The 72,089-nt window shown below is 44.8% G+C and overlaps 2 protein-coding genes and 2 pseudogenes across 2 annotated transcripts; all 4 read left to right on the plus strand.

The window, feature by feature from the left end:
- The first annotated feature begins 4,829 nt into the window (after positions 1–4,829).
- On the plus strand, positions 4,830–5,428 carry LOC137148661 (olfactory receptor 4D1-like; annotated as a pseudogene).
- Positions 5,429–10,892: 5,464 nt separating this feature from the next.
- LOC137148656 (olfactory receptor 11G2-like) lies at positions 10,893–11,807 on the plus strand. Its single transcript, XM_067541577.1, has one exon. The coding sequence runs from the start codon at positions 10,893–10,895 to the stop codon at positions 11,805–11,807; it is 915 nt and encodes a 304-aa protein (XP_067397678.1).
- Positions 11,808–22,071: 10,264 nt separating this feature from the next.
- Positions 22,072–43,304, plus strand: LOC137148657 (olfactory receptor 14C36-like). Its single transcript, XM_067541579.1, has 2 exons — positions 22,072–22,334; positions 42,632–43,304. Exons 1-2 carry the CDS (start codon positions 22,072–22,074, stop codon positions 43,302–43,304), a joined length of 936 nt encoding a protein of 311 aa, XP_067397680.1.
- Positions 43,305–67,775: 24,471 nt separating this feature from the next.
- On the plus strand, positions 67,776–68,672 carry LOC137148658 (olfactory receptor 6F1-like; annotated as a pseudogene).
- Positions 68,673–72,089: the final 3,417 nt, after the last annotated feature.

Here is a 72,089-nt window from a genome sequence, read left to right on the forward strand (position 1 = left end):
TTTGGGTGGTTACATTTTAACATGCTCTGTTTCCCTTTCCTGGTTGGATACACTGATGCATTATAAACAAGTTTCCTAAAAACAAAGGGGCAGCTCCTCACTTGGTCCAAATCATCAGTGCTTCTTGTCCAAACACAGCGATTATGAATTTAAAACTCAACCCCTTTGAATATTCTGAACTGAGGCACTGATCTGGAAAAACCCTTAAACAAGTACCGAACTTTAATCATGTGAGTAATGCCATGGGAGGCTTAAATTAAACATGCTAAAATGCTTTCTTAGTTTAGGGTGTATGAATGAGCTATTCAGCTGGGCCTGTGGTAATTAGAAAGCATTTCCTCTTCATTTTTAGAGGAATTCAGCAAGTCCATTGTGCTTCTTTGAAAATCCCATCCCAGGTGCATCAAGTTCACTGATTCGATGAACATTAATGTCTCCTTTGCTGGAGTATTCAGGGAATGTACATACAAAGGGGACATCCATTCAGCTGACTTAAATATATTTAAAAAGTAAAATGACTATTCACAGAAACTTGTTTTTCCTGTATTCATTCAGTGCTTCGAATGTCAATGCGTAGGAACTCACTCAACTTTCTGGGAGACATAAGGGTGCAGCTCACAAATTTTGTATCTTGTAATGCTGTGCTATGTATTTCAGTAAATACCAATGTCCATTCATCACCTATCAGCCCAATCTCCTGCCTGCACAACTCACATGTCCAGAAGTTAGGCCTCATTAAAACCATCAAGGTCCTGAGTCTCTCCTCTTCTGTTGGTGGAGGAAGGAGAATGTTTTGGTCAATGATTGTGCCATGTTCTGATGGTGAATGAAAAGGGGAGAGGTCTACAGTAGGGTTGGGCCCTTTGACACCAGGATGGGATTTGACTCACCAAAGGCTACAGCACCTGAAGTACCACCCTTTAGTAGAGGGTTCAACTGTTCAGCTGTTCTTTGTGACATCATTCAAGAATTAGGATTTGGGGACCTGGGTGTGTCCATTACTTTAAACACCAAACTGATAAGGGGAATAGAGAGAGAGAGAGAGAGAGAGAGATCAACACCGACAAGGGCTGGCTTGGAGAGAGCATGTAGTGTCATTGTCCATGTCATCGGTGCTGGTTAGATCCTTAAGGCAGAGATTTTCATAGATTTTGAAGCCAGAAGGACCATTCTGCACCTAATCTGACCTCAATATAAGACAGGCAAAACAACCTCCCCCAAAATAGTTCCTAAAGCAGATCTTTTAGAGACATACAATCTTGATTAAAAATGACCACCTTATTTCAACCTGAATTTGTCTACCTTCAACTTCTAGCCATTGGATCATCTTATACCTTTCTCTGCTAGATTGAAGAGCCCGTTATCAAATAGTTGTTCCCTGTGTAGATACGTGTACCCAAAGCCTTCTCTTTGTTAAGCTAAATCAGTTGAACTCCTTGAGTCTATCACTATAAGGTATGTTTTCTAGTCCTTGAATCTGTCAAATGGTTCTTCTCTGAACTTTTTCTAGTTTATAAACATCCTTTTTGAACTGTGGGCACCAGACCTGGACACAATATTCCAGCCATGTTCCCTATGTAGACTCTGTACGACACACAATGATTTTCAGGATTCTGGTCATCTTACAATGCTGATGAACCTCAGACACTCAGAAGGGATTAAACTCAAACTGGGGAAAAGGGCATCCCAGGATTTCGTTGGTTTCAAAGTTCTCAAGAGCTTGACAAATTAAGATTCTGTGGGTTAAGAAATCCCTCTCCTCCTTGCTTATCTGCCACATTGTCCTTGAGTAGAAGGCCAGAGTAACCACAGCATAGGCGGAGCTCTGGAGGAGCGTGGGTAAGCAGCCGTGAGTTTCAAACAAACTGGTTTAATGGTCAAGGACAGAAGAACTGTGGGCTCCCATGGCCAAAGGAAGGGCATCATTCAAGAAATCTGAGCCTGTGTCCCAGAGCCCCAGAGGGAGAACTATGACAAGACTCTACCCAGACACAGTAACCTTAGAAGTATGTGGGAGCTTCTCTCCCCCCGGCTTTGTTCCTTCCCCTTTTTGCTCCTGAACTATTCTCTTTGCCTTCCTTTGCTTCCCTCCTGCCTTTCTTCATCCTATCTGGAAAGCTTTCCAATGTGCAGTTCCTGCAGTCTTAATGTTAGTTAATCAGTGAGTGTTTAACATGGGAGACACACTGGATATGTCAACTCTGCAGTGTAAGCCCAGGTTCAGTGGAAATTGAGTCAGCAGAGATTGGGTTTGAGTCTACACTGACTGCATATCCTCCCTTGCAAATTTTTGTACGCAGGCCTCAACCTAGGGCTCCAGCATCCATCCCACTGCACACAGGCCTCCATACAACCAGCCATATCCCAAACTTCCTAATTCCCTCTTGAAATATGGCTGCTCTAGCCCTTTGTTCATGGTGCAATGTGGGGAAACTTGACCGTGTGCCCGTGTCATAGGAAGTTCGAGCAGCCAGCACCCTCCTGTGCCACCATGTGGGTCTGCATGATCCCAGCAACTGAAGCCAGCCACATGGAGGAGTCGCCATTTGAAGAACTTCACTCATGTGGGCTTTCACTCCAGTGTCAGGAAATGAGCTGAGCTTCTGTGAGCTGCTGATGGATGTTTCAGCAGCCTTTTCTGACCCACTGAAGGCCCCTGTCAAAGCTCATGAAGGAGCAGGAGGAGGACACAGACATGGCAGACTTGCACATGACATTTGGGTGGTTAAGCACAGGAATAAATTGCCTAGCGTGGTTGTGGAATCTCCATCATTGGAAATTTTTAAGAGCTGGTTTGACAAACACCTGTGAGGGATGGTCTAGGTAATACACAGTCCTGCCTTGAGTGCAGGGCACTGGACTAGATGACCTCTCAAGATCCCTTCTAGTTGTACACTTTGATTCTATGTGGCCATAAACCTGACCCTCATCACACTAGTGTGTCACTTCACTCTTAGCCTTCATTCCTGCTCTGCACCAGCTTGGTATGTTAATATGATGGACACCATCTTGGCTGACATCTTGTGGTTGCACCAGGGACCTCCAGAGCTAAGGACATGAGTCCTTGCAGCTTCAGATAAACTGCTAGGCTACCTGGTAGGGGTCTGACAGACTCACAGGATTGGGGGTTTGAGTGCAGGGGGGATTCATAACACAGAAACCAGTGGATGGCATTTGGTACATGTGACTCTGTGAGGCTGCTTTATCTGAACTGGAATCACCTCACTCAGCCTCTGGACAGGCCTCACAAACATTTGCACTAATCTGACATCACTGATCTTGCAATTTATTCCCAAGCAAACATGGTTACTCGGATTCTCACACTCCAGAATGTATGCCTAACCCAGGCTGACCCAGCATGCCTCCTTGTCCCCCTCTAGTGGTCAGACCTTGCATAGCATCTTATGAGTCTGCTATTGCCTTCCTATGGGTCAATTAGTGCTTGTAGCACCAGCAGCACGGGGTCCTGCTTGAAAATCTACAGAGCCTCTGTTTAGCCCCTACAAACCTTCCGTCAAGGGACATTGAGAGAAAGACATATTTAACCATCTTAATGCACTACAAATCATCTTCCAGATTGTAATTATTATCCTTATTTAACAGATGATAAACTGAGGAATGCAGAGATGAAGTGACTGAACAAAGTCAGAGGAATTGTTGGGATTGGAACTTGGGATGTCCTGGCCCCTACCCCTTTAATCATCATCATCCTCAAAATACTTTAGAATCAGGGAAATGTCAGTTACAACATAAGGAAGTTGAAGAAGTGAGGAAAGAATATTACAGATGAATAAGAATGACTCTATGCAACAACTCGACTCAAAAAATTTGACCAAAGCCATTAATATATGGATGATGCCAGTAACATGGTGCAGTGCCAGAGGGATTAAGTGAAATCAAAGGAGAAGGAAAGAAAAGGCTAGCTAAACAAGGGAGTTCTTAGTGGGACACAAAGTACTGAATATCAGTCAAGACACAGATAGGATGTACATTCACTGATGTGATGAAGGAAAAGGTCTGCTATCTCTGGAAGCAGCAATCAACAACGAAGAATATAACATCAAAATACAGCCAATGTAAAAGATCATCTGGAAGCAATGAATGAATCTGCATCCCAGCCCAAAAAATCATAAAAGAAGGAGAAAGCAAATCGCCAAAGAAATTGTTGAAAGATTTGCACAAGATCATCACTGGCGGAGAGACAAGCCTCTGTTGATTTAGGATACTCCTGAAGAGCAGCTGAGGGTGTGACCCGTGCCTAGGGCAGCCACCTGAAAAATGCTAAGGTCAGGGCAGGCTGTTAAAGGAGCAGATTCTCCCAGCACTGGTGAGTGGCACTGCAGTCAGACTTCCCAACCAGCCACAAACAGTGCTTCTGATTCCCACACTGGTTATCAAGAACACAAAATAATATATACACAGCCTCCTTTACTGCATTTCAGTCTCCGGCTTCCAATCAGCCACTAGGTCCAGTAAAGAGATCAGTTATTTAAACTCTATGCTCTTACCAAAAAGGTTCTCCTGACCCCAAAGTGTCAGCCACAGTACCAGATCAATATAAGTTTGGATCTTACTCAAAATACCACGCAGCCAGCCAATCCCTTAGTAACTAAAGTAAAGGTTTATTATGAAAAATCAGACACATATACTTGATTTGAAAGTCCATATAGATCAGGTTTCTAATAGAATGGTGGAGTTTGCAGGCTTGTATAGTCCCTCTGGTGAACATCCAGTACCTTTGTTTCACAGCTTCAGTTCAGCTGTAGATGAGTTGATCCAGAGGTAGGTGAAGGCTGAAGACAGAAGACAGACTATTTTTCCTTGTGTGGATGGCAATCGATCGGTACGTGGCCATCTATAAACCACTGAGATACTTGATTATCATGAACCAGGGTGTTTGCGTGGGGATAGTGGCACTGGCATGGCATGGCTGGGTGGATTGGCTCACTCTGCTGTTCCGATTGGACTGATCCTTCAGCTACCGTACAGTGGGCCGAACATCCTGGACAATTTCTACTGTGATGTCCCACAGATCATCAAACTGGCTTGCACTGACACCCACGTGGTCGAGCTGCAGATGGTCTTCAGTGGCGGAGTGCTCCTCGTAGTCGTACTCATCATTCTGCTGATCTCCTATGCCGTCATCTTAGTCAAGATCAGGAGCCACGTCATGGATGGGAAGCTCAAGGCTCTGTCCACCTGTGGACCCCAGATCATCGTTGTGTGTTTAATATTCATACCCACCATCTTCATCTATGCTCGGCCCTTCAAGAAGTTTGCCCTGGACAAGGTGGTGTCTGTCATTTACACAGTGATCACCCCCACGCTGAACTCAATCATCTACACGCTGAGAAACGCTGAGATGAAAAAGGCCATCAAGAGACTGGTGAGCAGAATCCTGTTCTCAGGGAGGAAACTAAAGACATAATTTATTTTTGTGAGATCATTTCTATAAGAAACCAGACCTCAGCTTATCAGAGAAGGGATGCATATGCCACGTGAACTGTGTATTCCATCGAAAGAGGTCACATCCTGCACACTCATGAAACATTGCATCCGTAAATAAGTTACAGACCAAGGGCCAAAATCCCCTTTGAAGTCTGTGCAGCCGGCTGCTGTAAATCCATTAGCTCCATTAGACTAGATGGATCATATTCCTAGCCGGTGTAAATCAATGTACAGTTGTTTCATTGCAGCCAGTAGACCAAATCCCCAGCTGTAAACCTGCACGGCTCCATTGGAGTCAATGGCTGAGATTCTCAGTTGATGGTATTCAGTGTGTTCTGTAAATATTTTACATCAGATGAGGATATGACCTTGAGACTTTCCGGTAAAAAAATTTCCTATGAATGATTTCAAACCCTGGAGAAAAAATCACAAAGATCATAATCTTCTTCTAAGGAGAAAAATATTGAAAAATGTTGAAAAAAATTATGTAACATAAATAACTCTTAACTGGAATGAAAATTTTATTATAGAATGTTCCTCTAAATTAATTGGATATTCTAATATTTTATGGCTTCTCCTTTTCTGTCTTATACAAATACACAGCTTATTTGTATTTCCCATAGGACAAGTCAGCAACATGTTTTCATAAAATTCAGTTTTACTTTTACCGAGAATTAGGGGGGTTGGATTGTTTGTTTGTTTTAATAGATAAATCCATTTATATTTATATATTTATAGGTTCAACTAATGTTGTCTTTAATTGTCTATTCCTGAAATAAAAATGTATTTATACAGATCTCAAATGATATTTACTTTACTTTTCAGGAGAAGAACGACATGAAAAAACCAGATAACCGTCTCCGTGAGATAGAACTGTTGGCCACGATTTTCAGTCTTTCCATTTTAGATACTTATAAGATATCCATAACAGAGTATCTGAGTGCCTCACAACCCTTAGTCCTCCCAACACCCGTGTGTGATAGGAAAGTGCCTCTGTCCCTCTTCTGCAGAAGGGGAACTGAGGAAGAAAGAGATTAATTGACTTGTCCAAAGTCACAGAAGAAGTCCCTTGAGCATGAGGGAAATGACCCCAAGTTCTTGACAGTACCAGGGAGCAGCGGGAAGATGGTGAGTCTCTTCTGTGCGGTGCGGACACCACTGTTCAACCCACTGATCTACAGCTTATGAAAAAAGGAGATGAAGGAGGGTCTGAGGAGGACACTATTGGGGGGGCTGTAGGGGGTTCTGCTCTGGCCCCGGTCTGCAACTGCAGGGACAGGCCCTTCAGGGGATCATAGAATCAGAATCATAGACTATTAGGGTTGGAAGGGATCTCAGGAGGTCATCTAGTCCAATCCCCTGCTCAAAGCAGGACTGCCTGCAATTAAATCATCCCAGCCAGGGCTTTCTCAGGCTGGGCCTTTAAAACCTGTAAGGATGGAGATTCCACCACATCTCTCGTGTTGTCAGATGTTGGCTGTGTGTGTGCTCTCCCAGTGTTTATGCTGTCCCCGCTCTGCGCACAAAACCAGTCCATCACACCACAATTGGATTATCTAATAAGTCCACAGATCCCTTTCAGCAACGAAGGCACCGGGCCAGGTTTATTGTCAAAAGAGCACGGTAAAAAGCGTATTATCCATGCTATAAGGACACTTAATACATGTATGCCTCTGACAATGTGTGGCTCCGGGGTTCCTCATTCAGCCAGACAAAGACACTCCCTTTGAGACCCCCCTTTCATACACTAATGCAAACACGTTGTGTATTGTCCGTCTGACGTGTAGTTGCCGGTCTCTGAAGTAGTAAGATGCCACCTTTTATCTTGTACCAGATGGTTCGGCCAAAACATCTCTATCCATTGTATTGTCACTCTGAGGGGTCAGTGAGCCCTCGTTATCTTTGGGGTACTGGGATGTTCTGGCACCTTTCTGGAACGTGCTGTTCCTAGTGGTTCTTTGTACTGTGTGTGTAATGCTAGCTCAGTTTTTCCCAGTTCCTGTGAACTTACAGGCAGGCTCACTGCCTGACCCCTGCTAACTTTCCTTTTTTACAGCAGGGCTTGACCTGGTTCTATCATCACCTTGGTTGTCTCATCAAAGAGCCATTTTTTATACAGCAGGTGACCCTGATAGGCCATGCAATATGCTGTGTGTGTGTTCCCCCAGCAGGACTGGAGCCAACAACCCCTGGCGGGGGAAGATCTCATATCCCAATGCCCATCCCGTTAGTCTGCAGGAGAGAAGAGTGGGGGGATTTGATAGCCTCAACTACCTGAAAGGGGGTTCCAGGGAGGATGGAGCTAGGCTGCTCTCGGTGGTGGTAGGTGACAGAACAAGGAGCAATGGTCTCAAGTTGCAGTGGAGGAGGTCTAGGTTGGATACTAGGAAAAATGTTGTCACTAGGAGGGTGGTGAAGCACTGCAATGGGTTACCTAAGGAGGTGGTGTAATCTCCATCCTTAGAGATTTATAAGGCCCTGCTTGACAAAGCCCTGGATGGGATGATTTAGTTGGAGTTGGTCCTGCTTTGAGCAGGGGGTTGTACTAGATACCTCCTGAGGTCCCTTCCAACCCTCACCTTCTATGATTCTATAAGTCTTTCGTATCTTCAGTGGTGAGGCCACATCTGGAGTAGTGTGTCCAGTTTTGGGTCCCCCACTACAGGAAGGACATGGACAAATTGGAGAGAGTTCACCGGAGGGCAATGAAAATGTTTAGGGGGTTGGAGCACACGACTTATGAGGAGAGGCTGAGGGAACTAGACTAGTTTAGTCTGCAGAAGAGAAGAATGAGGGGGGATTTCAACTACGTGAAGGGGTCTTCCAGAGAGGATGGAGCTAGGCTGTTCTCAGTGGTGACAGATAGCAGAAGAAGGAGCTGCGGTCTAAAGTTGCAGATGAGGAGGTCTACTTTGGATATTAGGAAAAACGTTTTCACTAGGAGGGTGGTGAAGCACTGGAATGGGTTACCTAGGTGGAGTAGCAAGTGAGAGCCTGAGACATGAGGCCTAGGAGGTAGCAGGCCTGAGGCCTGAACTAAAGTAATGGTCAATGACTGCTGTAGGAAAGCAAAGTTAGCAGGAGTCAGGCGGTGAGCCTGCCTGTAAGTTCACATGACCTGGGAAAACCTGAGCTGGTATTACACACACAGTGCGAAGAACCACTAGGTACAGCATGTTCCAGGAAGGTGCCTTGCTGGAGGCAGAGTGTGTGTTTTTGCACAGAGGGTAGCAGAGCAAACCGAGAGTGCGGGCGAGGAGGCTGACCGGCATCTCAGTCCTTTTTGAGCAGCCGCATTTCCAGATTGTTCCCTGGGTCAATGTGTTCTCACACGTGGGTCCAGACAGCAAAGCTCTGCTCTCCTTTTCTCTGCTGTCTGTCAGGAGCAAGCCTGGTGGTGTCAAGATACAGATACTTGTGCAACTGGGACCAAATTCGTGGCAACATAGTCCTGTGTTACGGACCACTCGCCCTTCCCCCAGCCAGGGATAGAACCCAGGAGTCCGAGCCCCCCGCTTGTTCTAAACCTGCAGAGACCTTGTGGTTTATGTCTGACGCTCCTAAATACTTCAAGGTTTCAGCTAGTCACCGGCAAAGGTGAGGAGGGGAGTCACCTCCCCCTGCAACAACATTCTGTGTTTAGGGAGAAGGGAGTTGTTTGTGTTGTTGTCGTCTTGGTCTGAAGCACTGGGACAGCCCTGGCTGGAGATAGGACAGTGGGTGGGGTGGACCAGGGCTCGGAGGTGGCACCGAGTCAAACACTCAGGTGCTCGACTGGCTGCGTCTTGCTCACATGCTCCAGGTCTAACTTTCCCCAGCTCAGACTGGCAGTGACCGTGGGATTGTTCAGCCTTCCTCTGCAGCCCGTGGATGGGGGTCAGTTGCCAGGACTAGCTGGCTGTATCTCCTTTCATCGTTTCCTTGAAATCGTGGGAGCCATAGGGACTGGTGCACAGCAGTCCCTGCTATTCTCCACCTGTGGCACAGAACAGTTTAGCTAACTGAGGGTTGTAATACCCTTGGTCTAATTTCAGTTGCTAGGCGGTGGCCTCAGATATACAGACGTTGAGACACGATGAGCTGCTGGTCCCTTTTGGGGACCCCACTGCCCTCTGAGTGCTGGAAAAAGAACCCAGGAGTCCTGGCTCCCAGGCCAGCCCTCTGACCACTAGACCTCACTCCCCCTGCCTGGGCTGTGTCAACTCTTGGCAGTAATGAAAGATGTTGTTTTTCCCCCCCATATCTTTCATGGGAGTTAGAGCCATTTACGTAACCATGGAGACCAGACTGCAAATCCCCTGGGGAATTAGCTTGTTTTGATGTCTGAACATTTCTCGCTCTGGGTATTGATGATTTGGGTCCGCTGGCAGAGCCAATTAAAGAGCTGAGAGGAGTTTGCTGCTGGGACCTTGGATGGACTTGGGAGGGGTCTCCTCATCCTGAGCCCCACTCCGTACAACCCCCCCCAAAGCCAGGCCCCTCACCCCCATGCCCGGTTCTCCTTGGGAGATGTGTGTGGCGGGGAGGACTGTGTGTATTTTGTGGAGGGTTGTATGTGAGGATGGGGGAAATTTGTGTGGGGTGTTTGGGTGTGGTGGCTGGGAAGATGGGGGCTCTCCCTTTCACTCCCCTGAGTGCCCACATGTTATTCAGTCATCAAATCCAGATCCAGCTGCTCCTACACGCCCCAGAGATCGTGTCCCAGGGACCCAGCAGAGCAGAGAGCAGATATCAACCCCCTCTCGCCTTCCTAACAGAGGCGGAGAGAAGAGGCTGAGATCTCACAGCCAGGTGGGTTTTCCCAGACAGCTTCTTTCTTGCTTCGATTCCTTCCCTGGCTGCTTCACGGTTCGGTCGCCCGCCCCTCCTTGCCCAGCTGCCCACCTGGCCATGCACACAGGATTGCTGGAAATTAGCAGGGGGTTTCTAACAGATGAGGGGGGATGTTCTGCCTCCCTGTCGGAGTTTGGGGGGGTGAACAATTTTCTTCGTTTTCAGGGTGGGCTGGATAACTGTCTGAGTGCGATTGTTGGATGGGGTTGCTTGGGAGGATGGGGGCAAAGCTTAGCAGCCCTGGGGCTCATTTCCAGTGATTCTCCCACATTCTCAATGCTCATGCTTCAGGGTTCAGCTGTCCATCGGCAGGGGACAGGAAGGGGATTTCCACCCCGCTGCCCCGTGTATTTGGCGAGTGCTTGGGTTGTTTTTTATTTTTTGGGGGGCAGGGTGTTAAATCTTGTTCCTCTGAAGCCCCAGGCAATGCCTGGAGATGGGACATTGGATGGTGGGACAGGTGGCTGGGGAGGAGTTTGGGATGTGATGTGTATAAGAGACTGGCTGTGACTCCTGTAACCACTAGACCCTGCTCCCCTCCCAGAGCTCTGGGCAGAGCCTTGACGTCCTGTCGATTGCTTCCTTTCATCTGCAGGCATCCCCAACCCCCAATGAATCCAGCCAACGGCACCAGCTCAGTGACCAAGTTCATCCTGCTGGGTTTCCCCTCCCTGAGCCAGCTGGGCCGGGATCTCACCTGCGCCCTCCTCTCCTTCATCTATGCTGGGACTCTGGCCGGCAACCTGAGCACTGTGTGGGCCGTGCTGCGGGACCCCCGCCTCCAGCAGCTGCCCATGTACATCCTGCTGGGGAACTTCGCCTGGCTGGAAGTTGGCTACATCACGACCACCGTGCCAAGGATGCTCTTCGACCTCATGAACCCCGATGTCCCCATCTCCTTCCACGCCTGCTTCATGCAGTTCTACATCTTCTTTTCCATGGGCACCACCGAGTGCTTCCTCCTGGCAGCCATGGCCTTGGACAGGTACCTGGCCATCTGCCACCCCCTGCGCTACCCTGTCCTCATGTCCCCACACAGATCCTGGCTGCTGGTGGCCTCCTGCTGGCTCACCGGCTTCCTCTGGTTCATAGGGCCCGTCGCCCTCATCTCCCAGCTCTCCTTCTGCGGCCCCAACACCCTGGATTATTTTGTCTGCGACCCAGACCCGTTGCTGGCTGCCTCCTGTGCCCCAGCTCCCTGGACCGAACAGACCTACTCCACCATGAACTACCTCATCATCTTCATCACCTTCCTCTTCATCCTGAGCTCCTACGGGCTAGTTATCAGGGCGGTGCTGAGGCTCCCTGCAGGGGCTCGGCGGCACAAGGCCTTCTCCACCTGCACCTCGCACCTGGCCATTGTGGGTCTTTTTTACGGCTCTCTCCTGGGCGACTCAGTAACCAGCGGGAAGGTGGTGACTCTCTTCTACATGGTGGGGACCCCCTTTCTCAACCCGCTGATCTACAGCCTGCGAAACAAGGAGATGAAGGAGGCTCTGAGGAGGACCCTGCTGGGGGGGCGGTAGGGGGTCGTGTTCTGGTCCCAGTCTGCAGGGACTGGCCGGTCAGCGGGGTGGGGAACAGGGTCTTTCTCCGCCGGGGGATGCAGGCTCCAATCCTGAAGGCGGAACACACACAGCCTTTTGCATGACCTTTAGGGGCTACTTATAGTATAGAACGTGCCTGTTTGACGATACAGCCAGAACACAGACAGTGGGTTGGGGGTAGGGGGGAGGTGTGGGGGTGAGTATGGCAGGAAAAGAGCCCTGCTCAGTGTGTGCCTGCAGAGGGTCCAACAGCAAACCGAGCACGCATGCGGGAAGGCTGGCTCACCTCCCTGCCCTTTTCGTGCCACGGTACTTCAAGACGGCCGCTTGGATAAATGTGTTCTCACCTTTTAGATACACAGAGTGAAGTTCTGCTTTCCTTTTCTCTGCTGTCAACCCAGAGCAGCCCCGCTGATTTCCAGAGACGGACCCGTGCAGCTGGGACCAAAATCATGGCAACATTATATTTGAATGTACCATTAACACACTCCCCTCACATGGCCAGTGATAGAACCCAGGAGTCCTAGCCCCTTCCCTGCCCTGATCTAACCCTCTAGAGCAGAGGTCCCCAAACTTTTTTGTCCTGTGGACCACTTTCCGAATTATTTTTTTGCCGTAGACCCCCTGCCTGTCTAATATTAAATTTTCCTAAACTTTATATCGTCAAATATGTTTTTCACAGCTGACACAGTGCTGTTCACTTTGATAGGGCTTTGTAAAAAAAGAAAACGAACTTAAATTTTTTATTCAGACCTTTATTGAAACAATTAAATTAAAAATCTTATTTTTATGTGAAATAAAATAAAATTAAATGTTAATAGCTCAAAATAAAAAAAAGGCTAAATTAAAATTCTCTTTAAAATTTAGCACAAAACTCTGTAAATATTTGGATTTTGGACAAAAATCAGAACTTAGTAACAAAACAAAACCATAAAATAAAGCTAAGGTTCAAAACTAAAAATACAATAATTAATGGTGTTAATGGGAGGGATGAACTTGATGCTCTGATAGCAATTGCTTAATATTTGGAGTCAAATGACTGAGGTATAGCCTTAAATCTCCTCGTTCAGTTATTTGCAAACGATTTCTTTGTTTTGTCAGCAGATTAGTTACTGCGCTAAAACCCCTTTCCACGAGGTATGAAGATGGAAAAGCTATCCAAAATTTTCTTGCAATACTCCATAATGCAGGATAAGTAACAGCTACATTTTTCTGAAGCCAGAACTGCTGATACCCCTTTTTGAACTGCACTTTAAGTTCTTCGTTAGTGCTTATTTCGATGAGTTCTTCTTGTAGTGCGATATCCGATTCTTCAATTGCGCTGTACGGATCGATAACCCAGTGCGGTATTTCCATAGTTAAAACATCATCAAATCTGGTTTTAAAGTCTGAGTGGAGGGCATTTAAATGTTGAACATATGCCAAAATGTCATCATCCTGAACGTTTGTCAATGATAAGTTGTGGAACTGCAAAAATTCGCGCCTTCCAATGTTTTGTTTGAATAGGTTAATTCTGGCAAGAAAAGCTGAAATTATGGACTTTGTTTTTATTAAATTCAGGCTGTCTCCTTGTAACTGCAAGTTAACCTCATTAAATTTAGCAAATAAATCTGTTAAATAAGCAATATCTGGTTTCCATTTTATTAAATTTTCTTTCAAAATGGGAGCTTTATCATCCAAAAACTCCAAAATGGGTTCAAAAAGTGAAAAAAATCTTTTCAAACATAAGCCTTTTGAGAGCCAGCGTACTTCAGTGTGAAGAAGTAATCGATGAAAGTCCTCGTCATTTTCTTCACACAACTGCTCAAACAACCTAGAATTTAACGTGTTGCTACGAATCTTGTTTACTGCCGTTATGACGAATTGGAGAGATTGATGCAATCTGGCACTTAGATTTTTAGCTACTAAATGTTGTCGGTGAATGACGCAGTGAATTGCAAATATACCAGGTACATTTTGTTTTAAATAGCTTATAAAACCGCGATAGCGACCAAACATGGCTGGTGCTCCATCTGCTGCTACTGATATTATATTTGTTAAGGGGATCGCTTTTTCCATGAAATAGTCTTTTAAAACATTAAATATTGATTCGCCTTTAGTATCTGTTGTCAAAGTTTGCGCAAAAAGCAATTCTTGATGGATTTCTTGGTCCATAACAAAACGAACATATGCCATTAATAGTGCTTCATTACCAGGTAAAGTTGACTCGTTGACTTGAAGGGAAAAATGGTTTGTTTTTAGATAATTACACAAGAAGCTTTCCACATCGTGACTCATTTCGTCAATATATCTTTGAACTGTGTTGTCGCTCAAAGGAATTTTTTTGAGCATATCATATGCAGGTTTATGTAGAACAGTTTTTAAAACCTCCTCAACGGCTGGCAAAATCAGCTGTTCTCCGATAGTATGAGGCTTTCCTGATTTTGCTATGAGTAATGAAATATTGTAAGACGCCAGCAAACCATCGTCGTCTGTTTTTGACGTTGAAGCAAACATGCTGTCTAGCGTGATTCTCTTCTGAAGTTTTTCTTTCAGTGTTTTAAAGTATGTCAAATCTTTGCCTGTTTTATCAGGATGCAACCTTCTCAGATGATCCTCCAGCTTGGACGGTTTCATAGCGTCGTTGCTTAAAACTTTGTTGCACAAAAGACACATGGGCAAATGTTTGTCTGACAGTGATGGAATAAAGCCGAACTTCAAATAATCAATGCTATACTGCCTACATTTTTTTTTAGCCTCTGCCATGTTGAGTAGAAGATATCTGTCGACAAAAAACAAGCTATTTAAATCTCATAAGATAAAAATTTAAAATTAATTGACTGGAGTGCCTATTGAGGCACTTACATTAAAACTAAGTATAATGAAAATTGAAAAAGTATCCGAACAATTCCTACTCCTTTAACACAAAATCTTTAAAAAAACACCTACACAAACAAAAACAAACCTTAAAAAGTAGGAAATAATTATTTTTTACTATATCTGAAGCATTGACTATTTCTTTAATTTTTTGTTCGAGCATGCAATTAGAGTTTTTGGTCATATGTTTTAGCAGGTATTATCTTTATTTGAAATATTTAACTAAAAAATGTGGCCGAGACCGCAATCTGGATGACTAACTAACTAAAAGTTTGTACTTACTTTCCTTAGGTACTCCTAAACAAGATGTTTTTGATTCACTTTGATTTGCATCTGTATTTTGCACTAAATAAAGTTAATATTTTTAACCACTTTTCTTCTCAAAATTCAGAATAGAAATAATCAATGTTTGATTCTAACACTCCTATTTATAATTGCCTAATTTAACATGTCCGTGCAAAAGTTTTGGTCTGAACAAGTCTGGGCAAACTTTATTCACTGCGCGCGGTTGCTCGATGCGATGCTGGTATGAAAACTTGTAGAAACTTGTACGTAATCATAGAACACTACGAAGCAGATACCTAAATAATCTTGTGAACCAATAATTATTTGATTTTGTCATAGTTTAATAATACGCGGGAAAAATTAGGTTTAAATATCAGCAAGAAATACCGTGATAATTCAAAAAATTACAATTTTCAATAAAAAACATTGTAAAAACTACTATTATCTTTATTTTTAGAAGCTATATTGTAATTTTTGTGATTTGCAAGAATTATAATAACAAAGTCCAAAACTTATCGTACCTACTCATATAATTAATTATTTCAAATTTAAAATATCTACTTAAAAGTTTACGAAACGCCTGAAATAATGATTTCGGTGGGTGGACCCCCATTTACATATCGTGGACCCCCAAATTTCAAAGGCTCTATGAAAGTCCAGGTATACTAAATAACTGGATCACCCTTGTCCACATGTTTGTTGACCCCCACAAAGAATTCTAATAGATTGGTATGATGCTGACATGGAACTGCTTTCAGTTTCCTTTATAAAAATTATGCAAGTGATGGTGAAAACACAGGCTGCTCCTCTGTCTCTCTCGTTCCGTCCCCATCTCTCTCTCTCTTTGAGATCTATTACAAAATTTCGCTATCTTTTAGTCTCAGAGTCAGAGCTGACACCTCAGCTTGTTCTGCCTTTCCCCACGCTTTGTTAGGTTAGGTACAACTAAGGTTATGCTAGTTCTGGATAGGGAGCCCTGGACACTGGATTCATCTAGTGAGCCACAGACCTAGCAATCTATGGTAGACGAACGTAGCCCCCATAGATGGAGAGCGCTAGCTAACTCCCTTGCATGTTACATGGTGAGATCAATGCTGGAAAAAAGAAAAAAAAAATCTAAAAAGAAGGCAAAGGACCAAGAAGTTTTGCATTAATCTTATTACACAGGTGATCTCAAGAACCAAGAATCCTAACTTCACTGGAATGGCTCATAGACTCTAAGGTCAGAAGGGACCAATATGATCATCTAGCCTGACCTCCTGCACAACGCAGGCCACAGAACCTCACCCACCCACCCCCGTAATAAACCTCCACCTATGACAGAGTTATTAAAGTCCTCAGATCCTGGTTTAAAGACTTTAAGGTACAGAGAATCCACCAGCAAGTGAGATGTGTCCCATGCCACAGAGGAAGACAAAAAACCCCAGAGCCTTTGCCAATCTGCTCTGGGGGAAAATTCCTTCCCAACCCCAAATATGGTGATCAGTTAAACCCTGAGCAGGTGGGCAAGACTCACCAGCCAGACACTCAAGAAAGAATTCTCTGATATAACTCAGAACCCTCCCTACCTAATGTCCCTTCACAGGCCAGTGGCATGTCTACCACCAGTAGTCAAAGATCGGTCATTTGCCAAACTAGGCTCTCCCATCAGACCGTCCCCTCCATAAATGTATCAAGCTCAGTTTTGATGCCAGCTCGGTTTTTTGCCTCCACTGCTCCCCTTGGGAGGCTGTTCCAGAACTTCACTCACAGCACATCCTGCCTAAAATAGCCTTTCCCTGCTTGGCTTTAGCTTTCCAACCGATGCTCCGACGACAGAATCGTAGAAATGAGTGGGTAGAAAAGATGCCACAGGAAACAATCATGAATTTGTCTAGATTGGAGGGTGATAATGACCCCTCCTGACCTTAAAACTTCTAGTCTGTACCTGACACAGTGAGTCCAGCGTGGAGCCAGGAAATGACTCTACCTTACATGTAGTGTGAACCCAGGCAGAAGAAATTGTTTGGTCATTTTACTTTATTTTTATAGAACGTCCTCCTTTGAACTGCACATGTTTAAATCATTCATAAAAACTTTCTCCTCCTCCTCAGTCTCCTCACAGCATCCTTCAATGCCTTGTTTGTCAAGCTGTAGCTCACAGGGTTTAACATGGGGGTGATGATGGTATAAAAAAGAGCATCACTTTGTCTATGTCCCGTACGTGGTAGGACTTGGGCCACAGGTACATAGCACAGGCTAAGCCATTATACAAATGGGAACAGAGGCACAGAGGTTCAGTTTATTAAAGATATTTAGACCCCTGGAAGGTGTTGTGTGCCTGAGTTAATGGCAACTCAAGATTGTTGAATAACAGGCTCAACTGGAATTATTTAATCCAAGGTTGTCACTCAGGGATTAGTACAGCACTATACAGAACGTAGAAAGAATAGATACAGTACCACCCTTTGATGTGAGGATGAGGATGATGATAAAGAGCTAGCTCTGTGTCTCACCTTTACTGTATCTGGAGGGGGACTCCCAAACTAAGTTCCCATCCTAGTGTCGTTATGTAGGGTTTCCAAGCAAAGAAAACCTCTTTGCCAAAAAAAAAAAAGTTCTGATGTCATTCTATACATTCTCAATGTACCTGATTTATGGGTGAAAGCATCGTTCTTTACAGCTGAGAAGTCGAACGATTCTTCAAGTTAATCTGTCTCTGTGGGTCCTTCTTACCCCATAATCATTCTTCCCTATTAATTTCCCAACCGAAAACATCTGTTGGAATAATCCTCCCTTATTAGTTTTCAAGTCTATATATGTTTCTGTCAGCATTGTAGCTATATTAAGGAGATAGTTTCCAAGAACATCTGGAGATTTACAGTTAAGAATGAGCCATGGATTATTAAAATACAGCCTACTGCATAAACTCCCAAATACAGTTCCATATAGGTCAAGGGCCTTAGAGTTCAGACGTGCTCTTTGTTAATATCATACAGATTCTAAAGAACAGCTGATATATACTTGAACCAAATATACAAAAAGAACTGAAAGGTTCATATTTATTAACAGATACTAACGAGGGATTCTCAAAAGTGCCTAAAACCCATTGGTAATTCGGTGCCAAACGGTTGTGGCATTTTTTAAAAATTGCACTAGGTACCTACCTGCACGGTTTAGTGCCTACATAAAGTTGTCAACTGGCCTTAGGGGACTTAGGCTGAAGTTTGTGACACTGTTTACTGTTGAAGCAGAGGCTTTGTGTCTGTGGGCGGTTTTCCATGCCAGGGCAGGGACATTGTTTAGGCCAAAAAGAAGCAGAGGAAGTTGTTTGTGCAAGAAGATGGATCCTGGTTTTTTTGCTGCTAGAGTCCCTGTGTTCAGTACCTGACTCCTGCCCTATTCCCAGCCCCGGTTGCTGACTGCCCTGGTTACAACCCCAGGCTATGGTTCTTCGGTTTCTGACTCCGTGCTGACCCTGTTTCAGCTCTGACACCTGACTCCTGACTTCAGACCCACCCATTGGACTCTGGTTCCTGAACACGGCCCTGGCCGCCAGCCCATATTAGCCACATCATGGTCACTGGTCCAGCTCTTCCACAAACCCTGTGCCTTTTATTTCAGAGACAGAGTGAGTGAGAGCGCTCCGTGGGAACCGCCTCTTACGTTGCGCAGAAAATATTGCATTTCTGATTCCCGCTCCCCAGCCCCGACTTGAAAGCAGAACAAAAAGCTGGAAATGCAACGTTCTCTGAGGCAGGGACATTTAAAAAAATTCCACTTCACTAGGGGTGGAAATGATTTTTTTCCCCAAAAAATCTCATGCAGGGAGATGACCAAGCTGGCAAGCCACCGGGGCAGCCGGGGCTGCAGGCAGTGCACCTTACCTGCCTGGGTATCCCAAGGAGCCCAGCAACCCAGGGAGTCAGTCTGCCTGAGAACACATCTCTCCACCTTTGCACCAGGCAGGCAGGCCAGGGATCCCAGTTTCCTTTGCAGTGGAGAGAGAAGGAGGCCAAGGAGCTGGGCTTCCTTGGAGCGCGAGAAGCCAGACAGCTGGGGAGCCCATCCACCCATCTAACCACCACGAGTGCCAATGGGGATTGCAAGCAACCTGGCAGCACAAGAACTGACCAGGCAGCCTGGAATCAAAGGGCGATGGGCAACCTGGATGCCCGTCAGGTGTGCACTCGGGGAGTGAAGAGCTTAGGACGTTGACCAGACTGGGGAGCCAGGCAGGTGGGAGATTTGGACAGAATGGAGCTGGGACAGCACAGGGTGTCAGTCAACCAACAGCTGGCGAGACAGGGATCTCTGAGAGCTGGCAAACTGGGGATCCCTGGGACATGAACAGTTCACCGGGCTAAGAACTGGGGGAGCTGGGCACACCATCCCCCCATTCATCTGCCATCCGCCCAGCCTGGTGGGAGGGGTTGGTCCAGAATATAAAAGAAATATCAATTAAATTAAAATAATGTATTTGTAAAAAGTTTCAAAGCATATAAAATACACTTTAAAACTTTTAAAAAGTAAAGTCTGAAATTGAACCAGCACCTGCGGGGTGAGAGTCAATGGGACGTGAGCTCCCCCATCACATGTCAGGAGCTTCCGTGTGCCCCCCACTCCCTGCCCCCCGGGGCAGGGCTAACAGCAGTCTCACTCCGGCCGTGCGGCCACCCCAGCCTGGGAGTGAGGGGCGGCCCCCTCCTGGGCTCCCAGACCCACAGACAAAGCCCAGGGGGAACCACTCCCATTGACACTTGCCGGACACAAGGCTCTTGCTCTGGTTGTACAGGGGCTAGGAGACCTCAGGCAGAGTTAAAAAAAAACTAAGTTTTGCATAACCCTTATTTACACCATCCATGGTGAATTATTCCTCCAGTGCCCAGTCTTCTCCCCCAGTTTACAGTTGTGGCAACTGAGGCACGGAGAGCTGAGGTAATTCAGTTGCGTAGCTGGGCTTAGATCACAAGAGCTCCAGGTGACTTGACTTCCTCTCTATAACCCCTGCTGCCTGGCTGCCCTTGTTATCGTTGTAGGCTGGGATTGTCAAGGCAGTCGAAGGGAGTTAGGCTCCCAAGACGTGCATGCCTTACTCTCCCTTAGGCTCCTTTGCAAATCCCAGCCTTCATAGTTCTGAAAGTCAAGAGAAGCCCAGGCCTTGGAAAATGACAAGAAAAAAACAGGGCCAGAATTACAAAGGGGTTTAGGCATCTAAAGAAGCTGATAGCTGTCTTGTGGGATTTGCAGTAACACCTCAGCAAATTAGGTGCCTAAATCCTATTGAATGTCCATGGGACTTAGCTACCTGACTGACTTAGGAGCTTTGATAAATCCCAGTAGATGCCTGTCTCCACCTTTTGGTGACCAAATCCCTTGGTAATCCTGGCCCACAGAAAGCACAGAAGCTGGGCTGGAGTCAGGAGACCCTGGGGGAGATCCTAGGGCATGTGTTAGGCAGGGGGTCAGACTAGAGGAGCAGAATGGTCTCTTTGGCTTTACAATAGATAAGTCTATGAAGTTTTGCCTCTGGGCCTCTGCTTCTGAGCTGTTCAGGTCTCTCAGGAGTGAGTCCCACAAGCCCTTAGGAAATAGACATGGGTAAATCACCTTCCCTCAGCATCGCTCCTTTAATGCCAATGATGCTTAAAGCCAGCTACACACTGCTCAGCTGCAGAGAGCAACCGGGCTGAGTCTAGTTCTGTCAGGTCACGCTCAGAGTGAGGGGTGAGATGACTCTTACACACTTGTGTCTTTGTCATCTAAACAGATAGACAGAGAATGACCGAAGAATCCTGGAGCTGGACGACCGGATTCATCACCTGTTGGGGAAAAATCCACAGAGGCCAGTACAGTAAGTGTGCTATTTCAGTTAAATATATGTGTGGGGATTAACATACAAGGAAAATTTAAAGAACGCCAATCAGAATTGCTGTCAGCACTCGTTAAGGATTTCACTGTTAAGTTACTCAAACAACTAGAGACAGTCAGAAGAAACAAAAATTCCTGCTTTTGAAAATGTCAACTTTTCATCAGAAACCCCAAACCTTTTTTTTTCTCTCCTTTAGGCAACTGAGAACTTTCAGCTGAAAAGTGTAAAGTTAAGATGAAAACCAAACAGGATTGCTTGTTGAGTATTCAGTTTTTCACCGTAACAGATTTTCAATGAAAACAGACACATAGTGAGAAAAATGTTTTGCTGTAAACCCAGATCTTCCATCCAAAAAAGCAACCAACCAACCAACCAAAATTTAATTGAAAATTTCCAGCGAGACTTAAACTTCAAACAAGGGTGGGAAAACTTTAATGTTGTCTAATAACACAATAACTGGAAACCCATTGATTCGGTTACAGCTGTTTGATTTCTGTTTCAAAGGAAAGTAAAACTGAGTAATGGCAAAGCTGATACACACAGAATATGTGTTATAGGGACTAGGAGCTTTGAACCCAGTTTCAGAGTTGCACCAAAGAGTCAGATCTGTCTATCCTGACATGGAGCTTAGATGGACAGGGAGGAGGTCACTGGGACTAGAAACCTCTTTGTCTAGCACCATATCCAGGCTCCATCACTGCTGACAGCTGAGCACAAATACTGTAACGAGGTGCACAGAATATACACATAATAATACACAGCCCGTCCCCCAAAGAGCTCACAGTCCTAGTAGACCAGGCAGAGAAAGGGAGGGAGGGAAGGAAAGAGAGTCCCAGGGAGGGGAAGTGACTGGCTGAAGGTCATACAGCAGGACAATGGCAGAGCCAAGAACAGAACCCAGGTGTCCTGATTGCCACTGACCCCCACAGCACAGGGAAACGATACAACACAGAGGTAGCTGAGCGATGCCAGGACCTGGCTCAGATCTTCACAGGTGTGAACTGACCCCGCTTCCAAGATGTGTGCGGATTAACATCAGTGGGATAACGCACCGGACTAGTCGTCTCATTCTCCGCAGCGAGGAGCCCTCACCGCCCCTGCTCAGTGGATGTGATCAGGGCTGTGCTTTGACAGTCACATCGTCAGTTATTATGGAAAGAGGAATCAGAGTCATTCCCTCGGTCACGCTAATCCTCACCGTTGCCCTTCTCCTTCCCTCCGCAGGCAGGACACAATGTGCTGAGGAAGAAAATGTCCAACCTGACCACCGTGACCGAGTTTCTTCTCCGGGGATTCTCTGAGGTGCAGGAGCTGCAGATTTTACACTTTGTGGTGTTTCTAGTGATTTACCTGGCAGCCCTGGTGGGGAACCTTCTTATCATCACAGCCATAGCCCTCGACCGCCACCCTCACACCCCCATGTACTTCTTCCTGATCAATCTGTCCATCCTAGACATTGGCGCCATCTCTGTCACCGTCCCTAAATCCATGACCAATTCCCTCATGAACACCAGGTCCATTTCTTACACTGGATGTGTCACCCAAGTCTTTTCCTCATTTTCTTCGTGGGAACAGATTTTTTCCTTCTCACTGTCATGGCGTACGATCGCTACGTTGCCATCTGCCAGCCACTGCACTACGAGAGAGAGATGAACAGGGGAGCTTGTGTCCAAATGGCAGCCGGGGTCTGGGCCAGTGGTGTTCTCTATGCTGCCCTGCACACCGGGAACACATTTGCAGTATCCTTCTGCACAGGCAACAAGGTGGATCAGTTCTTCTGTGACATTCCCCAGCTACTCAAGCTCACCTGCTCTGACTCCTACCTCACTGAAACGGGGGTCATTCTCTTTAATATCGGCTTAGTGTTATGCTGCTTTGTTTTTATAATTGTGTCTTATGTTCAGATCATCAGCACAGTGCTGAGAATCCCCTCTGAGCAGGGCCGGCACAAAGCCTTCTCCACCTGCCTGCCTCACCTCACTGTGCTCTGCTTGTTAGTGTACACTGGCAGCTTTGCCTACCTGAAACCCCTCTCCAGCTCAACGTAACGGCTGGATCTCATGGTGGCTGTTTTCTATTCCGTGCTGCCTCCAGTGATGAATCCCATCATCTATAGCATGAGAAACAAGGAGATCAAAGCTTCCCTGCGGAAACTGACAGGGTGGTGGTTATCCACTAAAAATAAAGGTCCATCTTTTTCCTTTGAGTGTGATTTCATTCTGTGTCTGTATAGAAATGTAATCAATGGGTGACATTAGTGTCTCTGTGAGAACATGCTTTGCAATCTCTTTACATGCAAAGGGGTATTTACAGTGTCAAAAATGCACACTGTAGGAGAGTAAAGAGTTAAAAGCTGGACAAAAGTTTAGACAAAAAGGCCTAAGTTTACAGAGAACGAGGTCAAGGCACGGGGAAACCTTTTTTCCGTTAATTAGTGTGAATTCTAGTTAAAGTCTGTTATCTCTCTTCTTTCCCTCCCTGACTGGCAATCTGTGCAGGGGATGCGGCTGACTATCACCACTCCTGCACAAGGCCAGGGTGGGAAGAAAGCATTATTTTCCTTCCCCCCGGCATACCTTTCCTTCAAAGAATGTTGGTGTAAAATTTATAGGTTTTAAGGTGGTGTGCCTGCCCTCTGTATGGTAATCTTGTAAACAACAAACAGGGGCGGGTATAATTGTATTCATCATGTGGTTGTTAATATTCATTTCATAGGTGTCAATGTAACCAAATAAGAGTCTATGGGGAGTTGCTTGAAATGTATATATTTACATACTGGTATGGATACAAGAATTGTAAAGTAACCCCCACTGTCACTCACTTGTGGCGTCGAGGTGGAACAAGCCGGCAATAAAGGTTTCCGTCTCCCAGTTTGGTTATTTCTAACACACACAAACTCAGGTCAATGGAGTTACTGTAGATTTACACTAGTGGAACTAAGATCAGAATCTGTTTATCTATCTATGTGTCTCTCTCAGGTCTCTGTCCTGCCACCCATCCCTGGGCTAGCTGAGTACCTGCCACATAAAAGCAGCAGCCAGATCAAAGTCTAGTGAACTTGATGAGGTCATTGGGTCTTCTCCTTTTGGGTGTATAAACTCTGCTTGTGTTATGTCGGCTGTTGGTTTATTGCTTGCTTGTGTAACTCCGAGGAATATGACAGTATGAAATCCTAAGCTCTGTGTTGTGCAATTATTGCCAAGCTGACAGCACATTTCTGCTGTTTCTCAGGGGCCGCATGTTGTGCTGGATCCTAGACAGCTGCCCTGGCTGGGACAGGTGTTTGACACCTGGCTGAAGGACCACCACTGACAGCCGTCAAGACTAGGCTTTTGGGGGTCATTGATTTTTATGGTCTTTGAATGAATTCCCCGCCCTGACCTGGGAAAACAGGAAGCTAGAGAATGGAACGTCACAGTTTAAACCCATGGCATAGAGACGAGGGCCTGGTGAACAGCACGGTTTTGCTTTCTGCAGTGAGAGACCAAACATGGATACAAACAGGAAGGACAGAAAGAAGCAAGAGGGAAGGAGCGACTTTACCCAGCAGGAAACTCTGATGAACCTGGGACTCACGGAAGGGGTGAGATCAGACCACGGGAGGGGTCTGCATCTGCCCTCAGCCGAGGGTGGCTGTAGGACAAGAGGATGAGCAAAACAGAACCAGCGAAAGGAACACCGTAAGGATAATAAGAGCAACTTCATTCTGGCGGGTGTCTGTGGAGGCCAGTCTCATCGCAGGGAGAATGTTGCAGAAGAAATGGCTGATTCTATTAGACCCACAGAAAGGCAGCGTAAATATGGAATGGGTGTATCCAAGCGGCACCAGGATACCGATGGTCCAGGAACCAGCTGCCATCTGAGCACAGAGAGTTTGGTTTATAATGAGGGTGTATTGCAGGGGATGGCATATGGCCACATATCGGTCATACACCATGACAGAGAGGAGGCGGCACTCCATGATGCAAAGAGAGCAAAAAAAAATCCAAACATCTGAGCGCCGCAGCCTGCGAAGGAGTTGGTCTAGGTCTCCGACAGCAGTTTCACCAGCATCTTGGGCTAGGTGACTGAGGTGTAGCAGATCTGCCAGGAAGGATAAATTCCTGGGGAAGCAATACATGGGGGTGTGAAGGGAAGAGTCAGCGATCGTGATGATAACAATCAGAATGTTCCCCACCAGAGCCATCACACAGAAGATGTCTGTCTCTGTCTCAGTCACACAGGTCTGTTTGCCCTTCTCCATACCTTCAACACACTTTAGCAGGGACCTGGGAGGTTGAAAACAAAGGGAAGCACGTGTAGTAATAATAGATGTAGAGATGGGCCAAAAAATTGTTGAAACTGTTCTACTTTGCAAAATGCTGGTGTGTTGATATTCAAATAACTTGCAGAAATATGCCGTTTTGGGCAAAATGTTCCACACAAAAATATTCAAAACCTAATATTTTGTGTATCTACTTTCCCATTTCATTTTGTTCCAGATTTCTTGTTTTGTTTTGATTTTGACAGAAGCTATGAGTGGGTGACAGGATGGATCATTTGATGATGACCTGTTCTGTTCATTCCCTCTGAAGCACCTGGCATTGGCCACTGTCGGATGACAGGAAACTGGGCTAGATGGACCATTGGTCTGACCCAGTATGGCCATACTTATGTTCTTATTATTTGTATGTTCTATTACGTTGTAAAATATTAAAATGTAATATGTAATACATGATTGTATGTATACATTATATATACTTTAATATATGTTTTTTTACATTATACTTAATATTTTACTATATTGCATTTAATATTGATTATTCTACTATAATTCTAAAGGGTTGTTTCACTTCAACATGATCAAAACAAAACATTTCAGTAATGTCCTTTTGAGGGCTGTGAATCAAATCTTTATTTCAGAATTTCCATTTTTAAACATATTTAGGTGCCTAGTGGGATTTTCAAAAACATCTAAGGAAAACTTAGAGCATGCCTACCAGGTTTGTGTGTATTTGTGTACCCTACATACACATTAATTAAAAGCAGAGTATGTGGATAGCTAGCTTGCTAGCTAGCTAGATAATAAAGCCAATTATTGTGTCTTTTTTGTTGTTCATGATTGTTGATGTCCAGATCAATGATTTCCTTGAAAGTATTCATTATTTGGTGTTATTCATCAAATAATTTATGTGAATCTTTCTTACGCTATAGCTCATTTACAAGAACTTCATGATAAACATTGTCTGTGAGCCTTGAGCTGTTTTGACTTGACACATTTTAGCATGCCCCGTTTCCTTGGCCTTTTTCATTACAATGGATTATTACAATTGGTTTTCTTAAAAAACTAATTCAAGTGGTTCAAATTGTCATAACTTCTTGTCCAAACACTCATTGATTATGAATTTAAAACTCATCTCCTTTGAATATTCTGATCTAAGGCACTGATCTAAAAATATATATATATGGTGATTAACTGTAACCATGAGAGAAGGATCACTGATGGCTTACAGCTAAACTCATGCTTAAGTTTGCTTATTTTTTAATTAGGGGGTTTGTGTCACAGTGCCTGGAATGGCTCACAGCTAAGTGTGCCAAACTCAGGTCAGACCGTCAGAAACTAGGGCAGACACCCCAGACTGGGGGTATATTCCATCATTAGATTTCACCATGCCAGTAATGAAAGTGTGCTCCTGGATCACTATCTATCACTGTCATGGTCACAGACAGTCCCCTTATACTCTCTAGCTTCTCTTTACCACCCAGACAAATAGGACTTTGTGATAAAGGGTTATGAAAACCAGAAATCATAGAAACTAGATTCTTCCAACCCCAAAGGATCAGTCGCTCACTGGGTACTCATGTTCTTACCAAAAACAACACAGCACCCAATTCTTTCATAAACTAGCTACAGATTTATTAACTAAGAAAAAGAAATGAGAGAATTATCGAGACGTTAAAGCAGATAAAATACATTACAGCTGGATCAGACTGTGCTGTCTAAATGGTAGCAGAGAAGTCATAATCTGCATCTCTTAGAGTCTTCATGAGTTCCTCAGGGTTGACCCAAGTGGATTTGGGGAACTCTTTCTTGTGTTTGGAAACTCCCCTGGCAGCATCCAAAAAGATCAGAGAATCCCATCCAGTGTGTCTTTCTTTAGCTGAAAACAGTCTATCAATCCCTTTCAGCACACCATGGATCTTGCTTTGGTCACTAAAAGCAGACAAAGCTTGTGGATCTCCCATTCTCCGGTATAATGACCCAAGCTTTGAAGCTAACAGTCTTCTCACTCAAAGTTCTAAGGCTCCAATTCTGGTTTATGGCCCATTTCATTGCAGAGATATAGCTAGTGCATTTAGTGACAATAATCCAGAGCATTTCATTCATTTTCATTAGCACCACGACAAGAAGAAAACTCTTTCTTAACTGCAAAGCATCCTTTGATTTAAGTCCAGGATACAGACATGAGAAAGAACATTGCAGCAGCAGGCTAATTTAGTTGCACTAATACACATCAAACAAGATACACAGATAATGCAAACAGCCTTCAGTCGGCTACAGATAAACGTAGGCAATAACATTAACATTTAACGGACAAGTGAATTGGGACACTGAACACTGCCTTGAGGTCATGACCTGACCTCAGTTAGCTGCTAGACCCACAGTGTGGATGTGATTTTCAGCTGGTCCTGTGGTAATTAGACACCCAACATTTATTGACTTTCTGTTGGAGGGCAGCACTCACCTCCCTTGGGCCAATTGCTTCAAGTTCACCGTTTCCATGAACCTTCATGTCTGCATTGCTGGGATATTCATGAACTCACCTGACTCAAATTCATTTTAGAGGTAAAGGTATTAGTCACACAACTACGTTTTTATTGTTTTCACTCATTTCTTCAGATGATCCAGGCTTTTGGCAGAGATAATCAGTGTTGTAACTCCAAGTTGTCTTTGTTGCCATGTTAGGTTATCTGTTTCAATAAATAGTGAGGCTCATTCAACCCCAGGCCACTGTCATTTGCTGAGACTCTTGAGAAAAGAGGTGACGGGTGACTGACACAGGAATTATCTTCTTACATTACAGCCAAACCATGTTGACCTGTAGGATGTGCCCTGAGGCCTCCCCATTCCCCCGATCTTTCCCTGAAGTCTTGGATTGAAGAGGTAACATGATGGGTTGATGGGAGGGATTATATTCAGGTTTCATTAGTTGAAGTGAGAAGATGTTATGGTGAATATATGCAAAATGATCTTATGGTGAGTGAAAAGGGTAGAATACTATCATTGACTGAGGAACAAAAATGGTAGGATTTGTGAATAGGGAATTGTTTATGGTAGATTGTGAAGGGTAAGTCTATAACAGGTGGAGGTGTGGAAAGTCTATGTATAAGTAATTGTGCCACTGAATATTATGGTTTATGAATGCAGTATTATCCAATGGTTAGTGGAGGATCAAGAAGCCTACTGGTGGTGGAGGGCAGTGAAGTCCAAATGCTGATTGCAGGAAAAAAGATAAGATTAATAATGCAGAAATGCAAGAGACCTATCAGCCCAGGCCTATAAGAATTAGCATCTTTGCTTTGTACATGAGCAATCCATTTACAAGCACTTGGAAGAGAGGAAGGTATTAAGAACTGTCAGCATGAATTCATCAAGGGCAACTCACGCCTGACCAACCTGATTGCCTTCTGTGATGAGGTGACTGGCTCTGTGGATGTGGGGAAAGAGGTGGAAGTAATATACCTTGACTACAGCAAAGCTTTTGATATGGTCGCCCACAGTATTCTTGCCAGCAAGTTACTGAAGTATGGGTTGGATGAATGGACTATAAAGTGGATAGAAAGCTGGCTAGACCGTCAGGGTCAATGGGTAGTGATCAATGGCTCGATGTCTAGTTGGCAGCCGGTAACAAGTGGAGTGCCCCAGGGGCCAGTTTGTCTGTCTGGGGGACAGTTTTGCTCAACATCTTCATTAATGATCTGGAGGATGGTATGAATTGCACCCTCAGCAAATTTGCAGATGACATTAAGCTGGGTGGAGTGGCAGATATGATGCAGGGTAGAGATAGGATACAGAGTGACCTAGACAAATAGGAGGATTGGGCCAAATAAATATGATGATGTTCAACAAGGACAAGTGCAGAGTCCTGCACTTAAGATGAAAGATTCCCATGCACTGCTACAGACCCAGGACCGACTGGCTAGGCAGCAGTTCTGAAGAAAAGGACCTGGCGTTACAATGGACAAAAATCTGGATATGAGTCATCAGTGTGCCCTTTTTTCCAAGAAGGCTAAGGGCATATTGGGCTGCATTAGTAGGAGCATTGCCAACAGATCGAGGGAAGTGATTATTCTCCTTCATATCACATTGGTGAGGCCACATCTGGAGTACTGTGTCCAGTTTGGGCCCCCCACTACAGGAAGGATGTGGACAAATTGGAGAGAGTCCAAGGGAGGGTAACAAAAATGATTAGGGGACTGGGGCACATGACTTATCAGGAGAGGCTGAGGGAACTAGGCTTGTTTAGTTTGCAGAAGAGAAGAGTGGGGGGGGGGGGGATTTGATAGCAGCCTTCAACTACCTGAAGGGAGATTCCAGGGAGGATGGATCTAGGCTGTTCTCAGTGGTGGCAGATGACAGAACTAGGTGCAATGGTCTCAAGTTGCAGTGGGGGAGGTCTAGGTTGGACATTAGGAAAAACGTTTTCACTAAGAGGAAAATGAAGTACTGGAATGGGTTACCTAGGGAGGTGGTGGAATCTCCATCCTTAGAGGCTTTTAAAGACCGGATTCAGAAAGCCCTGGCTGGGATGATTTAGTTGGGGTTGGTCCTGCTTTGAGCAGGGGGTGGGACTAGATTAGCTCCTTTGGTCCCTTCCAACCATAATCTTCTATGATTTTATGATTCTATGGAGAAAGAAAGAAAGAAAGAAAGAAAGAAAGAAAGAAAGAAAGAAAGAAAGAAAGAAAGAAAGAAAGAAAGAAAGAAAGGAAAAGAAAATTGAAAATCAGATGCAGGAAATCTTAGCAACAGTGAATTCCTCCAAAGGTCTGTCCCCAGTGGTAATGAAACACTCCTTAACCACGAAAAGTTACGTTCTTGCAATTACAGGAGAATCTCAGAGTTTCGACACAGGACTGTGTTAAGCAGAAAATACCCGAAATATAAAGGGAAAGTTTAAATAAACTATTTGACACAGTGAGGAAACTGTTTCTGTGCTTGTTTCATTTCAATTAAGCTGGTGAAAAGAAGCATTTCTCTTCTGCAAAGGGAAGTTTCAAAGCTGACTTGAGTCAATGTTCAGCTGTAAACTTTTGAAAGAAGAACCAGACTGTCTTGTTCAGAACTGCAAACTTTGCAGAGTTACGAGCAGCCGCCATTTGCCAGATGGCTGGTAACTCTGCGGTTCTGCTGTAATCCCATTGGGCAAAGAGCTAAGAAAGAGCAGACGATTTAGGCACGTCTGTCTCTTGTTCAGTTCAGATTCACAGTCAAACAATAGGGATTTCAAACTGTTTGATGGGCCAGGTTCCCAGCAGGTGTGAATCAGCCATGGCTCCATTGCCGTCAATGGGCCAGATCCCCAGGTGCTGTAGATCAATTTCAGATCCACTGAAACCAAAAGGCCACATCTCCACTGGGCACAAACCATCAATGAAATGACACCAAGTGACATCAGTCTCGGACACTGCACTGAGCTCTTAGTGTTTGCCTCTGGCTACCTTTTAGTGAGCAGCGTCCTACACCCAGGGCAGCCAGAGCTGCGGGTTCCTCTGGAGGCTGCATCACACCAGCTGCTGATGCAACGCAGGAGAGAAACATCTCTGCTGTCTCAGAGCTGGTTGTGTGGCATGACTGAAGGGACAGGCTATCCCAGCCCATCTGAGTTTCTGGTGCCACTGGGCTCTGAGCTATTGTCGGTCACAGCTCTGGGCTAGCCTATAAATGTAACTATTATTCTGCAAACCCCTTGGGACACCCCTTGAGCCTCAGCCCTGCCTTGTTTTTAGCCCAGGGTCCTTCCAGAGATGCTGCCATGACATGAGATCCAGGGGTATCATGTTCCCCTGCTGTGGGGGTTAGGGTCAGCTGGGACAGGCTGTCAGGGCGGTTTGCTGCAGAGGTGAGATCAGAGCTGGGCTCGTAGCCCTGGAAATCGCATTCAGCTATTTAGCCCCAGAGCAGGGACATCCTGGGTTGTGACAGTGTTTGAATCCTGCACTAGAGCTGGGAGAGGCTTTCAGTGCCTGATCCCATCTAGTTCTGCACCATCTAGCCACACCTGCCCAAGGAGGGAAGCAGGGAGCGGCCATCTGTGGAGTGGATCCTTGTCTGCCAGGAACTGCAGTGAGACCCAGCAACTCAAGAAATACGGTGAAGGGGCAGAGAAACGGCTGTTGGATAATACAGGGACGGAGTCAGGCAATGACTGAAGAATCCTGAATTGTTAAATGCATCACAAGCTGGGCAATTTCCACATAGTGCAACACAGTAAGTTTGATGTTTTGATTATAGGTTTAGGTATTAATCTACTGAGCAAATTTAATAATAGAGCTGTGAATTACAACGGGAACTCTTCGAGACTTTTACTATCATTTAATTAGAGCTGCTCAGATTTCTTTCCCCAGTCAAAATTAAAAAAAAGGAAAAAAGGGGTCTTTTCATAAAAATAGTTACAACCAAAACTTTTCTTTTCTGTTTATTGAAAACCAAGTAAATTTTCAAGTAAAAACTGATTTCAAGTAAAAACTGCTGAAAACTGGAAACAAGATTGCTGAAAGTAGGAAAAATATGTTTTCAGTTTTCCAATATCTATATTGTATTTCTAGGACAACAGAGACTTTGCATAAAAGCTTCTTCAATAGAAAACCAGATTTCCTTTTGTTATAATTTCAGCACAGAATATCTCACCAGCCCCTCCTGGAAATTTAGGTGTAAGCCGAAATGGGAACATTAATATTGCCCAATAAAAGCACAGTTTTGAACCCATTCGCTCTGTTGCAATGGCGTTTATTTCTGTTTCAAGGGGACACTTGCAGGAAAGTAAAATGGAGAAGTAGCAAAGCTGGTGATCCCCTGGCATATGTATTAAACATACTAGTGCCTTCAACTGGGGACGGTGGGTTGGAGCCCCCAGCCAAAGCCTGTTTCTCTGGACCCTGCCCGAGGACATTGTTAGAAATAATTAAACAGGTTGTCCTGGGGGTGGATTGGGGAGACGGAACCCTTTATTGACTGCTTGTTCCACCTCCACTCCGCAAGTGAGCAACGAGGGGGTTACGTTACAATCCTTTCATCCATAACAGTATGAAAAGGTATACATTTTTAGCACCTTTTTATAGACCCTTATTTGGTTACATTGACACCTATAAAATGAATATTAGTAACTACATAATGAATATAATTATACCCGCCCCTGTTTGTTGTTTACAGGATTATTGCACAGAGCGCAGGCACATTACTTTGAAACTTACTAACATTCTTTAGAATATACTGTATGCAGGAGAGGGAAATAAGATACTGCTGTATTCCCATCAAAGACCTTGAACAGAAGGGAGTATAGTTATTTGTTAGTCTCATTCCTTGTGCAAATGGCTAGGAAGGGAGGGAAAGAAGAGAGATAACAGACTAGCTAAAATTTCACCAAGTAACAAAAACCAGGTTTGCCTGTGCAATAAATCAATTCCCTGTATCTTAGGCCTGACCATTTGTCCAGCTTATAACTCTTTACTCTCTTACACTCCCCCACTCTCTTTCAAAGAAAGGCCCAGGCGCCCATCTTTCCCGCACACTGGCTGGTGGGGCACTGGTCCAGGCGGCCCTGGCTCCAAATGACCCAACGCCTTAGTCCACCGGTCATGCTATGGGGAGACAAGGGAGGCGGGTTCCTGACTGTACAATATGCCTAAAATTACAGGTATGGCTTAAACATCCCATAAACATAATTAAAAAACCAACTAATATGATTAATATTCCTACAACATGAGTAATACGACCAAGGAGCGAATGAGAGTCTGTTAAGCCTGTTCGAAGGGCACAGGCTACATCAGTCCAAGCACAGTCAGCAGGCAGTTCAGTGGCTAGTTGGAACACATTGGTTCCTCGGAGCGCCTGGGCTTCCAAAACCTGCGTTCTGCATCGCTCAATTTGGAGTTGTTTTAACAGCTGTGTCAGGCGGTCCCAATTGATCCAGGAGGGTTCTGGTACAGCCTCAGTCCAGTTCATTGGAATTGTTGGGTGTCCTGTTATATTAAGCTGTTTTATGACCGGTACGCGGATTTGATAGGTGGAGTTTTTCAGTTGCAGGGAAAAATGTCCTGGTCCAAACACCACCCATTCCACACACCTTTTACTTTTTAGCCCCTGACTATTGAGCATGGCTGATTCCTCCCAGCAGATTTTATTTCCCTGTTCCACCCAGTGCTGAGGGGATACCAGTTCTATACATTGTAATGGTGGTGGTTCTTGTGACCATTCATCCCATGTGTTACCTTGTTCTGCCCAAATTAATTTCATACATGGATAGTATACCTCTGGCCCAACAGGAAACCATGTGTTTTTTGTTTTAACCTGTACTTGCCACACCGGCTTTCAGGACCATCTCCATTTGCACCCACCTCCGAACCCTGCTTGTAATAGCGTGGCAGAGGTCCAATTCCCTCTAGCTACTTTTTTTTTTAGGGTTGTTTGCCAGGTGGCTTTGAAAGGCCAATAGCTTTTTAATTGCTCTGCCACATTGGTACTCTTTAGTTTAGGCCATTCCCCGAGACGGGCATTTTGTAAGAGGTTTACAAAATGATTTGTTGAAGTTTGCTTAACCTGGTTATAACCCTTTTCCCATAAAATAGCTTTGATACTTTTTACTAAATTTGCTAGAAGGTTTTCGGTGAGGTTTCCAAGGGTTAAAATAACCATTCCCAGCAGGTGGTTAGTGGATCTCAGTGCAGATCCCTGCCATATTTTCCCTCTGTCTAGCAGCCCCAGGACATGTTCCAGGTGTTGGACTCGAGCTGCTGAGTTAGATTCCTATAGAGAGTTTCACCCTCCCCACAAATAGTTAACAACATTGTGTCGGTTTTGGAGATTAACCCCTGCTGCGTTTGTAATTGCCCACAGCAGCATTTTTTTTACTTTGGTAAGTTATGTTGCACTTTCCCCTTACACACCATACCCCTCCCTCCTGCAGCCACGTGCCCTTTGAGGCTTTATACTTTATTTTTGCGGGGTTGGAGAGTAGCATTTCGGTAACCCCGCCCCTTAACTACTACTCCCCCCCCCACTTTTGTGGAATTGTAATTCTCAATACTAAGCAAAATCACGTGTATTATTACCCTGAATTACTACTTTCACTAGCCCTTTTTTTTCACTGCAATAACTGGGCAAATAGATATTTTAGCCCCCCAATAATTTGTGAGAATTTCCATTCATAAACAGACATATCACATCCCCTCCCAACATGGTCCATTTTGTTTTGTGTGAGTCTGTAATAGTTAGTCCATGCGAAGCTGAGTTCATGTATATGAGAAAAGAGTTTAATGTGGCCTGCACCAAGTGACAGTGGGTCACTGTTTGTGCCGTTACAGCGAGTTGTTTCGCTTCGATGACTTTTCTGTGGGTTTTCACGGTGAGATTGAAGATTGCTTGGTGAAGTTGGTTAGCCATGTTGGTAGTATACTGAACAGCTTTACCTTGGAAATACAGTGATGAGTTTAATGCTTGCAGCAGAATTGGGGGTAGAAACTCTGGATGTACAGACACTGCACGCTTGGTACAGAATGGGGTGTTTACAATAAACGTCCGAATGCCTTTGGAGTATAGGGGTTCCCAGGGTGCACAGAGTGGCACGGTACGACCCATGTTCCAGTCCTGGAGGTTTGAGCAGAAATTTGTTACTTGCTTCCTTCCCCCCACCTTCCCAAGTTCACATTGCGAGTGGTTAATTACCCAGGGACCATTCCCGTTCCCGGGCTGTGTAACCACAGCCAACCATTAGCCATATTAATTGTACAGCTTTGGAGGATTATAGAATTATAGAATATTAGAGTTGGAACGGACCTCAGGAGGTCATTTAGTTTAACCCCCTGCTCAAAGCAGCACCAACCTCAGCTAAATCATCCCAGCCAGGGCTTTGTCAAGCCGCAGCTTAAAAACCTCTAAGGATGGAGATTCCACCACCTCCCTAGGTAACCCATTCCAGTGCTTCACCATCCTCCTAGGGAAAAACTTTTTTTTAATATTCAACCTAGACCTCCCCACTGCAACTTGAGACCATTGCTCCTTGTTCTGTGATCTACCACCACTGAGAACAGCCTAGCTCCATTCTCCCTGGAACCTTTTTTCAGGTAGTTAAAGGCTGCTATTAAATTCCCCCCCCTTTTTTTTTTTTTTTTGGCAGACTAAACAAACCTAGTTCCCTTAGCCTTTCCCTATATGTTTTGTGCTTTACCCTTTTAATAATTTTTGTTGCTCTTCGCTGGACTTTTTTGTAATTTGTTCATATTCTTTTTGTAGTTGGGGGCCTAAAACTGGACACAATACTTTAAATGCAGCTTTACTAATGCCGAATAGAAGGGAATAATTCCTTTTTTTGATTTGCTGGCAATGCTCCCCACAATGTTAATAGTTAAATGGGGACCCACTGCTTAGGTACCGTGGACATGGTGGCTTGAGGAAGCCTCCTTGAGCCATGCCGGTATTAGCATAGAACTTTGAGAAGCCCCTGCCAAAATTATGTTCTTTTGTTATCGAAGTATTTAAAAAAAAATTAAATACTTAATAACAAAGCTAAGCAACACTCGCTGTTTGTGTTTGCTTAATATTTTTACACTATAATTTCTTACACACTTATACTTAGATTTTTATTTTGTACATTTAAAACAGTTACATTTTAATGGAAACCCCTTATTTTCTTTTGTAAATTTAACTAATTGTTTAGTAATTAAATTATTTAAATTAGATTGGTTTTTTTGCCTGCTTCCCGCAACAGTTATTTAGAATTGTTTACAGACAATTCCTTCAGGAAAAGGGCCCATTTTCTTTCAGAATAGTTGTAAAGGCTCCTGGGTACAAAACATGGTAGTAGCCACTACCTGACCCCTTTGTGTAATTTGTTTAACTACTAGGTTTCCACACAATGTCACTATACCAAATTATACATAGATTTACTTTATTGAACATTATTAAACCAAAACATGTTATAACACTATTACCTTACACCATTTCTACCACTATTGCTTTTTAACAATTTCACAACTTCCAACTGTTCAATTGTCCTCAACCCTTGTGGTATTAATTTTTACAAAAGTTACCTTTAATTTTTTTTTTTTCACCTACCCCTACATTCAATTAACCATATCTTAGCTTCATTTCATTATTTTTTCCTGCCATAGCTTTAACACTTCACTGGCAACATAGTTCTGTGATTTAAAACCTGTCATTTTTTTTTCCTGTATTTATCAGCCACTGTTTTTCTGGAGCTGCATTTTTAAGGTGGTGTATTGTGGTTGTAAAACCTGAGCCACCAAGTACAATCTTTGCAACACAGCTACCTTAGTCTGTGCTTTGTTAAAACTTTTAACTTTTAAAGTGTACTTAAAATTTCCTCCATTAAAATTTTAGAAAAACAAAAGTGCAAAGGGGGGGGTGGGAGGTGAAAAGCAACCAATTAGTTCTGTGAAATCATTTTAAAGCACAGGCTAACCGCATCAATATTCTTTAACATTTTAACTGCAGCTTTAACCCTTAGCTCTCAAACAGGAAGAAAAAGTAACAGGAAGGGGAGGGGAGAGAAGAAGCAGGGAAAAAGTGGGGGGAAGAAGGAAAATGCAGAGAGAGATTTAGGAAGAAAAAAAAATCTAAGACAAAAAGAAGGACAGAAAGCAATAAAAATCAGTGGGGCCCATTAGAAGTGTGGCTCCTGGGAAATTCACACCCATAAGTCCTTATCCTGGCTCTGAGAGAAGCGTGGGAGTTGCTGCCACAGCCACCGGAGTGAAACTGGGGGTGTCAGCAATCCTTGCCAGCCGTCCCAAGGCTGTGCTCCAGGATTTTTCTGCTAACATTCTTTGCTGATTTACTAGCTCCTCCAGATGAGATTCACTGTCCCTGTTTTGACGGACGGTGGGGCCCTCTTCTCCGTCAGATTGGGGACCAGTGGGAATTTTGGAAAAGATCCATGTCAGGGCGTGTATTGGGAACAGTCACAAAAGGACAAACAGGGTTATTGTGACTGAGTTTATCCTTATAGGCTAGGGGGGCACAGGGACTAGACGGAAGGGAAGGATAAAAAGGGGACGTGGTAACAAAAGTTTGTTTTAAGGCATCCGCTTAACCCTTCAGATCCAGGTTCTCTGACTTAACACAGTTAAAATCCTCGATGTAGCTCTCAGCCATTCTAACCGCAAGCACACTGTGATGATTAATTGTGCGCTGATCCTCGGTGATTTGTTGCAAGGTTTTAACCAGGCTTCTAAGACTTGTAACATCCCATAACCCAGACAAGCTCTCCCAGAGAGCTGGTACCAAAATAGCTTTTTCCTTATCCTGGGAAAACCTGGACGTAAGGAAGGCTTCCACCCACCCCTGGATGGATGGCCAGTCCTGACATCCCCCAGGATGGACCCCCACCTTCCCTACCGTAAAAAGCCCATGCAACATACCCATATCCATGGTGAGGAGTGGTGATCAGGCACTTCTCTACCCTGGGAACCTGTTCGTGACGCCAGATGTTAGAAATAACCAAACAGGTTGTCCCAGGGGTGGATTGGGGAGACAGAACTTGTTATTGCCTGCTCGTTCCACCTCGACGCCACGAGTGAGCAATGAGGAGGTTATTTTACAATCCTTTTATCCATAACAGTATGTAAATGTACACATTTCCAGCAACTCCACATAGACCCTTATTTGGTTCTATTGACACCTATAAAATGAATATTAATAACTACATAATTAATATAATTATACCCGCCCCTGTTTGTTGTTTACAGGATTATTACACAGAGCGCAGGCACATTACTTTGAAACTCACTAATATTCTTTAAAATATACTCTATGCAGGAGAGGGAAATAAGATAATGCTGTATTCCCATCAAAGACCTTGAACAGAAGGGAGAATAGTTATTTGTTAGTCTCATTCCATCCGCAGATGGCTAGGAAGGGAGGGAAAGAAGAGAGATAACAGACTCCAGCTAAAACAACGAGAGTTCTGTGGCACTTTAAAGACTAACAAATTTAATATTTGCAGGCATAAGCTTTCGAGAGACTTCAGCTCTCTTCTTAAGATGCAGTAATACAGAAAATAGGTAACACAGAAGCATCTTATAGATATCCAGGTGCATTGAGAACAATGGGGGAGGTGAAGTCTGGTACTTAAGACCTAATGACAACCATTGAGTAGGAGGTGAGAATGGGTGGGCAAAGTAATTTACCTTCGGAAGTGAGACAGCCTCTCCAAGTCTCTGTTTAAACCCAGTTTGAATGTGTCAAGTTTGCAATCATTTCTAACTCATCAGTTTCTCTTTGAAGTCTGTTTTTGGAGTTTTTTTGGAGAAGTACAGCAACTTTCAGGTCAGAGACAGATTGCCCTAGGGAATTAAAGTGTTCTCCCACTGGTTTATGGATGTTATTATTTTTTATGTCTGATTTGTGTCCATTTATCCTTGTGCGTAGTGATAGTCCAGTTTGGCCAATGTACATGGCAGAGGGGCATTGCTGGCACATGATGGCATATATAACATTAGTGGATATGCAGGTGAATGAGCCCCTTCTGGTGTGATTGATGTGGCTAGGACCAGTGATGATGTCATTAGAGACGATGTGTGGGCAGAGCTGACATCGGGGTTTGTTGCAGGGATAGGTTCCTGGGTAGGATTTTTTGTAGGGTGTATGGTTGCTGGTGAGTATTTGCTTCAGGTTGGGGGCCTGTCTGTAAGCAAGGATGGGTCTGCCGCCCACTGCCTGAGCGAGAGATGGATCATCTGCTAGGATAGGTTGTAGATCTTTAATGATGTGTTGGAGAGGTTTTAGCTGGGGCTGTAGGTGATGGCCAGTGGGGTTCTGTTCTTTTCTTTGTTGGATCTGTCCTGTAGTAGGTAACTTCTTGGTACCCATCTGGCTTTCAATTTGTTTCTTTATTTCTCCAGGTGGGTATTGTAGTTTTAGGAATGTTTCATAGAGATCCTGTAGGTGTTTGTCTCTGTCTGAGGGATCGGAGCAAATCCGGTTGTATCTTAAGGCTTGGCTGTAGACAGTGGATTGTGTAATGTGTCCAGGATGGAAGCTGGAGGCATGAAGATATGCATTGCGGTCAGTTGGTTTTCGGTATAGGGTGGTATTAATGTGCCCATCTTTTATTTTTATTGTAGTGTCCAGGAAGTGGATTTCTTGTGTGGATTGGTCCAGGCTGAGGTTGATAGTGGCATGGAAATTATTAAAATCCCGATGAAAATCTTTGAGGGACTCTTTCCCGTGGGTCCAGATAATGAAAATGTCATCAATGTAGCGAAGGTAAAGAAGAGGTGTTAGGGGATGAGTTTTGAGGAAGCGTTGTTCGAGGTCAGCCATAAAAATGTTGGCATACTGTGGGGCCATGCGGGTGCCCATAGCTGTGCCACTGACTTGGAGGTATAGATTGGCTCCAAGTCTGAAGTAGTTGTGGGCCAGGACAAAGTCACAAAGTTCAGTTGTGAGGTGTGACATATGATCATCTGGGAGAGTGTTTTTGATGGCTTGAAGTCCATCTTTATGTGGAATGTTAGTGTAGAGAACTTCTACATCCATAGTGGCTAGGATGGTATTTTCTGGGAGATCACTGATGGGTTGTAGTTTCTAAGGAAGTCAGTGGTATCACAAAGATAGCTAGGAGTGCTGGTGGCATAGGGCCTGAGGAGAGAGTCCATATAGCCTGACAGACCTGTAGTGAGAGTGCCAATGCCTGAGATGATAGGGCGTCCAGGATTCCCAGGTTTGTGGATCTTGGGTAGCAGATAGAATAACCCTGATCGGGGCTCGGGATGTGTGTCTGTGTAGATTTGTTCCTGTGTTTATTTAGGGAGCTTATTAAGTAGATGTTTTAGTTTCTTTTGGTATTCTTCAGTGGGGTTGGACATTAGTGACTTGTAGAATGTGGTGTTTGAGAGTTGTTTGGCAGCCTCCTGTTCATAATCCAATCTATTCATGATGACAACGGCGCCTCCTTTGTCTGCCTCTTTGATTACGATGTCAGAGTTGTTTTTGAGGCTGTGGATGGCGTTGAGTTCAGCAAGGCTGAGGTTGTGGGATAAGCTGTGTTGTTTGTCGACAATCTCAGATTATGCACATCGGTGGAAACACTCTATGTAAAAGTCTAGTCTGTTGTTTCGACCATCAGGAGGAGTCCATGTAGAATTCTTTTTCTTGTAGTGTTGGTAGGTAGGGATCTGTGGGTGAGTGTGTTGTTCATCGGTGTGGTGGAAATATTCCTTGAGTCGGAGACAGCGAAAGTAGGATTCCAGGTCACCACAGAATTGTATCATGTGTGTGAGGTTGGTGGGGCAGAAAGTCCCCGAGATAAGACCGATTCTTCTTCTGGGTTGAGTGTGTAACTAGACAGATTTACAATATTGTTAGTTGCAGAGTTGTGGTCTCTTGTGGCATGTAGGATTTTAGATAGTTTAGAATCTTTTTTCCTCTGTAGAGAAGCAAAGTGTGTGTTGTAAATGGACTGTCTTGTGTTGGTAAAGGCCAGCCATGTGGAAATTTCTGTAGAAGTTTGACTTTTCATGAGAGTATCCAGCATTGAGTGTTCCTTCTTGATTTTTTCTTGTTTGCTGTACAGGATGCTGATCAGGTGGTTCCTTATTTTCTTAGAGAGTGTGTGACACAATTTGTCACTATAGTCTGTATAATATGTCGATTGTAAGGGATTTTTCACTTTTAGTCCTTTAGGTATGATGTCCATTTGTTTGCACTTGGATAGAAAGATGATGTCTGTCTGTATCTGTGCAAGTTTTTTCATGGAGTTGGTGGATTTCCATTTCAAACGACTAAATTCAGTGTCTTCCATGTAGAATAGTTCCAGAGGGGTAGCTGTGTAAAATAATAACATCCATAAACATAAACATAAACATCCATAAACCAGTGGGAGAACACTTCAATTCCCCAGGGCATTCTATCTCTGACCTGAAAGTTGCTGTACTTCTCCAAAAAAACTCCAAAAACAGACTTCAAAGAGAAACTACTGAGTTAGAAATGATCTGCAAACTTGACACATTCAAACTGGGTTTAAACAGAGACTTGGAGTGGCTGTCTCACTTCCGAAGGTGAATTACTTTGCCCACCCATTCTCACCTCCTACTCAATGGTCGTCATTAGGTCTTAAGTACCTCCTGCATTGTTCTCAATGCACCTGGATATCTATAAGATGCTTCTGTGTTACCTATTTTCTGTATTACTGCATCTTAAGAAGAGAGCTGAAGTCTCTCGAAAGCTTATGTCTGCAAATATTACATTTGTTAGTCTTTAAAGTGCCACAGGACTCTCATTGTTTTTGCTGTATACAGCCTAACACAGCTACCCCTCTGGAACTAGACTCTAGCTAGAATTTCACCAAGTAACAAAAACAAGGTTCGCCTGTGCCATAAATCCATTTCCTGTCGCTTAGGCCCGACCACTTGTCCAGCTTTTAACTCTTTACTCTCCCACAGACATGGAGAAGGTCAGTGGGATTAGAACCAGCTCTCCTGCTCTAGCGCTGGATCCACTGCTCCCCTCTGCTGCCAGCTAAAAACAGATGCTGTTGTCAGGGGAACAGAACATACACATAACCAGACACAGCCCACCCTCAAGGAGCTCACAGTCCTAGCAGACAAGGCAGTGCAGTGTAGGGAGAGAAAACAGAGGCACAGGGAGCGGAATGACTTGCCCAAGGTCACAGAGTAGGTCACTGGCAGAACCAAGTCTCCTGACTGCCAGGGACCCACACACACATAAAGTTAGGGCAGTAAATGACACAGCACAGAGGCAGTTGAGCGATGCTTCTAGCCTATGATTACACAGAGAGGGAAATGCAACTGGGATTTGGTGTCATCAATCAATCCATCAGCAAGCAGCAGGCAGCCTGGGTGGTGTTGCAGTGCAATCATTACAGAGGAGCTCTCACACGGGTACCGAGTAACACTATGTCATATTTCCACCGAAAGTGGGTATCAGGCAGTGCTGGCATTTTAGTTTCGTGCCCAAGCTCAGAGACAGCGGTTTGAAGCGAGAGGGGATCCAACTTGGCTAGAAGTGTTGTGTTGGGGTTGCACTTTGCTCCATCCTTCACACGGCATTTCATCAAGACACATCCTGAGCTAGACCTTCAGGTGGTGTACACTGCTGCATCTCCATTGACTTTACGGGAGCCTATTTACCTTCAGGTGATAACTCACCACTCCTAGTCAATGGAAGGGGCGAGAGCTGGGCACCTTTGACACCCACATCATGAGATATTACAGAGGGGGATCAGGACCACTCCCTCTGTCACTGTAATCCCAACCGTTATCTTTGTCCTTCCCTCTACAGTCATCAGAGAATATACAGAGGAAGAAAATGTCCAACCAAACAGCTGTGACCGATTTCCTTCTTCTGGGATTCTCAGACATTCGGGAGCTGCAGATTTTGCACTTTGTGGTGTTTCTGGTGATTTACCTGGCAGCCCTGCTGGGGAACCTTCTCATCGTCATGGCCGTAGCGCTCGACCAGCATCTTCACACCCCCCATATACTTCTTCCTGATGAATCTATCCATTCTAGACCTTGGCTCCATCTCTGTAACCCTCCCCAAATCCATGGTCAATTCCCTCATGAACACCAGGTTGATTTCTTATCCTGGGTGCATCACCCAAGTCTTTCTCTTTGTCGGCTTCACCACAACTGATTTTGCCTTGCTCACCGTCATGGCGTATGACCGATACGTCGCCATCTGCCAACCACTGCACTACGAGATGGTGATGAACAGGACAGCTTACATTCAAATGGCAGCCGGTGCCTGGATCAGTGGTACTGTCTACTCTGCACTGCACACCGGAAACACCTTCAGGTTACCCTTCTGCCAGTCCAATGTCATCAACCAGTTCTTCTGTGAAATCCCCCAACTGCTCAAACTCACCTGCTCTGACTTGTACCTCAGTGAAGTTAGGTTTATTGCCTTTGGTGTGTTTATAGCTGCAAACTGCTTTGTTTTTATAATTGTGTCTTATGTTCAAATCTTCAAAGCAGTGCTGAGAATGCCCTCTGAAGAAGGCCAGCATAAGGCCTTCTCCACCTGCCTGCCTCACCTCAGTGTGGTCTCTTTGTTACTTTTCACAGGCTTGTTTGAGTACCTGAATCCCACCTCCACCTCAGCATCAAATCCGGAGCTGCTGATGGGTGTTCTTTATGCCGTGGTGCCTCCCGTGATGAAACCCATCATCTATAGCATGAGGAACAAGGAGATAAAAGCTGCGTTACAGAAACTGATTGTGTGGAGGATATTCACCAATAATTAGAATGTCCGTCCTTGCTCCTTGACTGTGATTTCATTCTGAGCTTCTTTATCGACTGATGACAAAATTGTTTCCTTGATACGTGTGAAATATGTTTATGAAGTAATAAAATCCAGACTAACTCCACTGAAGTCAGTTAGTGTAGTGTTACAACAGTGTAAATAGGATCAGAATCTCTATATCTATCCATAAATCTGCCTACACACCTATCTGTTTATTTTAGAGGTTTATACTGCTACCATCACCACATGACCTGACCACGGTGCACAGAATATCAATAGCCATAGCTAAGTCCCCAGTCAACTTCATGAAATTTCTGTCTCTTCTCCTTTTTTGACATAAAAATTGTATTTCAGGTATGAGTGGTTTGCTTTGTGTTTGCTTGATTGTTTCTTTTTCTGTGTGTTATTTTGTTTATTGGGTGGTTGATTCGTTCCTGTGCTCCACGTGGTTTGTTTGGGGGTAGGAGTTTGGGAGTATGGTATATGCCTGTTTAAATGAGGGTATCAATTATTTATCATCTACTCGAGATGCAATCTCATCATCTCTTTGATGGGGTTTTCTGAGAGTCTTAAAGTTTTGCTTTCCCCATTCATGAAGATTTGAAAAAAAATGCATGCGGGTGTCAGAGTAGCTGAGTTTCTGGTCAAACAATTATTTTTATGTTGTATCGTTCTTTCCATGGTGGAAAGGCGTTTTGGAAGGGAAAGCTATTGCAATGCCTAACGACAAACTGAGTCATGGTAATGTGAAATTATTATCCTACCAAAGAATTGCTGTGATGGATCTGGAGTTGCTATCTCATATTTTCTCTAATGTTAAACTTTGTTCCTACTGTGGTAAATAGATCACACTTTGTATGGAGAAGTCTGGCCAGTCACTCAACTTACTACTGCTCACATCCCTTGAGAGAAGAACTGCCGGTATCAAACCCTGTTGAGAAATCACGTTGGTGCACGGGGTGTTGTCGGCTGAGACCTTGCTCAAAAGGGGGAAAATCAGGTGATCCTGCCTTAAAAGAGGGGCAGGCTCATGGCTGAGGACTGAGGGGGTGAACTCAGAGAGACCAGAGAAGGGGTCGGAGATGTAGCTAACCCTGTAACCATGGCAACTGGGATTTAGTCATTCACTGCAAAGGTTGATTTGGAATTAGCCAATGGTCTTTCCTCCGCACAGGGTTCCAAATGTGTCTAGAGCACAGAAGTCGGCTGTTATTGGTGCTGTTGTTATTATTGGTATTGTTATTTTTAAAGCATGTTTGTGCTTATTTGTGTACCCTATGTAGTGTGACAGGTCCAGACCTGATGGCTACAGGAGAGTAGTGGAGGGGATCTATATTAGCCCCAGGATTAACAAATCCCTGTTCCCTGGGTGATCCAGCTGGGGCTACTCCGGGGCAATTAGGCCAATTAGGCCAGCTGAGGCCAATCAACGAGCTGGCCCTAGCAGTTAAAAGCCTCCCTGTCAGGCAGACAGGGGCAGCTGGAAGGGAGTTAAGAGAAGAAGCAGAGCGGAGAGGAGGAGAGCTGCTACAGGACTTGGAGCAACCACTGCCACATACCACAACACCAAAAGGTACCAGAGACAAAAGAGGGTACCTGTCCGGGCACGGCCAGGGACCCAAGGCACAGGCCTGAGGGAGAACCCCTCCCCACCCAGTTCCCGGAAGCGGACTGCGAGCAGTGGGGCCAAGGACAGTTGACCCAGGGAAGGGAGTAAGTCACGGACTGGGCAGTTTTAAGATTACTCCACACAGGGTCCCTGGGTCAGGGCCAGGGGCAGAGGGTGGGACCGGCCCCCCCCCCCCCTTGCTCCCACCCAGGTGTATCATAGTCGTAGCCGAAGAGGGCGCAATACCCATGAAAGGGCAGAACAGGCCCCCCTCGCCACAGTGGTGTCAGGAGTGGGATTGGTGCCCAGCGGCTAAGAGAGAGACACAAAAATCAAAGCAAAAAAAGACAAGAGGGGAGAGGGGAATTTTCTTTTTCTCCGTTCGCCATAATGGAAGACGTGGTAAAGGCCCTCATACAGGCCACGGCAGCCCAGCAAGAGGCTACCAGGGCCCAGATGGCCACCCAACAGGAATCTGTGCAGCTTCAGCAGGAGACCAACCAGTTGCTGATCAACCAGGCCAACCAGGATCAGGATCTCTTGCGAGAGGTGGTGGCCCACCTGAAGACCCTGACCCCCCAGGTCCCGGGACCTGATGGAACATGCACACTACAGGCCACCAGGTATTTACAGAAGATGACGGCTGAGGATGATGTCGAGGCGTACCTCCTTACCTTTGAGAGGATAGCCGCACGCGAGGCTTGGCCCCTGGCCCAGTGGGCTGGTATTTTCGCCCCCTTTCTATGTGGAGAAGCCCAAAAGGCCTACTATGACTACCTGCAGCAGCGGCAGCCGACTATCGCCAACTGAAAACGGAGATCCTGGCTCAATCAGGAGTGACTGCGGCTGTGCGGGCCCAGAGGCACCACGACTGGAGGTATCAGGAAGGCAAGCCCCCGCGCTCGCAACTGTTTGATCTCGCCCACCTCGCCCAGAAGTGGCTGCAGCCGAAGATCCACTGACCAGAGAAAATCCTAGAAATTCTTGTGATCGACCAGTACATGAGGGGGCTACCATCAGACCTTCGCGCTTGGGTAGGGCAGAACGACCCCTAGTCCTACGATGAGTTAGTGGCCCTAGTAGAGCGATGGATAATGGCCAGAGGCCTTTCCTGGACAGCCAGAGAGGACTTGCCCCGGGGCAAACGACCGATCCCAGTTCCTGGAGCCCAGACCATCAAGAGCCCGGGGAAGATCAGGTGGAGAATAAGGGAGACGGAGGGCCCACCAGAGGCTACTAAGGAAGGGGGCCACCTGGGCAGGGGAAATGGGGGCCGAGCCCCTAGCCCTAAGGACAAAGTGGTACCCCGAGCCCCCTACTGGTGCTATGCATGTGGGGAGTGGGGGCACATAGCAGCCCAATGTCCCAATGCAGAGGAGCCCATGCAGTGTAACCTGGGGCATTGGGCAGACTCCTTCAGCCTAATCCACCTTGTGAGGGTGGAATTAACCCCACATAGGCATACAAGGCCAGTAAAAGTAAACGGAGTCGAGACTCTGGCATTGGTGGACTCTAGGAGCGCCGTCACCCTCGTTTTAGGGAAATTTGTGAAACGTAGCCAACTATTACAAGCCAAGCGCACGGGGGTAACGTGCGTCCATGGGGCGGTTAGCTATTACCCGACCGTCCCAGTGAACATTGAGGCTCAGGAAGGGGTCACAAGGGTGATGGCGGGGGTGGTTCCCCGGCTCCTGTATCCCGTCCTCATAGGAAGAGACTTTCCAGGGTTTGGAACTCTACTTCCCCCGGAGAGCTCGTAAAAAGGGGAGGTCCTGAGTCTACTGGACTAGCTCCCCCTGATAGCCAACCCCCGATATTCTCCGAGTTTGTCCAGGATCTATTTCTGGCCCCTGGGACAGTCCGAAAGACCAGGGCGGAGAGGAGGGCCGCTAAGGCTCTGGATACCAGGATCTTGTCCCAGGGCATGAAACCTGCCTTGGTAGGTAGGCAGACCCGGGCCGCACTTAGGGAAGCTGCCCCGAGAGAGGAAGGGCCCGAAGCAGGCCCTGAGCTAGATCTCCCCACCCCAGAGGAAAGGGCGGAGTCGGACCTACCAGAGCTGGGACAACTAAGCCCAGTACAAGAGAATGTCGGCCGTGATCAGGCCGAAGACCCCAGATATAACAATGCCCAAGCGGAAGTGGCAGAGATAGAGGGGGTGCCAGTAGAGGGAAAAACCCGGGGACCAGGGCCGTACTTCATGATGAGGGGGGCTTGATGTATTGGGTCACAGAGGTGAATGGAGAGAAGATACCACAGCTCCTGGTGCCACAGAAGCACCAACGGGCCGTGCTAAACTTGGCCCACAGCCACCTCTTTGGAGGACATTTAGGCATGGAGAAAACCGTGGCCCGGAACTTGAGGCGGTTCTTTTAGCCCGGTGTACATGAAGAGGTTCGGCGCTATTGTGCAAGCTGCCCCGAGTGCCAGCTACATAGCCCCCAGCCCCACTTCAGGGCCCCTTTGGTGCCCCTCCCCATCATCGAAGTCCCGTTCGAGCAGATCGCCATGGATCTGGTGGGTCCCTTGGAAAAGACGACCCGGGGGCACCAATACATCCTTGTCCTCAACTATGCCACCAGGTATCTGGAAGCCGTTCCCCTGCGGAATGCTACCTCTAAGGTGATCGCGACGGAGTTGTTGAGGATTTTTGCCCGGGTGGGGCTACCCAAAGAAATATTGACGGACCAGGGGACCCCATTTATGTCCAAACTGATGAAGGACTTATGCACTCTGCTTCATGTACGGACCCTACGAACTTCCGTTTACCACCCGCAGACCGATGGCCTTGTGGAAAGGTTCAATAAGACTCTCAAGGCCATGATAAGGAAGAGATGGCAAAGACTGGGATGCCTTGCTGCCATATCTCATTTTCGCCATTCGGGAGGTTCCCCAGGCCTCCACAGGGTTCTCCCCCTTTGAACTCCTGTATGGACGCCACCCCCCAGGGTATCCTGGACATCGCCAGGGAAATTTGGGAAGGGGAGGCCACCCCAGGGTGGAATGTAATTGACTACATGCTCCAGATGAGGGACCGAATAGCCCGAGTCACCCCCATTGTACGGGAATATGTAGAGAAAACCCAGGGGGCCCAGCGGGTCCACTATAACCACCAAGCTGTGGTTTGGCAATTTCAGCCGGGAGACCAGGTGATGATATTGGTACCCACTGCGGAAAGTAAGCTACTGGCCCAGTGGCAGGGGCCCTATGACGTGATCGAGCCTGTGAGGGAAACCAACTACAAGATACGACAACCAGGACACCGCAAGCAGGAGCAAATCTACCAGATCAACTTATTGAAACCCTGGAAGGCCAGAGAAGTATAGATGACCCTACCCCAGACAGTAGAACCACCTGAGCAAGTGAGGATATCCCCTGACCTAACGCCGAATCAAAAGGCTGAGGCGTCAGAGATGGTAGAACGAAATCAAGATGTCTTTTCGACTAAGCCGGGTCGGACACGGAGGTTTTTCATCAGATCATCACAGCCCCCAGGGCCAGGGTCACGATGAGGCTAAGAGGAAGGAAATTAAGACAGAGGTAGAAAAGATGTTGGAGCTGGGGGTCATAGAGGAATCATAGCCAGTGGGCTAGCCCAATCGTGCTGGTGCCTAAGCCTGATGGCACTACGTGGTTCTGCAATGACTTTCGCCGACTGAACGAGGTTTTACAGTTCGATGCATACCCCATGCCCCGTATAGATGAACTCGTGGACGCTTGGGCAGGCCCGGTTCCTGACCACCCTCGATTTGACCAAGGGGTATTGGCAAATCCCTCTATCTGAGGAGGCAAAGGCGAAAACTGCTTTCTCCACACCAGATGGGCTGTTCCACTACACTGTCCTCCCCTTCGGACTACATGGAGCCCCCACCACCTTCCAGCGCCTGATGGGCAAGCTGCACAGGCCTGAGGGAGAACCCCTCCCCACCCAGTTCCCGGAAGCGGACTGCGAGCAGTGGGGCCAAGAACAGTTGACCCAGGGAAGGGAGTAAGTCACGGAGAATACTCCACACAGGCGTATCATTGTCATAACCGAAGAGGGCACAGTACCCACGAAAGGGCAGAACAGGCCGCCCTCGCCACACTATCAAAGGTTTGTATACTGCCAATCACCACCATTGTCTCTGAGCACCTTCTACATAAAATCAATAACCATATCACAGTCCTTATCTCTGGCTCAGCTGTTTTGTTTGTTTGGTTTTTGTTTCTGTCTCTGTTTTATAGGTTTTTTTTTTAACCGGGTGGCTGGTGGGTTGATTAGTTTCTTTGTTCAAGGTGTTTTTAAGGTGGGAGTGCATGGGGAGATGGTGAGTGTTCAGTTAGACAGCACTGTCAATATTTTGTCATATTTTGTGTGGTCTAGGTTGGATATTAGGAAAAACATTTTCACTAGAAGGATGGTGAAGCGCTGGAATGGGTTGCCTAGGGAGGTGGTGGAATCTCCATCCTGATAGGTTTTTATGCTGTGCCTTGACAATGCCCTGGCTGGGATGATTTAGTCAGGGTTGGTCCTGCTTTGAGCAGGATGTTGGACTAGATGACCTCCTTCCAACCCTAATCTTCTGTGATTCTATTATTCCATGATCTATTGGGGAGGTCATCCCATGTGTCATGTATTTGATGGGGTTTTCTGAGCAAGCTGAAGGTTTTATTTTCACAATGATAATGGGGTACCGAAGAGGTGTCTGCATGGCTCAATTCCTATTAAAATAATTTTTAATAGTGCTGGGATGCTATTATGTTATTAATGATGTGATATAGAATCAAGAACCTTATAGACTCATTTTTTATTATTTTAACCTAAATAAATAAATCAATGATATGTCCTTCTTACTATTATGGAGAAGAGTTGTTTGTTTGTTTGTTTTTTAAGAGGAAGGTGTGCGGTGTTTCTTAAAAACAATCAGATTGGATTATGAGGCCAAATTTGGATTCCATTGAAGTCACTAGGATTTAGCCAATCTCTTCAAAGGGATCAGGATTTGGCCAATGCACAGAAAGATCCAAGGGTAGCTAACAGCAGTTTGGAGAAAGCCAGTGCAATGGAGATGAACAAATAAGATCCCTATCTCACCTAAACCTCTGCTAATACAAAGTGGCTCCATTAACATTGCTGGTATAATAATGACCGGTTCTGGTCCAAAGACACTAGCCTAAGTTCAACATTGACATAAACACTGGTATTTGCAGTGCTGTTAAAACCATGTTGATTCCAGGATATTAGAGAGACAAGGTGGGTTAGGTGTTATCTTTTACTAGAACAACTCCTGCTGGTGAGAGAGACCAGCTTCCAGACTTATAAAGAGCTTTCCTTCAGGTCAGAAGATGAATTGAAAGCTGGTCTTTCTCATCAACAAAGTAGGTCCAATGAAGATATCACCTCACCCACCGTGTGTCACTAACAAAAGCTCATGTAAGTTATTTGTATGGTGTCATATTATTGGTGTAAGTGACAAATGCCACTGACCTACCAATCCATACATCAGGGGTTCCAAAACCGAGGGCCATGGCACAGTCCTGGGTGGTAGTCTGTGTGGGTCTTAGGAGTGTAATGCACCCCCAACTGCATACATTGGTGGAGTGGTGGCCAGCAATGGCCATGGTTGGGGCCAGAAGAGTCCACCATCCCCGATGAGTGGCAGTGGCCAAAGCGGAGCTGCCGGGAAGTGAGCGGAGGTCCAGGCGAAGGGGCTGTCCCCAAAACAGTGGTTCTCAGGATGGCTGGAGGAAACTGTGGAGGACTCACAGCCATGGCCACTCCGAGCCACTGCACCCTGCCATCAGTGGCTGACAGGCCCCTTCAAGTATCAGCCCCCACCCCCAGGGACTGGGGCTCGATGGTGCTGCTCCGTTTCTGCCTCGCCAATGCTGTAATCAGAACTGTCATAGGTAACGACCAGGCCCGACCCAAGTGCCTGCCCCTGACTGGCACTGGTGGTCCCCGAGCCCTTCCCAGCCAAGAGGTGCCCCTTGCATCTGAATGGAGTCTTAATTCCCAGGCATTCTGCTCTACCGATCCCACCCCAGCAAGGGGCCCTGTGTGTGGCAGGCAGGGAAGAGCACAGTCTGCCATCAGATGAGTTATGGACTTTCCACACTGGCAATAAATTCCAAGTAGGATATTTCTTCTTCGGGTTTGGCTGCCTGCTTTGAGATCACACGAGCTCCCCCTCGGAGTTAGTGACCCGGAGCAGGTGGGACGTGGCGGCCTCGGCCCCAAGAGCATGACATTACCTGGCAGCCATTCCCGGAAATGACCCAGCCACCTCTCTCTCCGAGCACTTCTATGCTGTCTGACAGTAGAGGTAAATGCCAATGCTTCTTTGCACGGGAAAGTGCGAGATTTCAAAATTTGGCTTTCTACCAAAAAAAACCCCCAAAACCAACCACCGCACCCAGCAAATAACCAAAAAAAAAAAAAAAAAATCAGATGAATTTGCAAAATGAAAGTTTTAAAACGTGAATTGGAAAGTGTCAAGGAAAAAGCCAACATATGGGAGTGAAAAATTTGGTCAATAATTCTCTTCCTTCTGACATTTCAAAATATCAGTACTTTCGGCATTTTTCACATGTTGAAAATCATATTACATTGAAAGAACAAAAAAGGCCCATGTCTGTGGCTGATGGTTCTAAGTAAGGGTGTGTGTGTGTGATTGTTATGAGCAGAGGTGTGTGTGTGTGTGTGTGTGTGTGTGAGCATTAAAAAGACTAGACAAGAAATAGGGAGAGACCAAGAGCAGAAAGAAGAAAGCAAAGCAGCGGTCTGTAAGCAAGATGTGACCATGGGTGAAGCCTACAGAGAGGTTCTGGGCTCAAGATTCTGAATGAAGCATGATTGGGTGTGTAAACGAAGAACGCCCCCTTTTGTCTTTGGTTCCTCCTGTGTTCAGAGAAGCAGGAATTCGTACATTCCCTGTAAATAAATAAGATTGCATCCAAGAAAGCACCAGACGTTATTGTCATTTTCTGCTCCCAGTTGGAGCAAGCTAAAAGGTCCCGGACTCAGAGTAGCCACTTGGGTCAAAAAGGGCGACATGTCCAAACTCAGGTTATTGAGATTAACACAGGGGTAAATAGGTGAAATCTAACGGCCTGTGTTATACAGAGTGTCATACACTATGACCTGTTGATCCCTTTTGCCCTTTAAGTCTATGAATCCATGACTCTATTTAGCTGCTCTACAATACGTTGGCATCTGGCTCTAACAGAATTGAGCACATTGATTCCCCCCTTGCCCCCCCAAAAAAAAGTTTGGACAAACACAAAAGGGAAACAACCCTGGTGTCATAATTGCACAAGAGAAGTGAAATTAGATATTGATAAGATGTAGCCATTTTCCACTCCTTGAATAACACCCACCAAATGTAATCCAGATATTCACCCAGGGTCATCAAAAGCAGTATATATAGTACAGGAGGAAAAGGGCATAGATGTCTGTATTAATTACATACTTTTATTGTTATTATTGTTGTTATTGTTGTTAATACAACTCTGTATTGATTGTGGAAATTAATACCATCAAAGAACACATGAGAAAGATGAATATACCATTGTTTCCTTATTTGTGACTGAATGCTTTATAATCTAACCTAGAAATCCCAAGTTTTAGAAGAATGTTAATGTTGATGGACCCATTCTTAAGTGGAAAGGACACCTCAAAAATCTTGATTCCCATTGGTTGGCCAAGTCTATGCAGGCCATCAACTCAGCTCAACAGCACTTCTGTGTGTTTGTTTGTCTGTCTCTCTATACTGAAATAACTTTTGAATAGCACATCTGATCAGGCCATCCACAGCTACAACCACCTCTGTAATTGTCGATAGATCGTAGAACTGGTTCATGTCACCATTAAAGCCCTCCATCATAACAATACTTAATCTCATCTCAGCCAATTCTTCCAACACAGTTTAACGCCTTGAAACCCTGCATTACCCTTAGAGAAAGAAGACAAAAACCTAGGGGAAGGATTAGGAGGAAATGTGCGGGAAAGGTGGGAATGGGAGTATGTACACAGGGGAGAAAATGAGGAACCTGGTATGGGGAGAGGAGGGAATGAAGGAATACACAGGATCACTGTTATGGGGGAAGGATGGAAACCCTGGTATTGGAGGAAGGCAGGATCAGGTGCACACGGAACCCCTAGTAAAAGGAAGATGGGGAGGAGCTGTGGGGATTCCCTGTAATAGAGGGCGATGGGAGGGTGGCAGACAGGGAGCTTGTGGGGAGCAGAGGGAAGAGGGCTTCAAGCACCCCAGCTATGTGTAAGAAGGTCGGCTAATAGAAGGTATGAAAGGTGAGACCCACATGTACAATACATTTTTACTGACATAACAAGAATAATCCATTTTTATTGAAAAATGGGGAAAGAATCTAAAATCTAATATCATTTAAAAGAATGGGAACAAATCTGGAGGAAGGCTAAAAACACATATATTTGTGGAAGTATTCACGCAAATTATGAACAAATACTTCATGTGTGTGAATTCACTACACTTAAGCTTATTAAAAGATATAAGAAATGTAGTCATAAATGCTAGAGAAAATGTGGAGGAATAGCAGTCTGTCTGTATATATGCTGGCAATGCCCTAAAATAATCAGACAGTTCAGGTGGATAGGAAACTCCTCCTCCTTTTAAAGACCTGCACATTTTTGAAATTCCTTTTCCTGGTTGTCCGACACAGCAAGCCACCTAGCAGCTCCCCATTGTTGAGTCTAATTGCCCAGTTGTCTATATCGGTTACACGCTCTTGACATGCTCCTGCTAGGCACATAAATACCTTTAAAAATCTGGCCACTATAAGACTCCTAAATTCCTAAGTCACTTTTGAAAATAAGACTTCGGTTCTTAAATCATGTAGGTGATTTTGAGAATTTTCCTCAATGACAGTAAGTGGAAGAAACTCCGTATGTGTATGTGTGTTTACATCAGAGCGAGAGACAAGCCAGACAATGTATAGCCAGGGCAACACAAGAAAATCTCTGCTGGTTTAGCTATACTAGCTAGCAGCCACTCCTATTTTAAATGTACCAGTGTTTTGCTAGTGCAGCTTATAGCGGTTCTCTGAGAGAAATACACTACAGCAGCAAAAGCGCTTCTATGTCTTTATAACCATGTTTACACTGGGATTTTTACTGGTATCGAAATGTCTCAAAATATCATACCTCCGAACTGGCATTGCTAGATGGCAAAAGTTTCTAGAGTAGATCTGACTTAGGTGGTTTTTTTGCAAGCTTAAATTATAAGTACATTTCTGATTCTTTGAGTGTGTTTGCTTGTCAAGAACGTTGCACACATTTTTTTTTTTAGTGCACAATTTTATGAGTGTGTTCCTGAGTGTAACTCAACCTGCATGTGAGTGGTTTTTTTTTCCTGGCTGTGGTTGAGAATGTTTGTAATGTGAGTATCTGTTTCTCACTGTGAGTTACTGTGTGTTCGCTTGTGAATGTACAGTATCCTGTCTTTGTTACTGAAACAACCAAAAACCAAACAACCAAACAAGCTAATTCACCCCAGGATTAGTACTCGCATCTTGTTCGTTAAGAACTCCTTCTCTGAAAGCCACCTAGGGGTGATGGACAACCAACACATTAACATTTAAAAAAAGATCTCTTTCCTCCCCCCACCCACCATATCGAAATATTAGATCATTATTGAGTTACAGAAGGGTAATCATGTTAGTCTGTTTTTAGCAAAACAGCGAGAGTCCTGTGGCATCTTAAAGACTAACAAATTTATTTGGGCATAATCTTTCATGGGCAGAAACCCACTTAGTCAGATGTATGCGTCCTTGCAACAAACCCCGTTGCCTACTCTGCCCACATATCTACTCAAGTGACACCATCACAGGTCCTAACCACATCAGACACAATTTGTTGGCAGAATTATTTATTCATTCATTCATTTATTTCTGGTAAAGAATCTCAACCACCTGTAAAAATCTCAGGGTAAAGGACGGACACGTGGCTGTGGGCAATGGGGGAGGACGATTTGTGGGGAAACTCTGGCTTTGGACTATGGGGAGATGGGTTGAATACCCCCCATGCCATAGACAACCTCTGCAGAGCACAAGTAACTCACATCTTCTCCCCTATTGGGTTTTCCAGGGTGAATAAGGAACTTAAGGGTCCAGTTCCCATTGCTTTTCACTGACAGTTTGTTGCCCAATACCCCTAAAGTACTTTGACATTCACAGGCTCTGTGCCTCAGTTCCCCTTCCATAAATGGGGATAATATTACAATTTCCCTATTTTGCAGGCTCCAAGTGGATATGGAGAGCCATTTATTGGACACTATTGAAATACCAGAGTTCTCAGTATTATTGCTCCATTTTTCAGTGTTTATTAGTATTCTCATTTCTTAGACAAATAAGCCTTAATATTTTTGCATATAGTCTTCACGCTAAAGAATTCTACTACCTCTACTGGAAATATAATGATGGTAGATTTGTGTTGTGTAGGAATAAAAATGTTAAAGAAAGAAAGAAAGAAAGAAAGAAAGAAAGAAAGAAAGAGAAATTAAATACATAGTAAAAAACCTGTTTTTCATTGGCTTATTTCCAGCACTTTCACTTCCATGGTGCATACATCTATGTTTACCCTCATTAGAATCTTGGACACTGTACGAAGAACAGACAAACCAGTGTAGACATGTATCTACATAAGAAGGAGTGATTTCTCAATTGCCATCATAGCCCAACCTACTACAGCACCGATTTGTGTGTGTGTGTGTGTGTGACGCAGAAGATTTCTTATGAAATTTTATTGAATTTATTCATGTCTCTGTCTCTCTGATGAAGAGGAAATCCTTCCCATAACATTTCTTGAAGCACCATCTGAAACCTTTTCTCCATGAGTAATTGGAATAAATAATTAATTTGTATACATGTTGTGTGCATGTGTGTTGAGACGCAGGAATCTTGGGTTCTTTTCCAGGTTCTGAAGGGTAATGCCATCTAGTGGTCACAGACACTGCTACCACATTCCTTCCAGCCTGTCCTTGCCCCAGTCTGTTTCCATCCCCTCAGGCTCCTCATCCCAGTTCCCGGCTCCTTACCCAGCCTATCCCAGTTTCCCCCTCTGGGCTTCCCATCCACATCCCAGCCTCGCTTTCCCCCTAACTCCTTGACCCATTAACCTTTTTCAAGCCACCACCAATATACCCACTGCTCCAGCTCCTCCTCTGATTTGTCTTCCCCACCCCCACACCAGGGGGAGCAGTGACAGACATATTACCTGAGCACCTCACAATGTAACTTGAAATGGATTATCCCCATTTTATAGATAAGAAAACAGGCACAAATGGTAAAATTTTCAAAAGTAATAGCAGCCAGATTTTCAAAGGTACTTCGATATCTAAAGATGTGGATATAATCAAAGGCCACAATATTAAAGGTATTTAGGTGCCTAGTCTGGCTCCAAGGGAATTTTGAAAATCACACTACACACCTATCTGTATGTTTAGGCTCTGAAATATCTTTAACAATCTGGTCCCACGTCACTTCCATGTCTAAGTGCCACTGGCCTAAGTGACCTAGGCACTTCTAAAAATTTCACCCTAAGGGACAGATTTTCAAAGGTATTTATGTGTCTAATGATGTAGCTAGGACCGAGGGGCAGATTTTTAAAGGAATATAGCTGCGTAGTGGGATTTTCAGAAGTTTTAGGCACCTAGGTGCTTTTGAAAATCCTACTAAGTGCCTCAGTGCCTTTAAAAAGTTGGGCATTAGGCAGTTTTGAAAATCTCGCCCTCTGACACTCAGCTCACCTTCATCTCAGCCTTTCTGCATTTTCTGAGTGCTTTCCACACAACTCTTTTCACAGCATTATTTTTCAGGCTGTGGATGATGATTTTTAACGTGGTACTGGATAGAGACTACCCAGAGTGGGAGAACAGCTAGAGGCAATTCATACGTAGCTCACAAATCTAGTCCCACAGATCAAACCAACCATGATGAGGGGGGAATGTGCATGTGGAAAAGTTTTGCATCTTTCCTCCATGGAACATATCCTTAGGATGGCAGAGATGATGAACATGTAGAACAGGTTTGGCAGAAGAAACAGTAACCCTAAATCATAATGAAGGCAAACAGTCAACAGTGCGCCCTTTTTGCCAAGAAGGCTAATGGTATATTGGGCTACGTTAGTAGGAGTATTGCCAGCAGATGGAGGGAAGTGATTATCCCCTCAATTCAGCACTGGTGAGATCACTTTTGGAGGACTGTGTCCAGTTTTGGGTCCCTCACTGCAGAAAGGATGTGGACAAATTGGAGAGAGTCTAGGGGAGGGCAACAAAAATGATGAGGGGGCTGGAGCACAAGACTTATGAGAAGAGGCTGAGGGAACTGGGCTTGTTTAATCTGCAGAAGGCAAGAGTAAGGGGGGGAATCGATAGCAGCCTTCAACTACCTGAAGTGGGGTTCCAGGGAGGATGGAGCTAGGCTGTTCTCAGTGGTGGTAGATGACAGAACAAGGAGCAATGGTCTCAAGTTGCAGTGGGGGAGGTCTAGGTTGGATGTTAGGAAAATCTTTTTAACTATGAGGGTGACGAAGAACTGGAATGGGTTACCTAGGGAGGTGGTGGAATCTCCATTCATAGAGGTTTTTAAGGCCCGGCTTGACAAAGCCCTGGCTAGGATGATTTAGTTTAGACTGCATCTAAATAAACTATGCTTCAAGCCAGTCAAACAACAGATCATTCACAGCTCAAAGGAAAGAATTTCATTAGTTTCTGTGGGAATTGGATCCGGTCCTAACTAGACAAAGCATTAGATTGTACGGAGGTATGCGGCTGGAATACTGTGTCCATTAATGGTATTCACAATTCAAAAAGAATGTTGATAAATTGCAGACAGCTCATGAGATTCATTAAAGGATGGACAACATGCCTAGGGATAGACTCAAGGAGCTCAGTGTATGTAGTTTAAGAAAGAGAAGGTTAAGGGGTGACTAGATTACAGTGTATAAGTATCTACATGGAGAACATATAGGGAGCCAGGGCTGGAATTCAGGGCCACTGGCAGAGCTGTGTGTGTGAGATCCCAGCGAGGACTTAGCAGGGGGCTGCAGGTCAGGATTGACAGGCACTGGAAGAGCTGTGGGGGTGGGAGCCCAGGGCTAGGATAGCGCAGGGGCAGTGGGTCAGGATTACTGGGCATTGGCAGAGCAGGGGTGGGAGGCTGGCACAAAAATAGGTTATAGGGGCCTACGGATCAGGATCGGGGTCTATCAGAGCTCTGTGCGTGACGGCCCAGAGATGACGTAGCAGGGGACTGCAGGTCGGCCCTGTTGATCAATACATGCTGGCTGTCCTCTATACAGCCAGGGCACTACAGAGTCAGGACTGAGGTGCACCTGTGTGTGCACACGTGTGAGCCCAGACATTAATAGCATTCGGTGGGGTGGGCTGTGGGTTAGGGCTGAGGGCAGAACTGGGGATCCCGGGCAGAACAGCAAAGCCTGTCACAATCCAGGTGCGTTGGCTGATCCCGGTCACTGAGGCCTACAATCCTGGAATTGCCTTTCACTTGCTGTGCCTGGGCTGTGCTGCCTTGACCAACCAAGTGGGAATCTCCGGTTTGTTTACCTGCCAGTTTCACAGCATTCCTTCCTCCCCTTGCATTCCCTCACTGGGGGGGACTCTGGTGTAATTTCTGAAAGAAGGATCAGCTTTCACAGAGGCTGGCATAACTGGCTTGACCCCTTTCCCTTTACACATCTTTGTCTAACTTTAATCCATGCTTCTGACTTTCTTTCCTAATCAGCCCCGATGGGACTGCCGCCGGGACCTGCTTTTCTCAATAACGTTTCCATCTTACGGCCCTCTCTGGGACCCATTAAAACAAGGAGTAACTTTGTTTCTGCCGCTGGTGCTTAATTGCTTGAGAGGTTTGTTGGATCTCCAGGCAGTGCTTGGATCTCAGCTGAGTGTAACATTTCTCAAAGTGCAGATTAGGGCAAGTGAAGTTATAACAACCTGTGTCTCCTCCTGTAAATCTCTATAGAGTCACGGGTGCTGCCTGGCTAATTGGAGAAATTACTTCTTAGTAGATACGTTGCTAATGGGGATTATTTTAATGAGCACATAATGAAACAAGAATTTTTTTATGTAATGATCAAGCAAGAGTCAATGATCATGTTTCAAATGAAATTGATCAGGATTCTTTCTTATTAGGCAGCTGTCACTCCAGATGTGTGATCAGACCTATAGAAACAGCTGCATACTTAAAGTCAAGTGCCTTACACTGTATGGACAGTCTTCACTGCCACCTCTTTGATCAGCCCTCAGGGGACCAACATACTCAGCTACTCAGATACTCAGATACTCTTCTCAGCTCCAATTCCCACCTGCTTTGACTGTGAAATTAGCTGCAAATGGAGTGAGAAGGAATATATGTCAGTTACCTAAGAGCATGATATATTTTTTAAATTAAATTTAATCTCTATGACTGTGAAATGAGAAATTTAATCTCCACGACTGAAATGTCAGCAGCCCCTGCCTACATGAGAACATAAGAACGGCCATATTGAGTCAGACCAAAGGTCATCCTGCCCAGGTATCCTGTCTTCTGACAGTGGCCAGTGTCGGATGGATCAGAGGGATTGAAGAGAACAGAGCAGTTAATGAGTGATCCATCCCTTGTTGTTCAGTCCAAGTTTCTGGCAGTCAGAAACTTAGGGACACACAGAGCACGGGGTTGCATCCCTGACCATCTATAGTTTATAGCCATTGATGGCCCAATCCTCCATGAACATATCTAATTATTTTTAACCCTGTTATAGTCTTGGCCTTCACAACATCCTCTGGAAAGGAGTTCCACAGGTTGACCATGCTTTGTATGATGAAGTACTTTTTATGTTAATTTTAAACCTACTGGCTATTAATCCCTGCCTATCCTGGCTAATAGCCATTGATGGACCTATCCTCCATGGACTTATCTAGTTCTTTTTTGAGCCCCGTGATAGTCTTGGTCTTCACAACATCCTCTGGCAAGGAGTTCCACAGGTTGACTGTGCTTTGTGTGAAGAAGCACTTCCTTTTGTTTGTTTTATACCTGCTGCCTATTCATTTCATTGGGCAACCCCTGGTTGTTGTGTTATGCAAAGGGGTAAATAACACTTCCTGATTCACTTTCTCCTCACCATTCATGATTTTATAGTCCTCTATCATATCCCCCCTTGGTCATTTCTTTTCCAGGCTGAACACTAGGTCCCCATCTTTTTAATCTCTCCTCATATGGAAGTTGTTCCATAACTCTAATCATTTTTGTTGTCCTTCTATGTACCTTTTCCAATTCTAATGTGTCTTTTTTTAAGATGGGGCAAACAAAACTGCATGCAGTATTCAAGGTGTGGGCATACCATGGATTTACACAGTGGTATTATAATATTTACTTATTATCTGTCCCTTTCCTTGTGGTTTTGTTAGCTTTTTTGACTGCTGTTGCACATTCAGGGGATGTTTTCAGAGATCCATGATGACCCCAAAGTCTCTTTCTTGAGTGGTAAACATTAATTTAGACCCCATCATTTTGTATGTATAATTGGGATTATGTTTTTCAATGTGCACTACTTTGCATTTATCAATACTGAATTTTATCTACCATTTTGTTACCAAGTCCCCCAGTTTTGTGAGATCCCTTTCTAACTCTTCTTTGGATTTGATTATCTTGAGTAGTTTTACATCATCTGCAAACTTTGCAAACTTTGCCACCTCACTGTCTACCCGCTTTACCAGATCATTTATGAATATGTTGAACAGCACTGGTCCCAGTAGAGATCCCAGTAGAGATCCCTTACTTCCCTCCATTGTGAAAACTGACCCTATCCCTTCTTTCCTATCTTTTAATTAGTTACTGATCCAGGAGAGGACCTTCCCTCTTATCCCAAGACTCCCTACTTTGCTTAAGAGCCTTTGGTGAGGAATCTTGTCAAAGGCTTTCTGAAAATCCAAGTACTCTCTGTCCACTAGATCAACCCTGTCCACATGCTTGTTGGCCCAGTGAAAGAATTCTAATAGTTTGGTGAGGCATGTTTTCCCTTTAAAAAAGCCATGTTGACTCTTCCCCCAAGAAATCGTGTTCATCTATGTGTCTGATAATTCTGTTCTTTACTATAGTTTCAACCAGTTTTCCTAGTACTGAAGTTAGGCTTCCTCGCCTGTAATTGCCAGGATTAGCTCTGGAGCCATTTATTAAAAATTGGTGGCATATTAGCTATCCCCCACTGAAGCAAAGCTCTGTGTAGGTCAAAAGCTTATCTCTTACACCAACAGAAGTTGGTCCAGTAAATATATTACCGCACCCTCCTTCTCTTTATCATATCCTGGGACCAATACGGCTACAACAACACTGCAAACGTGCCCATTTAAGTGATAGATAGATAGATAGATAGACCAATTGAACAGGTGGGCAGAGACATGATTAGACAGATGAATGGTGACAAGGCAGATTGACAGAGATGTAGATGTTTGCAATGTTGTTATAGCCATGTTGGTCCCAGGATATTAGAGGAATAAGGTGAGTGAGTTAGTATATTTTATTAGACCCACATATGTTGGTGAGGGAGACAAGTTTTTGCACTTAGAATCATAGAATCATAGAAGATTAGGGTTGGAAGGGACCTCAGGTGGTATCTAGTCAACCCCCTGCTCAAAGCAGAACCAACCCCAACTAAATCATCCCACCCAAGGCTTTGTCAAGCTGCACCTTAAAAAGCTCTATGGATGGAGATTTCACCACCTCCCTAGGTAACCCATTCTAGTGTTTCACCACCCCACCAGTAAAAAAGATTTTTGTTATATCCAAACTAGACCTCCTCCACTGCAACTTGAGATCATTGCTCCTTGTTGTGTCATCTACTACCATTGAGAACAGCCTAGCTCTATCCTCACTGGAACCCCCTTTCAGGTAGTTGAAGGCTGCTATCAGATCTCCCCTCATTCTTCTCTTCTGCAGACTAAACAAGCCTAGTTCCCTCAGCCTCACCTCATAAGTCTTGTGCTCCAGCCCCCTCATCATTTTTGTTGCCCTCTGCTGGACTCTCTCCAACTTGTCCACATCCTTTTTGTAATGGGAGGCCCAAAACTGGACACAATACTCCAAATGTGGCCTCACCAATGCCAAATAGAGGGGAATCGTATATTTTATAGATATATATGATGTCGTATATAGCACCATGTGCATCCCTTAGCCTCCGCTTCTATGTCACACCTAGTACACAGCATAGATACCCTGTTTTCCATGGTCTCGCACCTTGTGTTGTCATTTCTATTTGTAGAAAATTAGTTCAGAGTGGTTGGGCAGATCACTATTTCCACCTCACACTAATGATGGCATTGGACGGCCACTCTACATTCACTTTTCATGATCTAAAAGCCAGCAGATGTTAAAAGGAATTGGCGAATCAACACCAGTGATGACACTGCATTAAACTTGTGGTAGTGGCGGGGAGAACAAAATGTCTGGGGTCATTTTAGTCAGCATATATGTTGTGCGATCTGGAAAGCAATTTGGTGTATCACTAAAAAGGTGTTATTTCAGATCCCCATCTGATGTAAATCAGGTTCGCTCTGTTGATGTCAATGGGGAAGATTTTGAGTAGATATAAATGTGTGTAGCTCAGTTTGAATCAATGGAGTATGAGCCTCAGGTGACGTAAATAGACAGCTCAGATGAAGTCTTTACACTGGCAGAGGATCTGGAGGTAAACATCCAAAGGTTCTTTCCTTGTTAGACTAGTGGTTCCCCAACATTTTTATTTTGGGTGTAACTTTATAAGGCAATGAGCAATAGCATCTCATAAATCAGGCTCATCTCCCAGCTCCCCAGTGCCCCGACGCCTGCAAGCAAATCTGTGAGTCACTAACTTTGAATACTATAAAAACACATATAATGATGTATTGATGTCATGCCTCTTGCAGACACGGGCTCAGATCCTCCACTGGTGTCAATTGGCATCGTTCTCTTGACTTGCTGATCAACATTAGGTGAGGATCTGGCCTGCACTCTCGCTAACTCCAGGCATTTAAATATCCAGGCAACGCACAAGCCAGTGAAGCGCTGCTGGTTTAGTTCTGCTAGACCTGTGTGACTGCCCCAAATTCAGACTGATTTATTCATAGTGCAGTAAGAAGCTGTCAAGACAACACTGCTGTGCAAATATTCAATAAGGGGCAGTCACTAGAGTAGACTCAAAAAGCTAAAGGACTTTTAAGTTTCCATCCTTCTTGGTGGCTTTCTTATTACAATCGCACCATCTAGAGGCCACGGTGTGCCTAGCACAGTACAGACGTTCTTCTCCTGAAGAAACAATGAGAGTCCTGTAGCACCTTAAAGACTAACAAATTCCTGCAGGCATAAGCCTGTTTTTGCTGTTTACAGACTAACACGGCTACCCCTCTGGAACTTCTCCTGGAGGGTTTATTTAGGACAGACAGAACAAGATGCTCCGTGTCATAGAAGATCAGGCACACATGGCACAAGTTTCAGATCTCCAACAGCTATAAGAAGGTTCAGGGCCCTCAGACCTGTACACTTCCTTGGCAAAATCAGGGCCACGAGATGTAGGTGCAGAATGTGCTTCATTTCATCTCGAAGCAGGGCCAACCCCAACTAAAGCATCCCAGTCAGGGCTTTGTCAAGCAGGCCAGAGTACACCATACAAGGTAGCATTCATAATGAAGACCAAAGAAGGGAGTACACATCAGAGCTGGAATTTTCAAAGGGGCTTAAGGGATTTAGAGGCCCAGCTCCCATTGAAAGTCAGCGGGAGCTGGGAGTCAAAGGCCAGATTCTCCAAGCTATTTAGGCACCTAAAGATGCAGCTAGGTGCTCGGTGGCATTTACCCTGGTTAGGATCCCAGGAGCAGTTTGGTATAGGTATTTAAAAGGCCCACTCCCACTGATTTAAAAGGGAGTTGGGAACCTAAATTCCTTTTCAAATCTGACCCCTAACTCCTAATGATTTGCAGTGGTAGTTAGACACTTAGCCTACCCCGCCCGAGATGCCACGGACTAACTGTCCGTGTGCATCCCGCTGATGGCCAAGCACATTGTAGCAGGAAGTGAGAGCCTGAGACATGAGACCTAGCATAACAGGCCAGGTGTGAGGCCTGAGCCCTAAGCCAAAGTAATCATAGAATCATAGAAGATGATGGTTGGAAGGGACCTCAGCAGGTATCTAGTCCAACCTCCTGCTCAAAGGAGGACTAACCTCAGCTAAATCATCCCAGCCAGGATGGGATGGAGATTCCACCACCTCCCTAGGTAACCCATTCCAGTGCTTCACCACCCTCTTTTCCTAATATCCAACCTAGACCTCCTCCATTACAACTTGAGACCATTGCTCCTAGTTCTGTCATCTACTTCTAATGGTCAAGCCCCGCTGTTAGAAAGCAAAGTTAGGAGAAATCAGGCCGTGAATGCTGGCAGACTCACAGCAATGGGCAAACACACACATTCCTGAAAAAGCACTAGGTACAGATCACCCACGCAGACATATTCCAGAAAGGGACCAGAACATCCCAATAGACCAAAGATAATGAGGGCTTATTGACCCCTCAGAATGATATGATAGATAGAGGTGTTTTGGCCAAATCATCTGGTACAAGCTAAAAGGTGGTATCTTACCACGTCACTACATACGTCAGAGGGCACTACACAACTTGTTTGTATCAGTGTATAAAGGGGGGGTCTCAAAGGAATTGTCTTGGTCCAGCCGAAAGGGGAACGGAAAGTCCCACCGTTTATTGCACTGGTCCATTGTAACAAGCACACATATGTTAGTGGTTCTGCAGAGTCTGCGGGACACTAGGACCGTGCTTTGTCTACAATAAACCTGGTCTAGCATCTCCATTACCGAAATGGATCTCTGGTCTTATTGGATAATCCAATTGTGGAGTGGTGTCTCACTGCTCTGCGCAAAGCTGGGTCAGCATACACCCTGGGAGTGCACACATGCAGCCAAAAACTGACAACACACATTACAAGCTGATCATGCATGTCAGCCAGGTGATATGGACAGCTGATCCATGGCAGGCTGGTGAAGGGAAGATTCCCACCCCAGCTTGGCGTGAGCAAAATTTTTCTGTAGACAAGACCTAACTCTCCTCAGGGCAGGTCTACACTGCAAATTTGGTGGAGACGCTCTAGACCGATGGGAGAGAGCTCTCTGCCAGCTAAATAACGCTCTCACACTGTATATCTGTGAATGGTGAATAGATCAGGTGCTCGTGGATTGCACTCAAGTATATGCAGCATAAATCCTTCCTTTTCAACGACCAATAAAGCTCACAGTGGTGACTTCTTCTGTGAGCTCTTTGTCCATGTGCAGCAACTGAGGGGGGTCAAATGAGGGTATTTTTCATTATTTCACAGATGGGGAAAATGAGGCTGAGGGATGGGTTTGAGTAACACATGGAGACTCACGCAGTGCAGGGAGCATTTGGGAAAGGCTGAACTAGCGTGCTGGTCTCCAGCCTTCCATCACTGTACTTCAGCCAGGAGACAATCCTGACTTAGCAGAATGTGTTATATTATCTAGGGAAGTCTGTGAAATTCTGTAGAGCTCAGGTGTCCCCAGGGTGATGGGGAGCTGACGGTGGAGTACAAAACACTTCCCCTCATCTGATCAGTTTGAGCTGCAGTGCATGAACAAGGTGGGTAGGAGTAAAGGCAGCTGGATGGTGATCGAAAGAGATTCCAACTGATGTAGTTATCTACCAACTTTGCCAGTCTTTGGTTTTGAAGTGGCAGATTCTCTTTTACAATACTTCACGCCACTCCAGCAGTGTAAGGGGTCCATACAATGGAAATGATTCAAAGTGATCACACAGACTTTAAGTCCCCTTTGACACTGCTACAGTGGTTGAAAGTGACCTTCTTGGAAATAAGAATCAGGTATGAAATCTTTCTGTAACAAATATAAGTCTAGGTGTGGGAAAAGCAAAATATACCACCTTACAAAGTGCCATTAATCAGCAGCCAGATCTATTGTGCATTCTCTAGAGAGAAATAGACTGTGAATGAAGGGAATTTAAATTGGCAAGCTCCATCAACAGATCTGGTAAGTTAGATCCACTTGCCAGATACTGCTGGAATTGTAATTCAAAGTAACTGTATAAGGAAATAGCTTCTCCTTTCTTGGTAATAGGAGATACCTGAAAAGCCTCCCGCTGTTCCAAAAGTTTGCCTCATTGTTTACCCACTGTCCTGTACTGGAAGAATGGTTATAACTCATCCCTCTGTTTCAATGTAGGATATAGTCTAGGAGGAACAAAAGGAAATAGGGTTGGACTTAATGAATTCTGCCAGTCTTACATTTCTACGATTCAGACATGCTTCAGAGAGAAAAAACGGAAACTGAATCCCTGTTCTTTTTTATGTTTATGAAAATCCAAAATTACTCTATGAAAATATTGTTTGCTAAAGTCTCCATTTCATCAACTGAGAGAGAACTACACAATAATTATTATCTGAAGGAGAACTGTAAGAGCTGGGTACCTGATCACCCAACTTCCACCGAATGTTACTGAGAGCTGGGTAGACCCTTTTGAAAATACCAGGCTACAACAACGATCACCCATTTATTCTTCCCGCCATAAACTGACGTCTTTCTCAGTTCAGGGGGCAATGGCCTTTGCAGAATGTGGCAAAAGTACGTGCAATAGTGGGGTGGGTTAGAGGTTGTTTCTTAAGCATTTGGCATTGAATAGCGCTTGGAACATGATTCCTAAATATTGTTCTGGTCTCTCCTAGACTGTCAGCTTTGAGTGAAGCTGACCCAGGGGAGGTGAGTGGAAGAGGGGGATTGTACATCTGCACTGTACATCCGGGAAGCTGTATCTTTGTTGTTTGTTTCTACTGGCTTGTCTGTCTTGTCGTTTAGATTGTAACCTCTTTGGAGTAGGGATGGCTTCTATGCTATGTTTTTCCAGTGCTTAGTACAAACTGTTTCCCAACCATCGGCGGGACCTTAAGATTCTACCATAAGACACAAAAGAAATAACCAATAGAAATGTTAGTTTCCAGTGTAGTTTCCACGTTGCTGAGAATTTGAGGTATGCTTTTCAAAATGGACTAAGTGGCGCTGGCCAAAAAACAAGATTTCCATTTTGTGGAAAATGTCCCGGCTTCACACTTTGTTTTTATTCCAATATGGCACAAAAATGAGTCCCTTTGGGTCCCCTACATCTCAAATAAGTGCCCCAACCCCCAGGCTAGAGAGCTGATATTTTCCAGGTTTTTGGTTGAATCAGATATTCCATGTTGGATCTGAAACACCACCCTGATGAGATTTTCAGCTAAACCTAGTGTGTTTCTGTGAAATACTTCAATTTTAACAAAACGGTATTTTTCAAAGGGAAGCAGTTTTGTCACTCTTTTTTTGACCAGCTCCAGGTCTAAGGAACACAAGCCCCTATGAAGGTCAGAAGATTGTAAGTGATTTAGGAGTAGAAATCCTGTTAACTTTCAGTGGGACTTCTGCAAAAACTGCCACTCTGTGGGGAGCAGAAAGAAAAGTTATCTCCCAAGGTGAGGCATGAAGAGAATAGACTTAATAACAAGGCTTTCTCATGAGTGGGTGGAGTGGGGTTCATGGGCTAAATCAGCAAGAGAGAAAAGACACCATAGGGTCAGCCACCCCAGTGCATCCTCATGGGCCTTAGAAAAATGATGAGTGGAGATCCCATCTCTACTGTGGAGGTGGAGAGATGCATAAGGCAGGACAGTGTTGAGCAGCACCCATTTTCTCGTCTCTTCTCATAGTTTTAGTACCAGATATCTGCGGTCTGCACCTTCCATCCAAATGTGTGTTCAACATGTTAAAATGCCTTATGACCTCTCATGTCTTGACAGATGGATGTCATGGCTGGGACAGAAATAAGAAACCAAACCAGCGTGCAGGAGTTCATACTCTTGGGCTTTCCCTGCACTTGGTATTTCCAGATGTCCCTTGCTGGGGTGTTTTCTGTTATGTACTTCCTGATGATCATGGGGAACGTGTCCATCATAGCTGTAGTGAGGACACACCGATGCATGCGCACCTCCATGTACTTCTTCCTCTGCAATCTCTCCTTCCTGGAGATCTGGCTGACCACAACATGTGTCCCTAAGGCTATTGCTGTCATGGTAGGCACGAGCCAAACCATCTCTTCCACTGGCTGCCTCCTGCAATAGTTTGTTCTCCTCTCCTTGGGGGCCACAGAATGTTTCCTCCTGGCTGTCATGGCCTATGACTGCTATCTGGCCATATGCCACCCACTGCGCTACAGCTCCCTCATGAACGGCACCTTCTCTGCTCAGCTGGCCTTCCTCTCTTGGCTGTGTAGATTCCTCGCTATCTCAGTTCTGGCAGTACTGATAAGCAGGTTGTCTCTCTGTGGCCCTAACGTCATCAATCATTTCCTTTGTGACATAGATTCCTGGATAGCGCTCTCCTGCATGGACACGTGCTTCATTGAGCTGGCAATGTTCATTGACTCATTCATTGTTGTCATGATCTCATGTGTCATAACTCTGGTCTCCTACATTTACATTATCACCACCATCTTGAGAATCCCATCAGCCCAAGGCCGGCAAAAGGCCTTTTCCACTTGCTCTGCCCATCTCACCGTCATGACTATTTGGTACAGCACCGGCATTTTTCTGTATGTCAAGCCTTCTGCACAGAACTCACTGGATTTGAACAAAACAATCAACGTCTTTAACACTATTGTAACTCCACTATTAAACCCATTTATTTACACTCTAAGAAACAAATAGGTGAAGGAAGCCTTGGGAAACACAGTCAGAAGAATGTTAAGTGGCTTTCAAACACCCGGGATATAGTAGAAATATCATCAAAAGGACCAGAAGTTTAATTACAATGTCCTAAAGGTCACTGATATAGCTGAATATGAGGCAGAAGGATTAAGTCATAGATTTTCAAAAGACAGCAAAGTCCTTTTCTCTTGCAATTGCATTTGGATGCCAACATCCTCAATCCCAAACCTGAATGTAACACTTCCTTCATGCACTCCACCATGATTTTGTTTTACAGTTTCTTATAATTACTATAACAACCTGATATTGACGCACAGATGAACTCAAGTGAGAGAAGCCATATTTTTTATGCTGAATATTCCAAGTTGTTAGGTTTGAATGTCACTTTCCAGGATTTGTATCATGCCTAAGGGAGTTTGGGTCCCAGCTCCCATTGAATGTTGTAGGCCTTGCTGGGGCCCTCATCATGGGTAAAAATATGAACCAAAATAGGCCATGTCAGAATATCAACTAACGAAATAAGCACATTCCTGTCCTGAGAGGATGGTGCTGGGACACACAGATCTCTTAAGTAAATATATAAATGCATTGCTAATAGAGTGGTAGAGGAACACACAAACACCTTGTAAAGATAAGGGTGAGATGACAGAATAATGGATGAGGATGTATGGTTTGAACTACAAGGAACAAGAAATATAACAACATATGAGTTTAATACGTAACTTGTGTCAAAGGCTAAGAGTGTGTAAGTGTGATAGGAGGGATAACTTTGTATTGGCCTAGGGGACAACATTATGTTGACTTGTCATGGGCATACATGTGTTAGTGAACCTGGAGCTTGGTGTGCGGGGCACTAGTACCGTGTATTGTTGACAATAAACCTGGCTGAGCCTTTGCCACCAAATCGCGCATGTGGTCTTTTTTTATCGCAGTCTGCTGAATCAAAAAGGTGCAAGCCACACTGGTGCACCTAACACCAGAGCTCCGGCACAGCATACGAGAAAAGCACAGACCCACACCCACACTGACAACAGACGTCAGATGACATTTCATGGTGGCATTTCAAAGCAGTCTGTAGGAATTAGTTGCCCAAATCCCATTGAAATTAAGTAAATGTTAGGTGGCTCACTTCCTTAGGCTCCTGAGGCACTGTCCCAGATTGAGGTGTCAATAAAGGAGGTTTTGAAACAAATTGGTAAATTAAGCAGATGTTATTCACCCAAGAGTTCTGAAAGAACTCAAATATAAAATTGCAGAGCATCTAACTGCAGTTTATAAACTATTTCTTAGGTAATTTTATGTCAATTTTTCAAAAAGGCTCCAGAGGCAGTCATGAAAATTACAGGCCAGTGAGCCAGCTTCAGTACAGATTGAGTTGAACTATAGTAGAGAACAGAATGATCAGACAGATAGATTAACATAATATGTTGAGGAAGAATCAAAACTGCTTTCCTACAGGGAAATCATGCCTCACTAGTCTTTTAGAATTTTTTGATGTGGTCAACAAACACATGGACTAGGGTGATCCAGTGGATAGAGTGTACTTGGATTTTCAGAAAGCCTTTGACAAGGTTCCTCACCAAAGGCTCGTGAAGAGTCACGGGAAAAGGGGAAAGGTCCTCCCATGGATTAGTAACTGGTAAAAATATAGGAAACAAAGGGTATGAAGAAATTATCAATTTTCAAATGGGAGAGAGATAAACAGCAGGGTTCCCCAAGGATCTGTATTGGGATCTGGGCTGTTCAAAATATTTATAAATGATCTGTAAAAAGGGGTAAAGAGTGAGGTGGAAAATTTTGCAGACAGTACAAAATTACTCAAATTAGTTAAAGTTTACAATGGGATTTCACAAAACTGAGTGATGGGAGAACAAAAAAGGCAGATTAAATTCCATGTTGGTAGACACAATGTAATGCACATTAGGAAATATGATCCCAATTATACACACAAAATTATGGTGTCTAAAAAAGATCTTACCACTCAAGAATGAGGTTTTTGGACTTATCGTGTATAGCTCTCTGAAAACATCTACTAATTTCCTAATGAGTCCTAACACTCTGTTTTCAGAAAACAATGAGTGTGTTTAATCATTAGAACAATTTTCTAAGGTCCCTGGTGGATTGTCCAGCAGTGGAGCAATTTTTAAATCTAGAGTGGATTTTTTTTTTAAAGCTCTGCTCTAGGAATTATTTTGGGGATATTCTCTGGTTATACGGGACATTCTGTGTTATACGGGAGGCCAGATTAGACAATCACAATGTCCCCTTCTGGCACCGGAATATATAAATTTATGAGTTTATGAAATGGTGCTTTTCACTGTTAGAGGAGTGCTCTCTGTCTGTATATCTCTAACTGGTGAATAGATCAGGTGCTAGAGGATTGCGCTCAAGTATATGCAGTATAAATCCATGCTTTTCTAGGACAAATAAAACTCAAAGTCGTTCCTTCTTCTGTGAGCGTTTTATCTGTGCCCAGCAACTGGGAGAGGCTAAAATGATGACATTTGTCATTATTTCACAGAAGGAGAAAATGAGGCAGAAGGAGGGTCTTAAGTAAGACAATGAAGTTCACAAAGTGTAGAAAAGGTAGGACTTGTGTGCTGCTTTCCTGTGTGCTAGTACTGATGCTTTAACCAGGGCTTGATTTAGCTGAATGTGTTACACCCTCTAGGGAAGTCTGTGAAATCCTGTTGAGATCAAATATCTCCAGGGTGATGGGGAGCTGAGAGGGAGTAGAAAACAGTCCTCCGCAGGCGATCATTTTGAGCTGCTATTCATGAGCAAGCTAGGTAGGTGTCAAGACAGATGGATGGTGATGGAAAGAGATTCTAACCGATGTAGATATCTATACACTTTGCCCGCCTTTTGGTTCTGAAGTGGCAGATTCCCATTTATTCTGACAACAATTCACACCACTCTAGCAGCATAAAGGGTCCATAAAATGGAAGTAATTTTAATTTTCACACAGATCACAAATCCCCTTAACATTGCTGAGAATCAGGTAAGAAATATTCCTATCATTTATATATATATCGGTTTAGGAAAAGCAGGACATACCATCGTGCAATGCACCATTTACCAGCAGCCGAGATATTGTGTGTGTTCTGGAGAGAAAAAATTATGGAGGGAGTTTATACTGATAATCTCCATCTGCAGACCTGGTAAATTAGAGCCACTTGCCAGCTACCACTGGAACTGGAATTGATATCAACTGTACTGTGAAATAGCTTCACTTTTCTTTGGACTGGTCTACGCTGACGGCGGCAGTCGACAGGAGATACGCAAGCTACATAGAGTTGACTGCGTATCTCCCATCGACTTGCTAGATTTTACTTACTGCGGCGTCCTCACTACGCTGCGCTGAGGGGAAATGCCCTCTGGTCAACGCTGTGTTACTCCTCTTGTGGGGGTGGATTT

This window comes from Emydura macquarii, unplaced genomic scaffold (assembly GCF_026122565.2).
Source record: "Emydura macquarii macquarii isolate MOO-44397 ecotype Brisbane River unplaced genomic scaffold, CSIRO-AGI_Emac_v2 contig_685, whole genome shotgun sequence".
NCBI classification, from domain to species: Eukaryota; Metazoa; Chordata; order Testudines; family Chelidae; genus Emydura; species Emydura macquarii.

What these genes read in the sequence shown, in the direction of transcription:
- LOC137148656 (XM_067541577.1), top strand. Translation starts at nt 10,893, where the DNA reads ATGAATCCAGCCAACGGCACCAGCTCAGTGACCAAGTTCATCCTGCTG.
- LOC137148657 (XM_067541579.1), top strand. Translation starts at nt 22,072, where the DNA reads ATGTCCAACCTGACCACCGTGACCGAGTTTCTTCTCCGGGGATTCTCT. An exon ending in AATTCCCTCATGAACACCAG is followed by an intron (nt 22,335 to 42,631) that starts GTCCATTTCTTA and finishes CATGAACACCAG; the next exon opens with GTTGATTTCTTATCCTGGGT.